The sequence below is a fragment of the Suncus etruscus genome, chromosome 19, assembly GCF_024139225.1.
Source record: "Suncus etruscus isolate mSunEtr1 chromosome 19, mSunEtr1.pri.cur, whole genome shotgun sequence".
Classification (NCBI taxonomy): domain Eukaryota; kingdom Metazoa; phylum Chordata; class Mammalia; order Eulipotyphla; family Soricidae; genus Suncus; species Suncus etruscus.
In genome coordinates this window covers 14,026,372-14,098,460 of record NC_064866.1, presented here as the reverse complement: position 1 = coordinate 14,098,460, position 72,089 = coordinate 14,026,372, and the positions used below count along the sequence as shown (strand labels likewise).

The window sequence follows — 72,089 nt, the reverse complement described above, 5'->3', positions numbered from 1 at the left end:
TAAACTCTAAATTCCTATAGAGAAAGCACTATATCTTTACTACATATCTGAAGATAATAAACAGCTTCTTTTTGAAGATAATTTCTAGACAGTGGTCACACCAAGATAATATAAAAAGATGCTAAAGGAAAAACCAAATATAACAATGGCCATTAATTTATATGTATATTATATTATCTTATACATATAAGATATTTTATGTAGGGGCTGGAGTGGTGGCACAAGCAGTAGGGTGTTTGCCTTGCAAGCGATGACCTAGGAAGGACTGAGGTTCAATTTCCTGATGTCCCATATGGTCCCCCAAACCAGTAGTGATTTCTGAGCGCATAACCAGGAGTAACCCCTGAGTGTCACTGGGAATGAGCCAAAAACCAAAAAAATAAAATAAAATAAAGATATATGTATATTGTAGAGAGAAAAGTCAAAAGTGTTTTTGACATATTCAAAACACTCCATATAAATAGTAAAATTCTAATACAACACAATTCAAATTGAGGTTTTATTTATATTGTAGTTCCATCAAAAGCAGCAAGTACATAGGCTAATTCATGCCTTTGTACTAATTAACTGCTGGCACTCTTTCTTGGTGAATCAAGACCAAATCCAACTTAACACAGATAGTCTCCATCAATTACTCAGTGATCACTTAAAATACTGAGCACAGTACTAAGCATATCATAAGTACTCCAACAGAGTCAGGGTGATGCCTTACATGTGGCCAACATGAGTTTGATTATCAATATCCCACATGGTCCCTCAAGCCCTCCAGGCGTAATTCTGAATATGAAGCCAGAAGTAAGAGCTGAGTACTGCTGGGTATGGTCCCCCAAAACCAAATATAAATAAATTCTCTCAGGGGTCTGAGAGATAGCATGGAGGTAAGGCATTTGCCTTGCGTGCAGAAGGACAGTGGTTCAAATTCTGCATCCCATATGGTCCCCCGAGCCTGCCGGGAGTGATTTCTAAGTGTAGAGCCAGGAGTAACCCTTAAGTGCTGCCAAGTATGACCCAAAAAAACAAAAATAAATAAATAAATAAATAATTCTCCAGAAACATACTAACGAGAAAAAATAAAAGTTCTGTCTTCTTTTTTCCAAATGAAAGCATTCCATGTTAGCAATTTTCTTTCAATATCAATTTAATCACCTCAAATTCCCACAGAGTGTTATCAGGGAAATTAAGTACAAATATGTTCTTTATGAAAACAGCCTGAAATTTTGCTCTAAGTTTCTGGTCTCATGCAGATGCTTATGAGCCTTTCCTGTGGGATAATGGACACAGCAGAAGAGACAATTATATTTACTTGGAAACACAATTAAAATTAGAGAATCTAGAGACATTGCAGGCCACCACTGAGATGAGCAAAAAAGAAACAGCCCTTAAATTTTTAATAGCCGTATTGTAGGCAAAAATGACACTTTGAAGATTTCTTATTCTTAAAGATGAAATTAATCGTAGCTACCATACAGGAAGCTCTTGCTCTCTACTGGGCATCTTGTCTATGGGTGAAGTAAAATAACAATCCCATCAAGAACCTACTAATGGTACCCGAGTGGTGGCACAAAGCTGTAGAGCATCTGCCTTGCACACACTGACCTAGGATAGATTGCAGTTCAACCCCCCAGAGTCCCATATGGTCCCCTAAGCCAGGAGCGATTTCTGAGAGCCTAGCCAGGATTAACTCCTGAGCGTTACCGGGTGTGGCCCAAAAACCAAAAAAAAAAGAAAAGAAAAAAGAAGCAAACTATAAGGGACAGAATAGTACAATTTTAAGTGATGGGACTAGGTTGCCTAGATTAGATTCAGCATTTCATAGACTTCCCAGTGGGAAAAATGTTCTCATCTTTTTCTGTGGCTCTACTTCTTTACCATAAAATTAAAGTGGTGTCATGAAACAATGTCAAGTATGGTGATGCTTGAATGAAATAATAATAAATGTGTAGAGCTTAGTGCCCAGCACATAGAAAGTGCTGAAGAAGAAATTGGATATTACTTATGCCCCCTAGCAAGACTGGCATAGAAATTTTGTCACCCAACATTCTGTATTTTAACTAATCAACTTTCAATCACCAGCTTTTATTGAACATCAAATATGATAACATAAATATAAACAACAAAATAGGCTGAAAGCTTTTCAACTCTGAGATATTAGATTATAATTGAATTATAATTCATCACATGATGAACGATTTGGATGGCCATGAAGCCATCTTATGAAGCCCCAGTGGGCAATTTGGTGTTCAACCTCATAGAGAATCACTCAATTCACCCCTGTGACTGACCCAGATGAGTTGATCTGTTACTGGTACTCATTTTTCTCTAAGGAATAATTTGTGTCTTACCCAAATATGTCATTTTATATTTTTGAGCTTTATTCTTTCAACACTTAAGGAATAGTGAAAAGTGGATCAACAGACTCAAGATATCTAATCTACAACAAACTATCCACAAAGGGGACCCCTGTTACACTAGCAGTCCAGGGGGAGGTATGGGATGTGTGATGGGAACAGGGGTGGTGGGACAACACATGTAGTGGGAATGGCCCTAATTCACTGTCACTTTGTACCTTAAATATAACTGTGAAAGATTTGTAATTCACATTGGACACAATAAAAATTATTTTTAAAAGGGGCCAGAGTGGTGGCGCAGGCAGTAGGGCATTCGCCTTGCATGCACTAACCTAGGATGGACCACAGTTCGATCCCTCAGCATCCCATATGGTCTCCCAAGCTAGGGGCGATTTCTGAGCACATAGCCAGGAGAGTCACCAGATGTGACCCCAAAACAAAAAATATATATATTATTTTTTTAAAAAAAGTGGAAAGTGGAGATGAGCAACTAGTAGTGAATAGAAAAAAAACTTACTGTAGTATTTTTTTTTACAGAATCACTAAAGTTTTCCAATAAATGGGATTATCTATGACTCTAAACTCAGGAATCACTCCTGGTAGTACTATGGAAACCATATGGGATGCCAGTAATTAAACCCAGGTCATCTGTGTGCAGGGTAAACACCCTACCTCTATACTATTACTTAGGCTGCCTAACCTTGCAACATTATTTTTAATGTATACATATAGAAATTAATCGAATCATCCAAGCAATATTTACAATTTTGAGATTTGAAACCACAAATCACTGGTCACTTAAAATATTGGCTCTTTCCACCTTAATGTAGTCTTAGAATGAAAGAACTAAAATATTTTCTCATAACCATTATTTGTTGAATGACTAGTTTTAATACATTTGTAGCTATTAAAAGTTTTAAGCCAATTATATCAGAATAATAGTATACTGATAGCATAAAAAACCTAAATTATGAGAACATCTTACAACAAACCTCCATACTAACTTTAATACACGAGAAAATTAATATCTACATATTTTGGAATTACTGGAGTGATGCAATGTCACATTAAAAATCATGTCATACAAAGTCCACACCTATATAACCCAAATTAGTTATTTGAAACAAGCTATTTATTAAAAGAATGTTGAATCTCCTGCCAATGGGAATCTCTTTTATATTGCTACAAACATGGAGCCAGAGAAATAAAGCAACAGGTAGGCATTTGCCTTAGTTCAATCCTTGGCATCCCATAATGTCCTGCGTACCACCAGAAGTGATTCCTGGGCGCAGGAATAAGCCCTGAGAATTGCCTTATATGGCCCAAAAGACAAAATATAAAATAAAATAAAGTTGCTACAAATGAGAAGAGCCACTGAATGAGTTTAAGTTTCTTGTCTAAAGAATCCATTACTTTAATATCCTGTCATCCTCAGAAAGGAAAATATTTACGTGTAGGACATGAACACAGGTTGAAGTTCATCCTAGCTATATTTCAAAAAATCATTTTATGCCAACAAAATGCAAATGCTTATAGAAACTTGAGAATAAAGTTGTTGTCCTTAATTAAAATAGGCTTTTAGGGGCCAGAGTGATAACACAGTGGTAGGGCACTTGCCTTGCACCCAGTCGACCTCGGAAGGACACTGATTCGACTTCCAGAATCCCATATGATCCCCCAAGCCTGCCAGCAACAATTTCTGAGTGCAGAACCAGGAGTAACCCCTGAGTGCCACCAAGTGTGGCCCAAAAACCAACAATAAAATAAAATAAAATAAATTGGGCTTTTAATTCCTTTACTCTGACTAAAGCAGGCACTTAAACTGTAAACACTTAACTGATTAAATAATCTACCCATACCCCAATTAGATAACACTTAATTTATAGATGGTACGGTGTATAACTATTCAGCAGTGTGGTTGGGTTAGGTCTCTTTGGCCTACTTCTTAAATGATTAAATACTCTCCATCCAACTGAATAGATGTCTTCAGAGTTGCATTTTGCATGCTAAAACATTCTTTAAACACAGAAACCCTAACTCAAGATTTAAGAGGGAAAAAAGTCTTGGCGACAGTCCATTTATTATGTCTTTATTAAAGCTAGATTTTTCCATAGGGTTATGCACAGCTGAAAACGAGGCTCATTTTAATAGCAAGCAAGTTTTCCTAGCATTGAAAAAAATTATAAAATTTTGTTTAATGCATTATTTAATTATAGAAAAACTATGAGAAGAATAACATCCTTGAAATGTGCTATGCAAATTATCTTAATTTATAACAAATTGCTCCTTTGAATACAAGTATTAAATCTCTATTAGATTTGTTGTGGTAATGTACTAATATGCATCACTAAGGTCTTAAATTTCTAAGTAGCGATTCTGTTTGTTAGATGCAAAAAAGGATTACCTTAATTAAAATACACTATCCCCAGCTTCTCAGCAGATTTTAGCTCAGTCTTTATATAGGACAAATTTATTATCTACCTCAAGTTAATAAAAGTATGAACTCACATGGTTCTTTCTTTTAAAATTTAATTTTAATCACTATTTTGTTAATGGAAATAAAGCACTAAAGAATTGTAAAGATGATCCAAAAGCAATTTTAAAAACTTAATTAAAATACCTCTTGAAAGCTCGGTTGGTGTGATAACTGATAGCGTTATGGACATGATACAGCAGTAGATAGCAACCATAGAAAATCACTGACTAAAACATTTTATTTAGGATTACAGCACTTTTTTCTTCTGCATCTTGAACTAATGGTCCAACTAAAAAGGTGTCAACATAAACCTTTCAATTTAATAACATTAGAGAAAATATTTAAGGAAGAAATGACATGAGTAACTATTACATAGTGCATTCAAAATACGTAAACATTAAATAGTTTTGTTTGTATGTTGTTGGATTTTGAATTTTTTAGCATATAATCAACATGGTTTAATCCAAATAAAGGCAGATGTGTTCAGCTTGTCTTCTGTCCTTCAGGACTTGAATATAAAATTAAATGGCTGGCAAGATGCTGTATAAAAAACCAAAGCCAGAGTTTTATTAGGCCGCTTCCTCTCCAATCCAAATTTCAAAGGTTTACATATATATTATTGATCGTATCTGTTAAAATGTTGGCTTAGGAAGTAGCCTTTAAGCATAACAAAATCCATAGATTTTATTGAGATTCACTACTCCTGAAAAAGATAAGAATATGAGAAGCAGGCTATAACAAAAAGCATGCTCCAGGCAAGAAACACAGTCTTTGTGATATTCAAAATATATTTAGCAGCTCCTTTATTACAAACCTTGCAGTGTTATGGTTCATAATGCATGTGCATTTCCATACTAGACTACTTGACTACTTCCAGTAAGCACAATCCCAGAATTCATTAACAATAATGAATTCTTTTTATATATCCATTTAATGGAAAGGGCACTGTGCCAGACACCACCTTCTGCCTATTCCAAAAAAAATGTACAAAACACTATTCCATTTAGCATAAATCCATAGGCTTCATCATTTAAACATTGACATTGCTGCTTCAGAAATCAAAGAATGTGGTTAAAGTGAAAAATAAAGACTAGAGAGCTAATTCAATGAACTGGAACATATGTATTTTATGTTGGGAGCCTGATCAATCCCTGACACCATATATTCCCTGACCACAGGGCTAGGAATAATAGTCTTTGAGCACTGTATTCCAATGCCCCCCAAATCCAAAATATAAAAAGCAAGCATATGAGATAACAATTGAGTAGTGGCGCCACTTAATTTCTATGCATCTATACTAACATCACTGTGTAATTTAAATTCACACCCATAAATTTGACCCAACTGAACTGAAAAAATTCTATAAAAATAGGATAGTATCATATTTTGCTATTGTTTAATTCTGCACACAGAAAATTGCTAATTTATAAGTGAGTTATCTCCCAAGAGTTTATTTACAAGTCAGCTTTTCGAAACTTAAGATGAATATTACCGTAAAAGCAATGAAAGAAATTAAGTTTATCTATAGAAATCTATAAAAGCTTAATTTAGTCTTATAGCTCAGCTGAAAGACTAATAATGAAATCTAGCAGATAATAAAATTGTTTCAATACTAATAATCAAAGCAAATGGAAAGTTAAATTGAATAAAAGTTAGTTTATTATTTCTTAAATGCTCTAGGAATAATAGACTTAATTTGAAGAGAAAGCAAATGTCAATGAGATATTTATGAGATTTCTGAAGGCAACTTCTAAGTTTTTCTCAAGGTCTATGAAGGTTTCTGTCATCAATTCTATACTAGGGTTTAATTTCATATAAAAAACATATTACTTGTGTGGTTAATATTGGTTTTAAAATTAGTACATTTCCAATTCCTTTTTGTAAGTATTCTCTATAAGAATAAAAAATAAAAAAGTAATATTAGCTGATAATTAGAATAAAAAGTAAACAAAAAATTTTGAGACATATGTCAAGGAAGAAAGGAAGGGAGGGAGGGAGGGAAGAAGAGAAAAAAAGGAAGGGAGAGAGGAAGAGAGGGAGGAGGAAGAGGATGGGTAGGGAGGAAGGGAGTAGAAGAGGGTGGGGGAAGATGAGGGGAGAGGAAGGAAGGAAGGAAGGAAGGAAGGAAGGAAGGAAGGAAGGAAGGAAGGAAGGAAGGAAGGAAGGAAGGAAGGAAGGAAGGAAGGAAGGAAGGAAGGAAGAAAGGAAGGAAGGAGGGAGGGAAGGAAGGAGGGAAGGAAGGAGGGAAGGAAGGAGGGAAGGAAGGAGGGAAGGAAGGAAGGAAGGAGGGAAGGAGGGAAGGAAGAAAAGAGGGAGGGAGGGCAGAAGAGAGAGGGAAGGAGGGAAGGAAGAAGGAAGGAAGGAAGGAAGGAAGGAAGGAAGGAAGGAAGGAAGGAAGGAAGGAAGGAAGGAAGGAAGGAAGGAAGGAAGGAAGGAAGGAAGGAAGGAAGGAAGAAGGAAAGGAGGAAGGGAATGAGGGAGGAGGGAGGAATTGAAGAAAAAGGAAGGGAGAGGGACCGGCGAGGTAGTGCTAGAGGTAAGATGTCTGCCTTGCCAGCGCTAGACAAGTAAGGACCGTGGTTCGATCCCCCAGCATCCCATATGATCCCCCCAAACCAGGGGCAATTTCTGAGTGCTTAGCCAGGAGTAACTCCTGAGCATCAAACAGGTATGGCCCGAAACACCCCCCCCAAAAAAAAAGGAAGGAAGGAAGGAGGGAAGGAAGGAAGAAGGGAGGGAGGAATTGAAGAAAAAGGAAGGGATAAAGGAAGAAAGGGAGGAGGAAGAGGGTGGGTGGGGAGGAAGGAAGTAGAGAAAAAGGGTGGGGGAGATGAGGGGAGAGATAGCGAGGAAGAAGGAAGGAAGGAAGGAAGGAAGGAAGGAAGGAAGGAAGGAAGGAAGGAAGGAAGGAAGGAAGGAAGGAAGGAAGGAAGGAAGGAAGGAAGGAAGGAGGAAGGAAGAAGGAAGGAAGGAAGGAGGAAGGAAGGAAGGAAGGAAGGAAGAAAGGAAGGAAGGAAGGAAGGAAGGAAGGAAGGAAGGAAGGAAGGAAGGAGGGAGGGAGGGAGGGAGGGAGGGAGGAAGGAAGGGAGGAAGGAAGGGAGGGAGGGAGGGAGGGAGGGAAGGAGAGAGGGAGGGAGGGAGGGAGGGAGAGAGGGAGGGAGGGAGAGAAGGAGGGAGGGAGAGAAGGAGAGAGGGAGGGAGAGAAGGAGAGAGGGAGGGAGGGAGGGAGGGAAGGAAGAGGGAGGGAGGAAGAGGGTGGGTGCTTAAAGTCATAAGTATTTTGCTTGAATTTTGGTCTACATGCAAATTATGAAAAGCCATGCCCTGCATAATGCTCACAGTAACTTTGCACCCCCAATCAAAGCCAACAAATAAACAACAATAAAAATCTCAGGGACTTTAGTATTAGGTTCCTCTCAAAAATTTATACAGTTTTACCCGCACATGTCTACACTTTTCTCAAGGAGTATCATTTGCATTAGGACTTATTCATGAAATACATTCTGGGGAAAACTGAATTAGTGTCAGGAGTAAGGTTTCCACTAACAAACTTATTGTTCAATCATGGCTTAGAGGATCGAATCAATACGATAAAATGGGATTTTAAAATGGGACATAAAGCAGAGAGCATACTGCCATTCTTTGAAAATTAAAACAGAAAATATGAATCAACTAATATATTAAAACAAGAGTTTAAAGGAATAGCAAAATATAAAAAGCAGTACTTGTCACTTATTCCATAATGATTGGTCGAAAATAAAATGAAAAAAAAATGTTCTGCTCTTAATAGAAATTTAGAAGAGAAAGATAATCCCAAAGAAAAATGGGCAAAGAATATTAACAAGCAATTAAGAAAAATATGCAAATATCCCATTAACATATGAACAGATGTTCAAACTCAATAATAATCAAAAATGTATAAATTAAAACAAGATACCATTTTCCCCTTATGAGAACTGACATGATGAAAAACATGGGTAATACCCTAGCTTGGCATGAAATAATTCTACATAGTACATAGTAGAATTATTCAGTGTCCAGGAAATAATAAAGAGCACATTCAAATTGGATCATTTGAAGAACATTTGAAGAAACTATTAAGGAATAGATCTGTCCCCTGGATTAAAGCAAATCAGTGGCTCAACTGCATAAATTGTAAGATTTCAACGAGTTTTTAGAGAATTTATACTCCAGCTCCTTCCCCCTGCTCCTCATTTGCCTATGCCTCTTACCATCCTAGTTCTTCCAGAATAGGAGAGGGCCTACTCCCCCCCCCCAGAGCAACCCCCCAGAGCCTAGAAGAGTGGGGAGAAGGGAAGAAAGTACCACTGGACAGTCATTCAAAACTATCCAGCATGAAATTGTTTGGGGAAGTTAGTGAAACCAAACCAGATGATTTTCAGTAATGCAGACATAAGTATAAATATTTCCATTGTAGGGCTTGGGGGGGGGGGCTGTGGACAGACACTACAGCAGGCAGGACACTTGCCTTCATGCATTCAACCTGAGTTCTATTCCCAGCACCCCATTTGGTCTTCCAAACCTGTCAGGAATAACCCCTGAGTATAGAGCCAATACAGGGCCCCAAAAATATTTCCATGTGCTGTTATGTCTGCTTGGTTATTAAAATGAAAGAGATAAGGGGCTGTAGAGGTGATTTAAAGAGCTGAGTCATTAACCTGGAGGAACCTTGAATTAGATCCTCAAGCTCTAAACTCTAGGAGCATTCTCCTCCCCTCGCAGCAAGGGGTAGCCCCAAAACAGAAAAATTAGAAAGAAGATGAGAAAAACATCAAATCATCAGCTCTGTTTTTTTGAGGAGTGTTAGGAATGATAGAGGTTCATATCTTGATTCTGGCTTCTTGGTCAGTATTTATTTTATTGTATTTTATATTTAGGAAGATTTGGGTTTTGGGGCCTCACCTGACAGTGCCCAGGGGTTGCCCCTGGTTCTGTGCTCAGAAATTGTTCCTGGCAGGCTCGGGGGACCATATAGGAAGCGGGGAATCGAACCCGCATTCATCCTGGGTCAGCTGTGCTACCTCTCTGGCCCCGATTTTTATAAAAAATTTTAGCAAAGGTGGGTGAGCATTTCCATATTGAGTTTAAAGGAAATAGATTGTAAAATGGGTGATGATGCTGAGGTGATAATCTTCTGATGTCTGCTCATCTAGATTACATAGTATGTCATCCAGGTTATCAGGGACCACCTAGACCACTAGAGTTAAATTCTTAAACTTACCCTGACAATTCTACTTTAGTCCCTATCAATGACAACAAAACAGCAGGATTTGGAGAAGCAGAGACAAGTACTTGAAAATGAATGCCTCCAGTAAAATGTAATTTATGAACGCTGGATTTGTGATTTACTAAAATTTTATGCATCACAAAAATTAGGTTCACTTTATTTTTAAACAATCAAAAGGAGGAAAAGTCATTCTTAGATTATGAGCCACAGAAATGTTGGTGCAGGTAGAATGTGCCTCTAGTTTGAGGTTTGTAAACCTCTTCTTTATCTAGACTCTGATTAAGAAAAAAAAGAGAAAGAAGAAAGAAAGAAAGAAAGAAAGAAAGAAAGAAAGAAAGAAAGAAAGAAAGAAAGAAAAGAAAGAAAGAAAGAAAGAAAGAAAGAAAGAAAGAAAGAAAGAAAGAAAGAAAGAAAGAAAGAAAGAAAGAAAGAAAGAAAGAAAAGAAAGAAAGAAAGAAAGAAGAGAAAGAAAGAAAGAAAGAAAGAAAGAAGAAAGAAAGAAAGAAAGAAGAAGAAAGAAAACAAAGAGCATGTGTACTATTTAAAAGCAACAAAAATAAGAGGGTGACCCCCTATGATCTGTTCAAATTCTTCAGAAGCTAGGGCTGGAGCAATAGCACAGTGGTAGGGCATTTGCCTTGCACGTGGCTAGACCAAGACTGACCTGGGTTCAATTCCCAGCATCCCATGTGGTCTCCCGGAGCTTGTCAGGAGATTGCTGATCTCAACCTGTCCCTGATCTCTGCCAGGTTGTGACCCAAAAACTTAAAAAAAAAAAAAAGATAAAAAAATTCTTCAGAAGCTAATCTATTTTTCAATATACATAGAAAAATAGAGGGCCCGGAGAGATAGCGCAGCGGCGTTTGCCTTGCAAGCAGCCGATCCAGGACCAAAGGTGGTTGGTTCGAATCCCAGTGTCCCGTATGGTCCCCCGTGCCTACCAGGAGCTATTTCTGAGCAGATAGCCAGGAGTAACCCCCTGAGCATCGCCGGGTGTGGCCCAAAAAACCAAAAAAAAAAAAAGAAAGAAAAGAAAGAAAGAAAGAAAAGAAAGAAAGAAAGAAAGAAGAAAGAAGAAAGAAAGAAAGAAAGAAAGAAAGAAAGAAAGAAAGAAAGAAAGAAAGAAAGAAAGAAAGAAAGAAGAAAGAAAGAAAGAAAGAAAGAAAGAAAGAAAGAAAGAAAGAAAGAAAGAAAGAAAGAAAGAAGAAGAAAGAAAGAAAGAAAGAAGAAAGAAAGAAAGAAAGAAAGAAAGAAAGAAGAAGAAAGAAAGAAAGAAAGAAAGAAAGAAAGAAAGAAAGAAGAAAGAAAGAAAGAAAGAAAGAAAGAAAGAAAGAAAGAAAGAAAGAAAGAAAAAATAGAGATTGCCTCCAGAGAAATAGTATATAGCAAGCAAGAAACTTGCCTTGCATATTGATGACCCCAATTCAACCCCTGTGCACCAGAACTGATCCATGAGTTCAGAGCCAAGAGCAAACACAGCCAAGTGTGGTCCAACCACAGCTTCCAAAGAAAAGTTTTCACTGATGGATATAAAGCAATCTAGGGGATGTGCTGTTGGGTCTCTAAGTCAGTATCTGCTTTATTATAAAAGTACTTATCCTACCTTTGGAAAATAATTATCTATATGCTAAAAAAAAATTAAAGCAGTTTATGGGAAGGGGGGCTTTCAACCAGAACTTAGGAATTCCAGGAGCCATTCTGAACAATACTTAATCAACTGGGGTGAACTAGTCAATGTTCAGGCTTCACGGTGCTATGAGCCCTGCAGGACTATAGTCAGAAATGCTGGTGTCAGAGAAAGGACAGTCATAATGCAAGGATCCAATTCAGGGACTTAACCCTTGCTAAAAATCATGAGTCTCTGAACCCTGCCTTTTCTCCCCATACCCTCAAAATCTCTGATTATACAAACACATAGATTTCATGCAATATTTTATAACAATCTTATTCTTCAACAATGTCTCTGATAGAATCAAACATCAAGAATCATTTTAATCAAAGACAGTAGGTGAGATCCTTTTATCACTGATAAAACTGTAGTATGCATATGCATGTTATCTAGAGTCTGTTTCTTATGAATCTGAGCTCATAAAGGTGTATTTTAAGATTTAATTTAGAAAGTGTATTAATTCCTTCATGGTCTCAGAAAAGAGATGTCAAGTAAGTATGAGATGCTTTCATCATCTCACTAGATCAATGAAAGTGTTTTTTGGGGGTTGGGGATTTGTTTGTTTTTGTTTTGTTTGGGGGCCACATCTAGTGGTGTTCAGGGGTTCCTGCTGGCTCTGCCCTCAGAAATTACTCCTAGAACACTCAGGGAACCATATGGGATGCCTGGAATTGAACCGAGATGGGCAATGTGCAAGGCAAACACCCTCCCTACCATGCTATTGCTCTGGCCCCAAGATCAATTACCATAAATTTTCAAAGAGAAAACCCAAGAGTGTCTGGGCTCCCTAAAAAGGAATTCCAGACTGATACCAGAATAAGCATGCTTACTGCCACTAGTGAGCTCTAAGCTTTTAAGAAAGTTATTTAATCTCTTAACTTCTGCTTTCTCTACTTTTTGAGCGACTCTATACCTTGTGTAAATTAAGTCTCTTTGCAAACTGCACAGAAGAGTATGTTTAAAGAAAAAAAAAAAAAAAACAGAAGTCTGCATTTGCCCTCAATGACTTTCTTTAAGCTTCCAGAGACAACTAGTTTAGAAACAATACATTTCACAGCTGGAACAGATTCATTTTCAAGTAAGTCGCTGATGACATCTTGGAGTCAAGAGAGTGTGACATAGATTTCCCATGCAACTTCAAACTAGGAATTAAACTGGAAAAGGTTGATGGGTTGAGAGAAAGAGAGAACATCTTGTTCTAACCAGTTCACCTTTTCTTTGTCTCACTGGGCATGAGAAAGCTCTGGGGAAGACTTGATTGGAGATTGCATGTTCCCTGGCAGGTTAACCTTTCTACACTACAGAATTCGGGCTCAAAAACTGATGACAAAACCACCATGTGTCTAAAACTTATCTTTTCAATTCTCATCTGTAAGCAAGTTGAAACTGCTATGCCTGTTAATTAGAGCCCAGAATCCCGTCAAGGTAATTGAAGCATAAACTTAAGATAAGACTTCTATGGCAGACAAAGTGAAGAATTCCTGAGCAGGCTTCTGCCCACCCATGACCTCTTCCTATCTATCTCAGCTTGACAAAATGCAAAACCCCCGCAGCCTAAACCCAGATTCACTGAAAGGAGTAAAGTGTGACTTTTGCAATAAAATTAAAATGTCATGCCTCGCGCGATATTGTCAAATCCACATTTTATGATGTCTGATTTGTAGAACTTGCATTTTCTTCTTGTGTATATTTCCGTGTAGAGAAAGGATAAGCAGATTTTCCAGTGTTAGCTTTGCTCATTTGGTTAAATGTTGTAGCATTAGGCCAATGATAAGATGTCAACTACTTTTATTTAGAAATTATTTTAGTAATAGATAATAATCTATTTGGCTTTGTGGAAATACAGCTCCAGGATCATTCTTATATTTCCATTAACTATGAAATTAAATAGAGGAGGCAATTTTTAAAAGAGAAATATTGCTTTTAGCCTGAAACTCTAAGTGTTGAGTTTCTGCCTGCAGTGACTTCTTTTCAATTAAATTATAAACCACGGGTAATAGAGATTTATAATGGGAGTGCTGATACAATCTTTACTATAGAGAAACCATCCCAAATGCTCTATGTAGTATACAAATGGATTTTTTGCATTAAATTTTCTTTAGGAAGTGCAAAAAATAAAGAAAAATATAAAGCTTGTTGCATTATTAGCATAAAATTAAAGTCCCTGTATGCATAATTGTTCTATATCCAAAGCATTAACAGATTTAATTCTTAGAGTTCAAAGAACTCCTAATTAATATGCAGAATGGCCTCATTTTATAAGCAAGATTTTTTTTCTTCTCAGATAAGAGACAGTTTCATACTTGTAGAAAATATATAAAGTTTATAAAACACTAGTATTGATATAAAAGCCTCAACATTCATCTAGGCAAAAAACAATAGATACTATAGGCTAATAGAATATTTATATTTCTGGGCTGGAGAGATAGCATGGAGGTAGGGCATTTGCCTTGCATACAGAAGGACAGTGGTTCGAATCCCGGCATTTCATATGGTCCCCTGAGCCTGCCAGGAGCGATTTCTGAGTGTAGAGCCAGGAGTAACCACTGAGCACTGCCGTTGTGACCAAATATAAAAGGAAAAGAATATTTATATTTCTTCAGTCTATATGGATCTATACTTATTCATATTTAACCAAATAACATGTATTTTAGGAAGACTGTTTAGAAAAGACAAAGCCAACTTCAATATCTACAGAAGACTGTGATAACAATGACTGGGCAGAACTTATCCTGGGACCAATAAAAGAAGACCCTAGTCTAGGCCTTAGCTTATGATCTGTACAACAACCAAGATCTCTAACTCCAGAGATCTAAATGAGACAACTGCAACCGAGCAGATCTTCTGAAAATATAAGGAAAGACTCTATTCTATGCTTCATCCTAGGATCAGGGCAAAAATCAACTACAGAAGACTGATTAAAACAACAATGATGGAACAGAACTCCTAGAACCATAAAGAAAGACTCCATTCTAGGCTCGGTCCTTGGACCTGTGCAAATACCAAGATCTCTACGCTTAAAGAGGCAGGATTTTATCATACCACGATGAAGAGGAACGTTTCCAGACACCACCAAAGGACCAAAGGGAGAGTAAAAAAACATGTATGGAGCCTGTAGTTATTTCCATGACAATATTCTTCTAGAGTGAAGAAACCTGTATCTCTTAGGCCAAGGGAATACCCTTTCTAATTTTCCCAATATTTTCTGTGCCTATGCAAGAAAAAGAAAAAAAAGAGAGAGAAGCACAAATTAACTTTTTTTTTAGTTGTGCTATTGTTATTTGCTGCTTGTTCCCCACCACCCCCCCCATGGGTTTTCTTTTGTGTGTGTGTGTGTGTGTGTGTGTGTGTGTGTGTGCTTTGTTTTGTTTTGTTTTATTTTATTTCAGGACTGTGGTTATTGTGTGATTGGTATCTTTATTGCTATGGTGCTTTTCGAGTTTTTTGTTAGATTTTTTTTTTTTAGTATTGTTGTTAGGTTTCTCCTTTTTTCCCTTTCTTCTCTTAAACTGATATTTATAGCCTCTAGAAGGACTCCTCCCATTTTTTGCTTGTTTTGATTTTTGTCCATTTTCTATTTAATTTTTCTTTTCTTTTCTTCAAACAAAACCACATAATTTGAACCATCTTATCTCGCCTCACAAATTGAGGGGGAAATAATGGAGGGGTACCAAGACCAGACAGTCGTATGAACATTGAGTGGAAACTAAAAAAAATGATCAGATATGCTAGACACAGAGGGGACCACTTATAGTAGCAACCCAGGTGGTAAAGGAGAGGGATGTGGGATGCATGTTGGGAAAAGCAGTGGAGGGAGGACAACATTGGTGGTGAGAGTGCCCCTGTTTCAATGTCACTATGTATCCAAATATTACTCTGAAAGATTTGTAATCCACCTTGGTAAAATAAAAATTAAAAAAAAAAAAAACCAACCATATTGTCATGAGACTCCCTGGTGGGACCTCCAAATACTTGTAGCCCTGAATTTCTGCTTCAAGTCTGTAAGAATTCCAGGGAAATGTTCCCTGACCTTGGCAAGAACATAAATATTCTAGTATCGTCCTCTAAATATCACCCCATAAATAGGTGAATATGTATGAGAGGACTGTCTTGTGTATTGTCATCAGTGTGACTACATAGAACAAGCTGTTAATATTCCCCCCATCAAGGCTGGCTGTGTCTGGCCACATCCCTACAGACTGTCTTCTTCATTGTCACCACCCACGACACTCCCCAAGAGCTAGCAGGAAAGTTGTGTGGGACACTATGATTGCCATCCTGAAAACTATGGAGAGATGTGTAGCAAGCTTCTGAGGACATACACTGAAGTTCCATGCAGGTCATCCTTTTCCCTTCAATGTTCCTCACATACCCACTTTGCACAGTCCCAGGAGGCATTGCTTATCCTCTCTCACCTCTGGGACCCCAAGGGTAGGTGGCCATCCAGTCAGTGTTTATTCCCAACACCTCTACTCAGTGTCTCATCATGGAGCTAGGGTTTGTTTTGGGAAGGGCATCGCTACTCGTGTCCTTTCTAGAGGAACCAATGAATAGAATCTCAGTGCTGGCTCCTGAATTCCTGTTAGTGGGGTCACCCCTTCTGCTTCTGGGGGCTCTGAGCCCTTGACTGGTTTTTTATGCAAAGGTTCCTACAACAGTGACAGGGGTAAAAGGGTTCTTTACAACTTCCTAAAACTGTAACCCTCCCCTGCAATCTTGTTTGAGGAGATGAGGGAGCACCAGGCGTTCGGCTCTCAAAGGACCTACAGGAGGCTAGTGGGGGGGGGGGGGTCTCTATGAGCTTTATCACCCCCCCATCACCTTTCACCCTGACTACCACCACACCCAGTAGTCATGAAAGACCAGCAGAGTCACCAAGAATATTGTTTATTTATTGTAGATAGGTGGTTAATTACATATTTGTTATCATAACAAATCTGGATTAGTCCCACTTTGGGGGAAATGCAGCACGTCAAAATGGCATTGAAACACGGGTTCTAATGTAGATTCTGGGAGCATGTGGTTCTCAGGTTGAACAGCGCTTGACACCTGGTTCCTTGATGCCTGGATGGCGAACTCATATAGGAAATCTGTCCAAGCCTTTTGGCTTGGATTAACCTGAGGGGGCCTCCTGCCCAGGCGGAGCTGGTATCAGGGTAATCTGGTCGGCATTCAAAACTCACGGGGGTCTAGTCGCAATGGGTTTGCAACCCGAAGCAATTGCTCAAGTCGGTTTCAGCCCTCTGGTGTTTTGGAAAGAGACGACCTGAGCTGAGCTTCGATGATGTCAGATGATGGGCCGCATATGGGCCCCAGGTGGGCCACAGGCTATGAGGTTTGGATTCTACTCCACAACAGTGGGCATATAGACTAGCCAGAGGAAGTCACCAAGAGGGCTGTCTGGGTCTGAAGCCTGGAGCAAGGCCAAGGTACTCTGTGGGATCTCAGCAGAAGTGACCCCTGTGGGTACAAGTTTAGGGTCTCAGTAGAGGTGTCCACGGGTGAAAGAGCGAGTCTGGAGACCAGAGGAAGGGAAGAGGAGGCCAGAGGCAGAGGCAGTGAGGGGTCCTGCTCCTGAGGGAAGAGCCAAGACTGTGGGAAGCCTTGATTGCAGGGCCCGAAGGCGTTGGATGGCGGCCGGTTGAAGATGGCACCTCTTGGGAAGTCCTTGAACAGTTGGTAACAAGAGCAAAGAGAGCATGTAGATCACTTCTCAATATTGGGCTTCTTTGAGGAGCTCTCTGCATAAGACACTTAGCACAGGGATGTAGCAGGAGGGAGAGGAAAGGACCCCAGGGGACCTGTCAGGGCAAGAGGGGCTCTGGAGACTCAACCACTCCCCTAGCCTCGGGCCCATGACGTCACTGTACCCGCCAACTCCACCAACTACCCCAGGCCCAACCGTAACGTCCCCATGGCTCCCAAGCCTTGTCCAGGGACAGCAACCCCCAATCCTGAATTGATGGAGGAAGAGGAGGAGGAGAAACAGGAAGAGGAGGAGGAAGAAGAGGAGGAGAAAGAGGAAGAGGAGGAAGAATCAATTGGTGATGATGTGTTTCCACATGGGCACCCTTTCACCTCCTCCGATCTGGATCCTGGATGCTGCAGAGAGGAGATGATAAGGGGAGAGTTCTTGAGTTTCAATTTTTAATTTTCACAAAAGACACAGCCACTAAATTTGAAAATGTCCCCCCAGTGACTATATCTGAAAGTAGCACTGCCCTCCCCAACCTACCAAGGACATTCTTTCCCTTATCTTTTTACAGTCCCTTGAAAACTAGTAAAGAATGATGGTTTGTTAAATGAATTTTAATGAGATGAAATATTGGTTTTATTTTAATCATCATTACAGAGAAGTTTCATTATCTTCAGGGACACATATATAGCAGATATAAAATTTCAGAGATGTGTAATAGTCAATTAAAAAATCACATGCTGCTATCTCTGATATCTCTTAAATTCATGGTATGTTTGTGTCATTCCTTCATCTTTTCTCTATCTGTTTCTTTGGTAGATTCCCACCCCCCCCCCAATATGAGTATTAACTGACTAAGTTCAAATCACTATTGAAAATACTCAGAGAAATGCATTGCTCATGCAACCAAGAGAGATTTATAAGATTTATGAAACTGTTTAAGTTTATTGTAAAATATATGATTTCACAGACTCTCTACAATTATTACTGGCCCATTTGTTTCATTTAACAAATTCTGTGCACCTGTTATATGCTAGCTAGGAGACATTAGTAAATGGTTTGGTGTATTTTTTTAAGCCATTTATCAGTTTATTTTCTCCTATAACCCATTTTATTTTTGGTGTTGAGAGAGATACTTAGAAACTACATCGCTGTGCTTAGAGTTCTTTTCCAGCAGTGCTTGAGATCAAAAAGAAGTTTAATCAATCAAAACCAAATGTCATAACTCCTGTATTATCTTTCCAGCTCAATATGCGTTTCATGTTATGTGTTATGTTTATTAAGAAGATATATCCTAAAAAAAAAGAAGATATATTCTGAGGCAGATAATGTGCAAAGATAATTTAAGTAAAAATAGTTTCATTGGTGTCTTTAGGATGATGTTGCAGTTTTTATTTAGTTGTCCTTGGCTGTGTGTGTGTGTATACATATATATATAAAATATTTATATTTATGGAATTATTTGCTTTTTCTCAAATTACTCTGCTCCAATATTTGTATGGCAACTATAAATGTTTCATAATTTTATATCAAAATAAATAAAGTCATTAATATATACCAAAAAGTGTGTTGGACTCCCCATCATTAATATATATGATAAATATACATATATATGCATAAATATTCAACAATCTGCTAGAACTAGTCCAGAAATTATGTCATTGAGCAATGTATAATACACTTAAGATATGGAGGGTATAATGTCTTGCTAAGCATATTAGTAAAAAAAAAATGTTTTTCAGAAACTCTTCTAGCAATAAGGAAGAAAGGATAACAATTTACCATTTTTAAGAGACTTCACATGGAATTTACAATAAGCAGTCAAAGATTAGTTATTAGCTGGAAATATTAAATAGTATTTCCATTTCTTCTCAAAATAAAATTTAAAATGTTCAGAGGTATACTTTAAAATGGAAGAAATAGGGGCCAAAGTGATAGCACAGCAGTAGGCTTTTTGCCTTCCATGCTGTTGACCTGAGACGAACCTGGGTTTGATTTCCAGCATCCCATATGGTCCCCCAAGCCTGCCAGAAGCAATTTCTGTGCACAGAGCCAGGAGTAACCCCTGAGCATTGCTGGATGTGGCCCAAAAGCCAAATAATAAAATTTAAAAATAAATAAAATGGAGGAAATAGATTTACATATTTAAAACTCCACTTTGTGAAAATGGTCCAACATATTAGATTGTCTTGTCAACAGCAGAGTCTGCTAAGGTATCATTGTATAATTGTGTGCAGGTAAACAATGAAAATAATCAGTCTTTTTTCAACAAACATACCCCCAAACTGACTTCATCATTTAAAATATGTTCAACCCATGGGGGCTGGAGAGATAGCATAGCGGTAGAGTGTTTGTTTGCCTTGCATGCCGCTGATCCAAGAGGGATGGTGGTTCGAATCCCAGCATCCCATATGGTCCCCCGTGCCTGCCAGGGGCAATTTCTGAGTACAGAGCCAAGGCTAATCCTTGAACACCTGTGTGACCCCCAAAAAATATGTTCAACCCAGAAAAGATTTAATTCTCCAATAAAATGTCTGATATTAAAACTGTTCACATACTTTTGCCAAGTAAAATAATGATAACTTTGGGGATGGAGAGATAGCTTAATGGGATAAATATGTATTTTGTACAGAGGAAACCTAGGTTGGACCCCCAGTACTATACGGTCCCCCAAAACTAATAAGAAGTGCTCCAAATATAGAGCCAGGAATAGCCCCTAAGATCCACCAGGTATGGCCCAAGAGAAAAAGAAATGTCAAACTCTTTTGCTTATGTAAGCCAATAAGTTGAAATCAGTATGGTTAATAGCAAATAAAAAAAATACCAAAACAGAAAAAGATACTTCCCCTATTTTTCTATTTTTTAAGTCTTGAAGTGAAATGTGATAATAAGAATTTCATTTATAAAATATTTTACAGTTTACCAAGTGTTTTCATACAAGTCACCTTTTTAAAAGGATTTATGAAACTTCCCTGAGAAATTACTATGTACATATCACTACCTGTGACAGTTTCATTGTATTTCTTGCCCGTTAAACCACATCTATAATATAGAATTCAATTTTGGGCACCATATTTTAAGAGGGACATTGACCAATTAGAATTTAATGAAAGGCAAATGTCCAGGTGAATAGGAGAAGCTATAATTTTTGATAAATTATTCAAGCATCTTAGAAAGTAAAGAATGAGGAAAGGTATAATATCTGCTTTCAGATATTTGAAGGGCTGTCATGGAGAGAGGGGTATACTAATTCTGGGTTTCTCCAAAGGCCAAATCATAGCTTAAAAAGCTGTAACTGAAAGAAGGCAGGCTTTGATTCAAGGCAAGAAAGAACTTTTATTTGCTTGTGCTACCCAGCTACAATAACAACCATCTCCTGAGGGTGGAAACCATCTCTGAAGGTTTTCAAGAGGAACTCTGTCACAGTTATAATTTTTAAAAATTACTATGTTCGGTCAAAAGTTGAACTTACAAATGCCTAACTTTCTAAGTTCCAAAATTTTTTCAAGCTAAAATAAAATACAAAGACAGAGAACTTTATTCTATGTATTTTTAAAAGAAAAGTAACTTTAAGTTTAAAAATAAATATAAGGGCCAGAGAGTGTACAGGGGCCAAAGTACTTACCTTGCATGTGGCCAGCCCCAATTTGCTTCTTAGCAGGTATAATCCCTGAGCCCCAATACCAGTGACCTTTGAGCACAGAGTCAGGAGTAATTCCTGGGCACCACCAAGTGTGAGCCAAGGACAAAAAATCATAATAATAAAATAGGGGGCCTGGAGAGATAGCATAGCGGCGTTTGCCTTGCAAGCAGCCGATCCAGGACCAAAGGTGGTTGGTTCGAATCCCGGTGTCCCATATGGTCCCCCATGCCTTCCAGGAGCTATTTCTGAGCAGACAGCCAGAAGTAACCCCTGAGCACCACCGGGTGTGGCCCAAACCCCCCCCCAAAATATATATATAAGGACAACTTTGGTGGTGGGCATTCCCCTGATCCAATGTCAATATGTACCTAAAATATTACTGTGAAAGATATGTAATCCACTTTGGTTAAAGTAAAAATCATTATTAAAAAAAAAAAGAATCCATGATATGGGGCAGGAGAGATAGCATGGAGAAAAGGTGTTTGCCTGGCATGCAGAAAGTCGGTGGTTCAAATCCCAGCATCCCATATGGTCCCCTGAGCCTGCAGGGAGTGATTTCTGAATGTAGAGCCAGGAATAACCCCTGAGTGCTGCCGGGTATGACGACCAGCACCCCCCAAAAAAAGAATCCATGATACACAGAATGCTTTCTCCCAACTTAAAAAAAAAGAAAAATAATTTGGCTAATTATACTACCCAGTGTGTATAAAATAGTTATAGTAGCTCATGACTTGATATGTTCTAGTTAAATATATATAATTGCAGTCATAAGACAACTTTATTCTTCAGGAAGCCCTGTATATAAATATATTGTGACTACAAGTTTGCACACAACTTTATAAATCAACAATAAAGGGAATTCTCCTTCCTCTCTCAAATGTCAGAGCAGAAAGAAGATCATAGGGTTACTATATCATTGAATTGCCTACAGAGCTAAAGATCTTGTATCATTATCTTCCTAGTCTTGGTTTTACTTCTAGAAGCCTGAATAGCCTAGAGAGGGTTTCTTAGCTTGAAGATGTGATTAAATTTCTAGTGTCATAATACAACTTTAATAGCTGAGTAATTGCTTCTTAAGGGATAACGGAAGAGGCTTTATATTTGTGTGTGTGTTATTTCTTTAATAAACTTAAAATCTTCCTTCTACCAAGAAGAACATAGTGTTATTTTTTTATTCTTTAAAAAAATGATTGATTTACAGTGTGATTTGCCAAGAAGTTCATATTGAGTTTCTATCACAGAGTATCCCCACACGAATCCAACCACCAGTGGTCAGTAGAGCAGTCTGAACACATTTATAAATTAATGTTACTGTATTCTATGGGTAAAGTTTGTGGAGACTCAAAATATGTCACAGTACTACATGTTACAAATAAAACACCACTGATCACAAATTACCATAACACCAAAATTATAATTTAAATGTCTGAAACATTGCAAGAACATCAAAAGGTGACAGAGACACAGAGTGAGCTTGTGCTATTGGGAAATTATCACCATTAGATTTGCTGGGGTCTGGGGAGCTGTTGTCACAAACCATCAATTTGTATAAAATTTAATACCACTGAAGCAAAATAAAGTGCAATAAAAAGGAAATATGCCTCTAGCATAACAGGGTGGATTCATTAGTGACAGGGTGGATTCATTAGTGACAATTGTGATACACTGATTTAGATTATTTTTTCCGGCGTATAAGACGACCCACTGATTTTTTTACATGTAAAACATAGGTTTAGGCCTATATTCTCTGTATCAGACAGAACGTTCCTGAGCTGCAACTGTCTGTACCACAGTGAGCCAATCACAACAAGCAAAGGTTCAAAGGTTCTACTGTCATAGACTTCCTCTCTGACTCTGGCCGATCTGAGCACTTTTTACAGTGTAGATTTGGTATAGAACACTGTATAATTTGCATGCATCAAAAGCCTGCTTGAATTGGCTGAGTTAGAGAGGTGATCCGAGCAGCCTGGCAGTGATTGGTGCAGGATCGAGTTGGAAAATTCGTTTTGTGGCAATATTCAGACAATTTTTGTTTAGCAGCATATTGAAACATTTTTCGGGATATACTCGGCATATAAGACGACCCCAATTTTCGGTTGACCTTTGTTTCAAAAGTTGTCTTATACGCTGGAAAATACGGTATGTTCAATCCACTCCACTTACCAGAGGAGTGTAAAACATCTTTAAATGTTATTGTTCTAATGTTTCGAAAATAGCCTTGTTAATTAAGGAGCTGACCTCTGGTTCATAAGAAATCTTTTTTGTTCAAATTTAACTGAGATGTTCCCTGGTACATGGACTAGCTTTATGCAGAGAAGAGTCAGAGGACAGAGGAAGAGAGAGAAGCAGGAGAAGAGAGAGAAAAAAGGGCCAATAGATGTTTTATATTACAATATCCAGCACATCTTTCCATTCTCTTTCTACTTACATTTCTCGGTAATTCACAGTTGGGCTAACAAAGTAAATCCAAAAGTAGGCTTAATGAAAATCAAAAAATAAGCATAACATGGGTTGGGAGAATGATCATCATTAAAATAGCAATACTTCCCAAAACATTGTACAGATTCAATTCAATTCCTATAAGAATACCCATGACATTTTTACAGAAATAAATAAGGCACTTCTGAAACCCATATGTAACAATAAAACTCCACAAGTAGCTAAAGGAATCATTGGGGAAAAAGACAAGAGGTATTACTTTCCCCAACATCAAACTCAATTATAAAACAATAACAATTAAAATGGCATGGAATTAGAATAAAGGTAGACTCAGATCAGTGAAATAAAATGGAATATTTTGAAACAGGTCCTCAGGTATATGATTAGTTATTTTAATAAAAGAACAAAAAATATGAAGTATGTCAAGGAAAGCATCTTCAACATGTGGTCCTGGGGGAAAAAAGGTCAGCTACATGCAATAAATTAATTTATACCTCTCTTTAACACGCTGCACAAAAATGAAATCAAAATTAATTAAGAATCCTTATATCAGACTTGAAACCATAAAATATATAGAGGAAAACAGGACAGATATTTAAAAAAACTAGCATGACAATGTTAAAGAATGAGAAAAGTAGAATGCCTGTCACGAATACAGGCAGGGGTGCGGGGACATTGGTAGTGGGAATGTTGCACTGGAGGGGGTATTCTGTTTTTTTGGGTTTTTTTAATCTTTATTTAAACACCGTGATTACAAACATGATTATAGTTGTATGATTACAGTCATGTAAAGGGGTATTCTGTTTATGACTGAAACCCAACTACAAACATGCTTGCAATCATGGTGTTTAAATAAAGATTTATTTATTTTAAAAAAAAACATAGTGTGAGATAGCATGGAGGTAGTGCATTTGTCTTGCATGCAGAAGGATGGTGGTTCAAATTCCGGCATCTCATATGGTCCCCCAAGCCTGCCAGGAGCACTTTCTGAGTGTAGAGCCAGGAGTAACCCCTGAGCACCGCCGGGTGTGACCCAAAAACCAAAACCAAAACCAAAACCAAACCAAACAAACAAAAAAAAAACCATAGTGTGAGAATAATAACAAAGACTAGAAATGATGGGTGAGAAGTGCAGTTCAGACAGAAGGGACCACTATGACAATAATATTTGGAAATGATCACTCTGGATAATTGGATATTGAAAGTATAGTTATATGCATGATACCCTTTTAGTAATAGTATTGCAAGACACAGTGCTGAAAAAGAAAAATGAAGAGAGGGGAAGTGAAGTGTCTTCCATAAAGACAGGCTGTTGAGAGATGGTGGAAAAGTAACTGAGGTGGCTGGAAATTCACTCTGGTGAAGGGATGAGTGTTGGAACATTGTAAGACCAAAAGTCGGCCGGGCGGTGGCGCTAAAGGTAAGGTGCCTGCCTTGCCTGCGCTAACCTTGGACGGACCGCGGTTCGATCCCCCGGTGTCCCATATGGTCCCCCAAGCCAGGAGCAACTTCTGAGCACATAGCCAGGAGTAACCCCTGAGCGTTACTGGGTGTGGCCCAAAAACCAAAAAAAAAAAAAAAAAAAAAAAAAAGACCAAAAGTCAACTATCAACTTTTAGCTCTATATCTCATAGTGATTTAATAAAAAATAATAAAATAATAAATATGTTATAAAAGAAGTGAATGTAAATTAAATTTATAGCAGTTCTTTTTCTATTTTTTCCTTGTGTTATTTTTATAAGAACACATGGAGAGATAGCACGGAAGTAGGGCATTTGCCTTTCATGCAGAAGGACAGTGGTTCAAATCCCGGCATCCATATGGTCCCCTGAGCCTGCCAGGTGCAATTTCTGAGCGCAGAGCCAGGAATGACCCCTGAGCACTGCCAGGTGTAATCCAAAAAAACAAACAAACAAAAAAAGAACACATATCTAAAGACAAGCAACAGGATTGGATGCCCACCATTCCATATAGTCCCTGGAACCTACCAATAATGATTCCTGAGTGAAAAGTCAGGAGAAAACCCTAGAAATTGTTGGGTGTGGTCAAAGAAACACAAACAAAGAACTAAATTATTTATCTTCTTTCCTTGTATCTCTTGTATCCATTTGCCAGCCCAATTAAGACACTTTAATCACACTGAGATTATTCACTGCAATAGCAAATGTCTATTGAAGCTAGCTAGACCCAGGTGAACTTATTAAATTCTTAGATAATATATTTTGAAAGATTACTTTGAACTAAGAAAACATTGATTTCTAAAACTCCAGGCAAAAAATATATTAAGTCATAAATGACTGATTTGGAAAAGTGCAGTCATGCTTTAGTTTCTATTATGAAACTAAATTCAGATATAAAACAAGCCTTCTCAAAGTCCTATAGAGCACCGCCATGTGCCCAGAATTATATGACCATAAATTACTGACAGAAATAGAATAGGAATTAAGCAAACACCTTCCATCTTCCTTAGCACTCCTACTTTTTTTGTTTGTTTGTTTTTGGGCCACACCTGGCATTGCTCAGGGGTTACTCCTGGCTATCTGCTCAGAAATAGCTCCTGGCAGGCACGGGGGACCATATGGGACACCGGGATTCGAACCAACCACCTTTGGTCCTGGATCGGCTGCTTGCAAGACAAACACCGCTGTGCTATCTCTCCAGCACTCCTATTTTTTTTATACTCCTAGGCTGGCAGAAGTATCATGTTATCATTCTATTATTGTGTCTAGTTCAGACTCAAGCCTAGTCACTCAGTCCAAAGTAGCTAGAGTCTGTTGTTGTTATTTTATTTTGTGAATGATACTCTTCTTACCGATGCTACCACAAATTCAAATCAGTATTTCAAGTTTCATAGCAGTGGTAGGTAACAATGTTAAAAAAAAAGAGGTTTCAAATTATTAGGCAGTTCTGAAGAGCTGTCATATCCATTTCTGTGGTGATTGATTTTTGCATAAAACTTGCATTTAGTTGATCGAGTTTTGAATAAAAATGGTTCCTCTCTGTACTAATAAAGAAGGTAGCCCATAATCAGTTGAAGATGTGAGTAGAGCAAAAGATTAACCTTTTCAAAGGAAATTCTACCAGAATAACCTTGAGACCTTCAGACTTCAATACAAACTTCTCATTCCATCTCTAGCCTAACAATACGGGACTTATGCTACAACCTCAATTCTTCTTGAGAATCTAGTTCATTGGCCCATTATGTAAAATTGAGGTTTGCCATCTTCCATAATCATTAAGCCAATTCCTCAAAATAAGCATGTATAATTTCAGGTGGTAGGAAGAAATTAAAATCTATAATTCAGGTTATCTAGGGAAAAAACAATCTAATGAAAAAATTATGGAATGCAAGGTTGAAGACATAGTACAGGGGTTAAGACACTTGTCTTGCATTCAAGTGATCCCTATTGTTTCCCAACATCAGATATGGTCTCCTGAACACAAAATCAGGAATAAGTGCTAAACACCATTAGATGTAAAATAAATTGTGGGAGGCAAAGTGATATAACTTAGCTGAAATGACAAATTGATCAAAAATTAAGATTCAACCCTCCAACTTTTTCTTGATAATTTTGATGCATCGTTTTATGGCAAACTTTATAGATTTTTTGTCATTTATCTACTATATGAAAAAAATGGCTTTTATTTATTTCCAATTTCTTTTCCTGATCTACAGGAAAAGTAACAACAAGTTTTAAAAATGGTTTATCACTGACCACATTCAGACTTCTATGCATCATTTGGCAAACAAATCAAGCTATCACATGACAATTCCAAATTTTTATCAGGATCACTCTTTTTGTCATGTGGTGGTCAAGTCTTATTTTTAGATCTAAGCTCCTGGCAAGGCTCAGAGGACCACATGTAGTTTTGAGGATCAAACTCAGTGGCTTCATGTAAGGCAAGTAGCCTACCCACTGTATAATCTCTCTGGTTCTGAGATCACTGTCTTACATAGGTGTGTTTGTTACATTTTCCCCGGTATAAAATAAAATATCAGAAAATTGAGGGGTCAAGACTAATGGTAACAAGGAAGAGTTTGCACAAAGTTTGCATAATTGTATAAGATAGAGATTATTTGGTATGCAAATGAAAATAATTATACAATTTCTTATATAATCATCAATTTTTATTTGGCTAAATGTTCAATTATGAAATAAAAACTTAAAAGAATATAAGAAACATGGGATACATGATCACTTTGACAAGTAAAGGATAATTAGGTATCCTAGAATATATTTCACTTTCTGGTTCTCACAATACATATGATCAACTTTTCACATTCAATTTCCTCACATATTTTTTTGGAATATTTATAGAGTAGTGTCTATGAAATTTGAATGTGCATATAGTCACCTGGAGATCTTGTTGAGTTATTGAGCTCAATAGGTCTGGGGCTGAGTATTAGATTATATGCATAAGCCACACTTTAACATCATGATTACTGCATGGACAAATATATATTTCATGCATAACAAAAACTATTCATTCTGTTTCACCAGAATTACAACTAAATGAAAACCCAGAAACTCATTCATATTACTCCAAACAAACAATTGATTTTAAAGCAAATTGCCTTCATTCAAATGCTTGGGGGAAATTACTTTAAACTATATCATTTACTGTCAACGGTTATACTTGTTAACTCATCAGGGTTGTTTTTTAAAGCCCTCTTCTTCAATAGACCTATAACAATAGCATAAGAAGTAGGAAATATAGTGATTTCCTCTAACATACTTCTTTTTTTTTCCTAACATACTTCTTAAATAGGCTCTTTTCTTAGGTATCACCCAGCATCCAGCATTCACTCACCTAGTTACTCAGGACAAAAACCTAAATAATCATCTTTCATTTCTTTTTCCTTCATCTCCTGCATTCAATCTGCCATAAGATCCTCTCAGCTCTGCCTCTGAAATGGATCTAATTATCTGACCACTTTTCTCCAATGCTATCATAACCAAACCATCTCATTTATCACCTGAACCACTGTTACAGGCTCGCTCTCCCTTCCCCAACTCGAGTTCTCCTACTTCCATTTGTGCTAAAAAAAAGAAAAAAGAAAAAAAATAGAGCCAAAAAGTCTTACTGCAGTATATCATATATCCCATCATCTTCCGACTAATTCTTTTTCCACTTAAAAACTTTTTACATTGAAGGAAGTGGAGATAAACTGATGGAATTATATTAAGCTGAAAAGTTTCTGCATCTCAAAGAAAATAGTGACTAGAATACAAAGGCCACCCATAGAATGGGAGAAACTATTCACCCAATATCCATCAGATAAGGGGCTAATATCTAAGATATACAAGGTACTGATAGAACTTAACAAGGAAAAAACATCTTAACCTCGTCAAAAAATGGGGAGATGAACAGACACTTCCTCAAAGAACAGCTACAAAGGGCCGAAAGACTTAAAAAAAAAAAAGGCTTAACATACTGATCATCAGGGAGATGCAAATCAAAACAGAATGAGGTACAAGCTACAGAGACTGGCACGCATGACAAAGAACAATCAGTACTAATAGGTATGTGGGGAGAGAGGAACTCTCATTCACTGCTGGTGGGAATGCTGTCTAGTCCAGCCTTTATGAAAAACAATCAGGAGATTCCACAAAAGAATTGGAAATTGAGCTCCCGTATGATCCAGTTATGCCACTCCTAGGTATATATCTTAGGAACTCAAAGACACAATACAAAAATCCCTCCCTCACATCTATATTCATTGCAGTGCCAGAATCTGGAAACAACCAAGATGCTCTTCAACAGATGAATGGCTAAAGAAGCTGTGGTACATATACACAATGAAATATTATACAGCTGTCAAGCAAGATGAGATTTTCCTATACATGCATGTACATGGAATCTATTATGCTGAGTGAAATAAGTCAGAGGGAGAGAGAGAGATACAGAATAGTCTCACTCACCTATGGGTTTTAGGAAAAATAAGACATTATTGTAATAATACCAAGAGGCAATAGAGATGAGGGCCAGAAGGACCGGCTCATGCTATGAATCTCACCACGAGTGGTGAGTGCAGTTAGAGAAATAACTACACTAACTACTATCATGACAGTGTTAATAGTGAGAGAAGTAGAATGCCTGTCTCGAATACAGGCATGGGGTGGGGGTAGGAGGCATTGGTGGTGGGAAACTTGTACTGGTGAAGGGGGTGTTCTTTTTATGACTGAAATCCAACTACAAACATGTTTGTAATCATGGTGCATAAATAATAATATCATTCAAAAATGTTTTACATTGTAAATAAGATTCAACAAGATTTGGATATCTAAAATGTTGATGTCACTTTCTTTACCATTCTTGCCCTCTGAGGCCATCCTAACCTATATCAAGTGGCTATGTTTTGTTCAGCCCTTGGTCTGTGAAATAATTTACTGTTTCAGCTCCTTAGAATTCTCTACTGCCTCATTTTCCTTTCTTCAGATGTTGGTTAGTTCAAATGTCATGTCTTCAGAGGTTTCCCTAGCCACTCAACATTTTTCTTATTTGCCAAAATACAGTAACCAGCATTTTTTAAGGCTGTCTTTAAAAGTCTGTCCCTACTTTAATTGGGACACTTTGAAGACATACTCTAATAAAGATTTTATATAAATTAATGAATTATTACAAAATGGTTATCATAAAAACCAGCACCCCAGTCAGGAAATGGTTATCTCACTCATCAAGAACAAAAATAACCAAAAAAAAGAAATCCCCCTCAAATGCTTCCTTCCACTAGAACCCCATAACACCATCCCTTCCTTCTAGAGAAAATTGTCTTCCTGACTTTTGTCATAATATTTATTTGTTTTCTTTTAGCTTTAGCACCCTAAAATGTGCTTCCACAATTTTTGTTTGTTTGTTTGTTTAGGATACACATCTGGCAGTCCTCAAGGCTTACTCCTGGCTTTGAGCACAGAAATCATTCTTAACAGTCTCAGGGACCATTCAAGTACTGGAGAATGAACCTGGGTTGGCTGCATACAAGGCAAACAAAGACTTACTGTATCACATCTGCTCCTCTGTGTCCATTATTGAATATTATTTTATTTGCATTTGAAATTATTTTATGTTTATGTTTTTTGATATTACTTTAAAAACTGAATTTATGCTGCTCTAAGTGCCTATAGATGAGATGATTCCATTTGGCGCATAGTGTTCTATTGCATAATTATAACACAATTTCTGTTCTGTATTAATGAATATTTGATTTGTTTCGTTTAGACTATTAGAAATAAGAGTTCTGGGGCCGAGAGATAGCATGGAGGTAAGGCGTTTGCCTTCCATGCAGAAGGACAGTGGTTTGAATCCTGACATCCTATATGATCCCCTGTGCCTGCCAGGGCCGATTTCTGAGCATGGAACCATGAGTAGCCCCTGAGCACTGCCAGGTGTGGCCCAAAAACCAACCCCCCTTAAAAAAAAAAGAAAGAAAGAAATGAGTTCTTCCTTCCTTTACATGTACCCTCTTATATAGGTAATATTCTTTCTCATGTACCCTATACAAATGTTTCTATAAAGTATAAGCCTAGAAGCAAAATTATTAGCCTATCAAATATGTAATCTTTTCTTTTTCAAGAACTAGACAACTGCTCAAAATAGTAGCAGAATCAATTACTTTCACTGATGGCCTATCTGCATTGACATTTCTCATTTCTTTGCCAATTTTTGTCATCTTCAATCTTTTAAATTTTAGCTATTTTTATGGGTAGGCCATTATATCATGTTGTTTTATTTAATTTCTTCTAGTTACTAATAAGATTAAAATGATTTTTGGCCATATTTGTGAAATGTCAGTCCAAGATTCTTATTTTTCCATTTTTTACTGTTATCTGCATCTATTCTAGAACTAATATCTATATATTAAATGTGCTTGAGTATACTTTTTTCACTCTGTGGCTTTCCTTTCAATTCTCATTAATAATACCTTCTGATGCACAGAAATTCTTAAACTTAATGGAGGCCAATCTTTCTGTAGAGTTATTGCTTTTGTGTCCTGTTTAAAATTAGGAACTATCTTTCACGTTTAAATTTGTAATCCGTATGGAATTAATTTTTGTTAAGATGTTAAGTATGAAAAAAAATTTTTTTTTATTTTTGGGCCACACCCGGTGATGCTCAGGGGTTACTCCTGGCTATGCGCTCAGAAGTCACTCCTGGCTTGGGGGACCATATGGGATGCCAGGGGATCCAACCACGGTCCGTCCAAGGCTAGGGCAGGCAAGGGAGGCACCTTACCTCTAGTGCCACCGCCCGGCCCCTAGTATGAAAATATTTAATTTCTTTTTTCACTTAGGTTTTCCACAAGTTTTCAAAATCTAAAAAATATTTTCTAAATCTTAATCCTATAACTTTCAATTTTTTTTTGTACAGAAGCCAATAATTCTTAGAGAACGACTGTAGATAATAGATCTTTCTTTGTTTATTTTTGTTTTGGGTCACACCCAGCAGTGCTTAGGGCTAACTCCTGGCTTTGTGCTCAGGAATCATTCCTGGCAGGTTTGGGGGATTATATGGGATGCTTCAAAGCACCTGGATCAGCTGCTTTGGAGGCAAATTTACTTTCTCTACAGCCTCAGATGATAGATTTAATGAAAAGGTAAATTATACACCAGTAAGAATTAATAGGTAGATGTGGTCTTATATTGTAGCAAACCAATATAGGTGAGTACTTGGTATCTAGCATTTGATGTGGCCAAAGCTTTTCTTTCTAAAGCAATTTACAGTGAAAGCTTGAAGCAGAATTCACCTAAAGAGCACATTCCATACACTTTCACATCAAGACAATGTCTTACTTTAGGACTATATCACATTTGGCTCTATGTTAAAATCCAGATTTCAAAACTCTATTTTAATATTCTACCAGATATTCTGATAATTGGACCTGGTGGATAAAAACTGTTAAATTTCCCTATAAATGCCTTATGACAAGACAAAGCTACAAATCCAGAAAAATTCTGAAACACACTTACATAGTTCAGCTTATAAAGGTGCTGTTTTCCCAAATAACCAAGGTGAAATGTAAGTTGTTTCAAATTTATACTCCTAGCATTAAATTATTAATACTTACTAGTAACCTTTCAATCATGGAGAAAATACATTTTATATTTAAATATGATATCCTGTTCCTTACTGATTCATTTTTACATTTGCCTGTGGTTTTTGTTGGTTTGGTTTGTTTTTTTGGGCCACATCCGGTGACACTCAGGGTTTACTCCTATCTATGCGCTCAGAAATCGCTCCTGTCTTAAGGGACCATATGGGATGCCTGGGATCAGACCAAGGTCCATCCTAGGTCAGCTGCTTGCAAGACAAGTGCCCTACTGCTCCAGCCCCTACATTTGCCTGCTTTAAATGAGAATAAGAAAAGTGAAATACTGCAGATCCAGACAGCTGTATAAATTAACCTTATGCTCCAGAAACCCCAAAAGTGGTTTGTGCAGCTATGATCTATGATAATTTGTTTGAATCCCTAACAAATACAGTATAGCCTTTATATTTTTGGCTTTCCTTGGTGATGCCTGGGTCTTACTATCAAATCAGGAATCAGGGGTTTCTGCACTTAGGGTTTCGCTCTGCTGTTGCTCAGGGGACCAAGCACCAACATTAAACCTGGAGTTCATGCATGCAAAGCAAGAGCTCCAGCCCACTGACCTATCTACCTGACTTTCAAAATTTTAAATCAAAGTCATACCCTATGTAAGCAATTCAACTTTTTCTTAAAAAAAAAAAAGTGTTCTGAGGAGGCTGAAGAGATAGCACAGAGGTAAGGCATTTGCCTTGCATGTGGCTGACCAGGGATAGACCCGGTTTAATTCCTGGCATTCCATATGGTCCCTGAGCATGCCAGGAGCGATTTCTAAGCACAGAGCAGGAGTAAGCCCTGAGCATGCTATAAATCTCAGAATGAGGAAGATGGCATGATCTCTGATCTGTTAAGCCATTTTTTCCATAAAAAGAAAACGTTATTCACATTTGTTTCAAACACATATCTCTTCACTGCGAGAGTTAGACTATTGATACCAATGTCTTAAAACTATTATCTTTGTTACTGCCAAACAAAACTGAATCCAGAAGTTACTATTTGAAATTATTCTGTTTTCTTTGCTAAAGTGCTCACTATACAGAATAGAAAATAAAAATGAACATTTTAATATAAAAATGTAGACATATTTGGAACTAGTAATCAATATATGTATTTCTTCTGACGCCAGAATATATATATATATATATATATATATATATATATATATATATATATATATATATATATATATATATATATAGGTGAGGGAATCAAGAAATAAAAAAAGATATATTTTCTCAGTAGTGTATCTAGTAGCCTGTTTCACAGAATTTTTTATTCCCACTCCTGTAACTGAGTTGTATGTATTGGTTTAGTGGTCTTAGTTCCCCAGGAAGAAATGTTTCTATCACAGTTCATAAAAATGGTTCAAATAAATTAGCAGCTGGAACTGACACCTGAAAACCAAAATAACAAGCAAAGAAAGGGTTCTTACAATGACTATTGTAATGGCTCCACACACCATGTCACCAAGGCAGAGGTCTGGAGTAAGGGCCACCACATGAAATAAACCAAATCAGGCTGGAGAGAGATGAAACACGTATCCAGGGACCTTTCCACCATTTGGAGCAAAAGGAAGAGGCTGACTGGGAACGCAATATTTACTGGGAAGTTAGGTCCCCCACGACCGGGAAGGATAAGGTAAAGGACATATCTAGAAGTTCTTTTTGCCTAGATAAGTCTTTGACATGTAAAAGAGGATAGGACATTTGTCTTGCATGCTTTTTTCTATCCCATATGGTCCCTCAAGCCTGCCAGGAGTGATTTCTGAGCGCAGAGCTAAAAGTAACCCCCTGAACACCACTGGGTGTGGTGAAAAAGGAAGGAAGGAAGGAAGGAAGGAAGGAAGGAAGGAAGGAAGGAAGGAAGGAAGGAAGGAAGGAAGGAAGGAAGGAAGGAAGGAAGGAAGGAAGGAAGGAAGGGAAGGAAGGAAGGAAGGAAGAAGGAAGGAAGGAAAAAAAAGGAAGGAAGAAAGGAAGGAAGGAAGGAAGGAAGGAAGGAAGGAAGGAAGGAAGGAAGGAAGGAAGGAAGGAAGGAAGGAAGAAGAGGAAGTAGAAAGGAAGAAAGAAAAGACAGTTCTGCTGTTTACTTACTGCAGTTATTTAGCACCCCTCTACTTAAGTCACACACTTTCATTTATCCTCTTTAATTCTCTATTCTATTCACCTGAGTTTGGAAATTGCGAACTACATTTCACCTACTGCTTTATTTAATTTGTTTTGCACGCACCAGTGATGCTGAAGTTTCTGTATTCTGGAATTACTCCTGGAGGTGCTGGCGGATGTGGGGGGTGGCACACATATGAAATGCTAGGGATTAAACCTGGACTGGAGGAATACAAGGCAAGCATTTCCCCCACTTACTATGGACTGATTAGTCCTGACACTAAAGAATCTTCTGAGTCCCATGAAAGGTGGGTGCACAGAGTTGGCTGTGGGAGACAGAGGCCAAAGACTCAAGTTGGGTTCAAGATCTGTTCCGTTTATTCAAAGCAAAAGGTGGAACATTTATACTCAATTTCTTGACAAGTCATAATTTTCAGACAAAGCTAATTTACAAAAAAAAAAAAAAAAGGCACAGGGGCAAATTGTTCAAGGCATATTTCTGATGCATGGAAGTTTCTCTTTTGAAACTGCTTTTTGCTAATCTGAGGTTTCCTAGACAGCAAGGTCAGTTTCATGTGACCAGAAATTTTTTGGCCTTATTCCAGTTTATGCACTCTGAACTGGAGCTTGATGGCTGCACGTAGACTACCAGCAAAGGTAGATTTGATAGAAATTATTCTATAAGACTAAATAAACAATGCATGAGTTTATGCAAATGCTCCTAATAAGGTGTGTTTCTAAATCTGAGTAATCTTCAAGGGAGGCTCTAAGGAAATTAATTATTAGATTAAGACTATTTGAATCCACGCAAATGTTAAATCTGAGTAATCTTTAAAATGTCAGCTGCAGTTATGTCTCACTTAATATTTATGCTCCATCCCTTTATTTCCTGAATGCCTCCTGGATAGACCAATTTTTTTCAGGACCTTATTGTCTGTGAGTACAGGTTATTCTCCAAGCCTCCTTTCTTTTTTTTTTTTTTTTTTTTTTTGGTTTTTGGGCCACACCCGGCGGTGCTCAGGGGTCACTCCTGGCTGTCTGCTCAGAAATAGCTCCTGGCAGGCACGGGGGACCATATGGGACACCGGGATTCGAACCAACCACCTTTGGTCCTGGATCGGCTGCTTGCGAGGCAAACGCCGCTGTGCTATCTCTCCGGGCCCCAAGCCTCCTTTCTTATGGGTGCTACTTTCCATATGTCCTCCCTGTGAGTACAAGCAGTTTTGAAATTTAGTGCAATCGAGACAGCTTTTGAAGAGCCCTCCCTCAGGTAGCTAGGGCCTTTTCAAACTTGGGCCTTCCTAGGTCTCAGGGTCTGTTTACACGGGGGATGATGTAGCACCCTGTCCTTCCCCCTGATCTCTTGCTCAGCTGGATTACTAGGTCTAATCAATAGAAAGTGAGAATGTCAGAGGCAGCCCAAGTTTCTGGCACTAGGTTGCAAGCAGGCAGTTGCTGCAGCGATAATAGAGGTGAAATTGGAAATCCCATAATGTGTCAGCAAGTTTATCTCTAGTCCTGGCAATACCAAAAATTATTTGCAACTATTTCAAATAGTGCAATTCTTTTTTTTTAAATATATTTTTTATTTAAGTAAAATGATTATAGTTGGATTACAGTCACAAACAGAACACCCCCCTTCACCAGTGTGAGATTCCCCCCTCCCAATACCTCCCTCCCCCTTTCCCATCCCCTGCCTGTATTCAAGACAGGTATTCTACTACAGTTATTTGTTTTTAAGTTCAGTAAATTGTTTTTTTTTTCTCCTTAAAGGATAAGGGTTAAAAAAAATTAGTAAAGGTGTGACAGTGGCAATCGCCGTTGTTTGCATAGGCCCAGAAAAATATGGGGAAAACGGAAAAAAATCCTTGGCCTGATTACAAGAAGGCTTCACCCTTGAAGTTTATTGGCACAAGACAGACTCTGGGCTCCAGGCATATCAAGACGTCCAACCTGAGTCATTGTCTGTGGTCGTGGTGAAACTTTTTCACACTTTAGCTGTTGCTGCTATCAGGTTCCTATATTTAAAGATTCTGGATTCTATGTATTTCTCTCATCGAAGTCAGGCTGTGTAGCATCCTCTAGTTTCAGCATTCATTGGATGCAGAGTGATCTGCCCTGCAAGCAGGCTGTTGCTGAGTCATCTGGGTGTTGAGAGCACTCTTTGGAGTAAGTCAATGCCAGACCAGTGGTAGGTCTTCCCTGGTAGAGGTTTGGATCCTGATAATGTTATAGACAATTGTGGTTGTTTCCATAGATGGTATCCAATGTTCAGGGGTGTATGGGCAATGCCCATTCTTCTGCAGCCTAAGCCAAATGATTATGCCAATGTTCAGGGTATAAGGCCTAACTGCATTACCAAATTTGTGTTCCCATATCTATTAGATAAGAACTTGTTTACATATGAATTACTTTCCCATTTTAATGGGCCTATGCAAAAGAGAAACAATGCCACAAGATATTGTTGGTGCATCTGGGGGCCCACAAATAAAGTCCAACATTCCCCATAACTTGGTTCAAACATGAATTCTATACAGAGATACTCTTCTACCAGTATTGCTTATAAAACATCTCAAAGGGAAAAGCAAACAAACAATCAAATAAAAAAACCAGTGGGCAAAATTGTCACTATATAAGAGGATATTCAAAAAGAGTTATAGATGTTAAGGGAATACATCTGAGATATACAAAGGAGATACACGTGTCCTTTTTATTTATGTTTTAGAAACAGTAAGGAGGGAGGGTGTTGTTTCTGAGACACCACTTTGGTCTGTGATTTGGCCAAGCGAAGAGCACATGGAGCCTTGTCATCCCCGTGTTGCCTGCTAAAGCTTCTGACTCCCCGAGAGGCTTTTGCTTCCTAATTGCTAGAAGTCGGAAGTTCACCAGTCCCCTCCCTGCCCCCTGAAGGAAAGGGTAACCCTGGGGTCTCCTTTAAACTGCTCCTCATCAGCTGGGATCCTGAGCAGGCAGCCAGGAATATCCCTGGGGTCCGGACGAAGAAGAGGGAAGGCTGTGGGAGGCAGCCAAGGCCGCACCTTCCACTAAGCTTGGCCAAAAAACCTACTGCGTGGAGCCATTTTGTCCCTGTATTGCCTGCTGAAGTTTCAGACTCTCCCCAACACATTACTGTGATAGATATGCAATCCACCTTGGCCAAAACAAAAATCATTAGTACAAAAAAAATGGTTAAATGTGGGGTAAGAGGAGGTGGGAATGAGGGAGTAAAAGAATAAAATGAGCTTCTGAGCAGCGTTCTGAATATGACAAACAGATTTAACACAATGATATCCAAATATTTGTCTATATGTTCCTAGCACCCCCCACGCGATTTCACAATAGACAGGGTTAGTACAGAAAATTGCCTGGGACTTCCTGAAGCCAGAACCTCTTGTGCTACCAAACCCCATGCTGGCAGAAACTCCTGGCTCCCAGGAAGGAAAGAGATGCTTCAAGAGCTGGAAGCCCGGAAGTTCAAAGCCCCCACCCGAACCCTCCCTCTGGAGCGGGGTGGGAAATGGGGAAAGCCTAGGGTAACCTGTAAGCTCCTCCAAGGGACCCACCTCGCTGGCTTTCCCAGGCATGTGGCCCAAGGGATGCCCTGGAGTTCTGAGGAAGAAGGTAGAAGGGTGCTGGAGTGACCCAAGTCCAGCACCTCTCCTAGGCCTGGTTAAAATGGCCTTTGACATGGCAGAGGCCTGCCAAACCCCATGCTGGCAGAAACTCCCAGCCTGTATTATAATGCACTACAATCTGGGGACTTGAGGGACAAAGTAATTGTACATGGATTCTGTTTTATTTATCTTAACATTCTTTGGCTGAAAGTTCAAAGTTAAGATATCAGCAAGGGGACTTCTTCTGAGAATTATGTTATGGCTGATTGTCCTTCCACTGTAACTTTACCTTGTCCTCTTTCTTTGCATCTTTGTTCTCATCATTCAAAATAAAAAAATTAAAAAAAAAGAAAAAAGAAACTCCCAGCCTGCAATTCTTTTTTTTAACTCTATTGACTGATTGACTGATTGATTGGTTTCTGGGCCACACCTATTCCTGGCTCTGCACTCAGAAATCGCCCCTGGCAGGCTGGGGGACCATATGGGATGAAAGGAATAGAACAGGGTCCCTTCCGGGTTGGTCACATGCAAGGCAAATGCCCTACTGCTGTGCTATCTCTCCAGCCCCTCAAATACTGCAATTCTTAATTGTACATTTCTAATAATGTAAGACCTCAGTAGTTTGAGAATTCAAAATCCTTACTGTTAGGGAGGGGGTCATCAAACCCATTAGTTGTTCTTTTTGCTCTTTTGTAACCAATTTCTATTTTAACCAATTTCTGTTTTTAATTTACTCTGGTTTAAACACCTAGTTGGTTTCTGATTCCTTAAATGGACTTGACCAGTCAAACAACCCTTCAATTCCAACAACTTTATTCAGTTCTAGAATGTTTCACTGATTTTCAAACAGGCCATGTCACTCTTACTCTCTCAGAAATTTCAGTTCAAACTCGGCTTTATCTCCCTGAACATCTGAAACATAGCTGCTCTATGTTCTGTGTCTGATCGTTCTAGTTTTTGCTCCTGAATATCCTTTTTCATTGTCAACTGTTTTTATCTATTATCTATTGTTTTGTTGTTCCTCATTCATGCATAGTGTATCTTACAGATCAAATTAATCTGATTGTTGAACATTAATTTTTTATTTAAATACTGCCATTTCTGAGCGTATAGCCAGGAGTCAACCCTGAGCGTCACTGAGTGTGGCCAAAAGAAACAAACAAAAAATAAATAAAAAACAATTACTTATGGAATGTCAGAGTGATGGTACAGCTGGTAGAGCATTTTCCTTGTATGTAATTGACCTGGGTTCAATCCCTGGCATCCCAACTGTCTCTCAGACTGCCAGGAGTAATTCATGAGTGCAGTACAATGAGTAACTCCAAAGTGCTGCTGGTATGGCCCCAAACCCAAATTTTTAAAAGAACTATCTTTGGATAAAATTTAATACCTAGCATGATATTACTTCAAACTAAGATTTAGAAGATACAGAAATTAGTAGAGTTATGGATGTCCTTAATCCAAAATTTTGCTGGTCAGAGGCTACCCTACTACATATTTAACCCTGGCAGGGAAAGAATCCAGACCTTCTGTATACATAATGCATGAGCAATAGCCCACTGATCTCTGTCTTCTTTTCTCTCTTCTCTCTGTCTCTCTCTAGCTGTGTCTCTTTCATTCAGCTCTCAAATTCAAAATTTGACTTTACTATCAGGTAGTCCAACTATCCTGCTCAAATCTATAAGTGTCCCCTGGGAAAAAAAATGGTCACAGGTATTAAGCTCTTCTGAATTCCTATCCTCTCACCCTGCTTAGTCTGTCAATTCTCATTATTATCTTAACTATGGAAAGATGTACATAAAGATGATGTTCTTATCTTTTGATTTTAGTCTTCATCAATGAGACACACTGTGTCCCATTATTGAAGCATAAATTTTCCAAAGATACCTCAAGGTGAAAGAAAAGTATCAGAGTTTGATCAAAACCATAAATGAGAACCAATTAGATGTTCTTCCTCTGTTATTAGGTTACTTTGTGATGGTGGCCTGAATGGTTGCCGTTGAACTGGGCAAGTCCATGAAACCAGGGAAGTGTGTTCTGGTCCTTAACAGATGCTGAACAGTTCAAGTGAGTCACTGATATGGTGAGTCCCCTTTCCTACCAGATCATGCTCCGGAGGGCAAGGATGGTCTGTAGCACACAAAGTGAGAGCTACCAAGGACACAAAGAAAACTGGCCATTAACTCCTATCACTTACTGCCCAAGATACATTGTAGTTATGTCCTGTGAGTGAAAAGTATGACATAAACAAAATGGCTTCAGAGACCCTACTCTTGAATGCAAGCCATAAGGGGGCAAGACTGCAGAAAGGTAATTATGACTGATAAGGAAAAAGTGGTTCTTCCAGAAGCTACAATTCTAGATGCTCTGTTTCAATATTACACACAAACATACACACACACCACACAAGATCACCCAAGAGACATACTTTTCTGACATGTAATATTTAAAGAGCTTTTATCCAGAGATCATATTACATATATATATCTATATTTATATATATCTGTATATATATATATAGAGATATATATGTATGTATGTATGTATGTAAACCTCTAAGACTATCAAAATTAAGTCTTGTGTTCTGAGGGATATATGTGAACATCCAAGAAAATAAAAACCAATGCTTTTTTTTCCCCACATAATTTTAACTGACAGAAACATAATTAGGTTGGAGAGAAATCACTCACATTGACTTCTAACCTGGTTCGTGCTCTACCCTAGAGCCAAATTTGATGCTGAAAACTGAGATGAACCATAAAGTACTGAGTGGAAGACATTTCAATGGAAATGAAAATGGAAAATGGAAATCTAGCTGTTCTGTTTTGGTCACACTGAGACTGACGATCCAATTGCTTCTACCGGTAGTCTTCATAGAAGTAATTTTTAATGTTCTAATTCATGATCATATCCAATTCATCCTATCCCTATGGCCAGTATTCCCAACTCTCTATTTTCTTTACTCTTTCATTTTTACTACAACTATAATAAGGCAAATTTGGGCAAATAAAACCACCTTGCAATTTCTTAGTTTTGTCTTCTCAGTTTTGCATACCAGTAACATAGCTTGTCTTGTCCTGGCCTCTATCCTACTACATCTAACAGTTCACCAGGGAAAAATGATAAAAACCTGAAAATAAGACAAAACAAACAAATTCCAAATCCCTCCTTAATTGCAGAACCCTTTAAAATGGCCAACAAATTGATAACATTTCATTCCTAGAGTACCTGAAATCTGAGAAATGGCCTGACTTTACATGCTCCTCCCTTTTCTTCCCCAATATAATTCCAACTGTATTTTTACAGTATGTACTGCACAAACTACAGTGAGAAGACAGTACTTGGCCTGCTTTCTTACCTGACACTAAGGTTAGAAGCCAGGATAGCTTCATACACACAAATATCCCTTTGCAAGCTTATATGTCTGTTTGCACATTTACTACACATTTTAATACAAGCTTTTTTTTTTTGCCTTAGAAAAATATATTCTAAGATTATTTACATTAAGAAAAAATAGTATCTCTAAAATTTTTTCCATCCAACACGCCAAGCTCTTTGATGGAAAATAGTTTCCCATGATACTATATTTGGAAAACCCTAAAGACTCTACCAAAAGACTGCTAGAAACAATAGATTTGTATAGCAAAGTGGCAGACTACAAAATTAACACAGAAAAATCTGCGATCTGCCCTTCTAATACTTAATGATACTTGATGATAGAGAAGAAAAAAAATTAAAAACAATCCCACGGGGCCGGGCGGTGGCGCTGGAGGTAAGGTGCCTGCCTTGCCTGCGCTAGCCTAGGACGGACCTCGGTTCGATCCCCCGGCGTCCCATATGGTCCCCCAAGAAGCCAGGAGCAACTTCTGAGCGCATAGCCAGGAGTAACCCCTGAACGTCACAGGGTGTGGCCCAAAAAACAAAAAAAAAAAACAATCTCATTCACAATAGTAACACAGAAACTCACAATACTTTTTGGTCACAACCTAACTAAAGAGGTGAAGGACCAGGCCGGAGAGATAGCATAAAGGTAGGGCATTTGCCTGCATGCAGAAGGATGGTGGTTCAAATCCTGGCATCCCATATGGTCCCCCGAGCTTGCCAAGAGCGATTTCTGAGCCTAGAGCCAGGAGTAACCCCTGAGCACTGCCGGGTGTGACACAAAAACCAAAATAAATGAGGTGAAGGACCTAAACAAAGAAAACTATAAAAAACAGGCCCGGAGAAATAGCACAGCAGTATTTGCCTTGCAAGCAGCCGATCCAGGACCAAAGGTGGTTGGTTCGAATCCCGGTGTCCCATATGGTCCCCCGTGCCTGCCAGGAGCTATTTCTGAGCAGTCAGCCAGGAGTAACCCCTGAGCAATGCCGGGTGTGGCCCAAAAACCAAAAAAAAAAGAAAAAAAAGAAAAAAAAAAGAAAACTATAAAACACTGCTTCAAGAAATAAAAGAGGACATAAGGAAATGGAGGCATATACCCTGTTCATGGATTGGGAGGATCAACAGCATTAAAATGCCAATGTTTAGGGGCCAGAGAGATAGCATCGAGGTAGAGCATTTACCTTGTATGCAGAAGAACGGTGGTTCAAATCCCGGCATCCCATATGGTCCCCCAAGCCTGCCGGGAACGATTTCTAAGCATAGAGCCAGGAGTAATCCCTGAGTGCTGCTGGGTGTGACCCCCCAAAAATAAATAAATAAATAAATAAATAAATAAATAAATAAATAAATAAATAAATAAAATGCCAGTGTTTGAAGCCAAAGCAGTGGCACAGGGTTTAAGGCATCTGCCTTGCACACATTAACCTAGGTTGGACCATGGTTCGATTCCCTGGCATCCCATATGGTTCCCTAACCCAGGAGCGATTTCTGAGTGCATAGCCAGGAGTAATCCTTGAGCATCATTGGGTGTGGCCCAAAAACAAAACAAACCAAAGCAACAAAATAAAATGGCAATGTTCCCCAAAGCATTGTCAAGTTTAATGGAATCCCTCTAAGGATACCCATGACATTCTTCAAAGAAGTGGATCAAAAATTCCTAAAATTCCTTTGGAAGAACAAATGCCCATAAACTGCCATAGCATCACTTAGAAAAAAGAAGATGGGGGGCCGGGCGGTGGCGCTCGAGGTAAGGTGCCTGCCTTACCTGCGCTAGCCTAGGAGACGGACCGCGGTTCGATCCCCCGGCGTCCCATATGGTCCCCCAAGCCAGGAGCGACTTCTGAGCGCATAGCCAGGAGTAACCCCTGAGCGTCACCGGGTGTGGCCCAAAAACCAAAAAAAAAAAAATATTTAAAAAAAAAAAAAAAAAAAAAAAAAAAAAAAGAAAAAAGAAGATGGGAGGCATCGCTTTCCCCAATTTTAAATTGTATTATAAAGCAACAGTCGTCAAAGCAGGATGGTATTGGAATAGACAGACCCTCAAATCAATGGCATAAGTATTCATAAAATGAAACCCAGCCATACAATCAATTAGTTTTTAATAAAGGGGAAAAAATGAAAAATGAAGCAAGGAAAGCCCCTTCAACAAGTGGTTCTGGGACAACTGGTCAGCCACATGCAAAAAAGTAAACTCGACCTCTATCTTACACCATGCACAATGGTCAAATCCAAATGGATTAAAGATTTTTGATATCAGTACTGAAATTATAAGATATATAAAAGAAGGGGCCGGAGAGATAGCATGGAGGTAAGGCGTTTGCCTTTCATGCAGAAGGTCATCGGTTCGAATCCTGGCGTCCCATATGGTCCCCCGTGCCTGCCAGGAGCAATTTCTGAGCATGGAGCCAGGAATAACCCCTGAGCACTGCCAGGTGTGACCCAAAAACCACAAAAAAAAAAAAAAAAAAGATATATAAAAGAAAACGTAGGCAAAACACTATGACAATGAGACTAAAGGCATCTTCAAGGAGAAAACATCACTCTTCAAACAAGTTGAAGCAGAGATAAACAAATGGGATTATATTAAACTGAGAAGTTTCTGCACCTCAAAGGAAACTGACTAGGATAGAAAAGTCACCATATACACCCAAAATCCATCTGGTAAGGGGCTAATATATAAGATATACAAGATACTGACAGAACTTATCAAGAATAAAATCTAACCCCATCAAAAATTGGGAGAAGAGGGACCGGTGAGGTGGCGCTAGAGGTTAGGTGTCTGCCTTGCAAGCGCTAGCCAAGGAAGGACCATGGTTCGATCCCCCAGCGTCCCATATGGTCCCCCCAAGCCAGGGGCAATTTCTGAGCGCTTAGCCAGAAGTGACCCCTGAGCATCAAATGGGTGTGGCAAGAAAAAAAAAATTGGGAGAAGAAATGAATAGACTTCTTCCTCACAGAAGAAATAAAGATGGCCAAAAGGCACAAGAAAAATGCTCCACATTACTAACCATCAGGGAGATGCAAATCAAATCAATAATGAGGTATCACTTCATGCCACAAACACTGGCAACACACTACAAAGAACAAAACAACCAGTGCTGGACATGCAGCATAAAGGAACTCTCATTCACTGCTAGTGGAAATACTGTCTAGTCCAATCTTTCTGGAAAACAATATAGATATTCTTCAAAAAGCTGGAAATTGAGCTCCCATATGATCTAGCAATACACTCCAAGGATTATACTTAGGAACACAAAAACACAGTACAAATATGTCCTTTGTGCGCCTATGTTCCTTGCAGCACTATTTACAATAGCCAGAATCTGGAGATAACCCAAGTGCCCAACAACAGATGAGTGGCTAAAGAAACTGTGGTATATTTACACAATAGAATACCATGCAGCTGTTAGGAAAAGTAAAGTCATAATATTTGGCCTACCCTAACCTAAACAAAACAAAATAAATTTTCCCCTTATAAAACTAGAACATAAATTCCTCCCTACCTCAAAACAAACAAAAAAGTTTTGTTTTTTAAATGGATTTTGTTGTCATAGATCCAGTAAGTTCATCATAAAGTAATCATAAATTGAATTACACAGAATTTCTTTGGTTTGTATTTAAACAAATTATTTATTCAATTTTACAAATATGTGTTTTGTTTTTATTAGCATTCAACTAACAAACATTATACATAATAGGCTGAAAAGGGTAAATTTGTGATCAAATGCTAAAAAAGTAAACATGAAAGTAAATGATAGCTTTTAAAAAAAACACCTTAATTACAAGAAAATTAGCCAGAAAATTACACAAACTCTCAATGTAAATACAAGGGTTTATTCATCATTATGTCATATTTGTCTTTCAAGTAATGTTCCATGTATTGAACCTAGCCTTTACTAACAAATATTAGAATACACAGAGCTTGTTCTGTTTAATATTCTATAAACATAACTGGCTTTTGTTCCTAAAGTTAGGATGATGTCTATAAATTCATATCAAAGAAACTTTGATATTGTTCCCTAATGAATATTTCTATTAGCCACTCCCAAAGTCCAAGACAAACAGGGAAAAAAGCCAATTTTACTAAAAGATTCCTGCTTTCCGTTTCATTTTACTAACCCCAGTACAAATTCAGAGAAAAGCTTCTTAAGTCCTGCAGTTTCAAATTCCTTTTGTAACTCATCCAACGATGAATACTCTTTGACTTCAAATGCCAAAAACCTGCATAATACAAGAGAAACTCATGAATATGCCTAGATTTGTCAGAGTATAATTACTGATTTAGTTGCTTTTCCATCTGCAATAGTACTAAATTATACCTTTTGTGTTCTGTCTGTACTTTTGTTTCGAACAGTACACTCATCATTTTCTCTTTGCATTTCTTTCCACTTGAGTCCACATCTACTTTGGAGGTTTTCTGAAGAATCAGGTACTCCTAAATGATAAATGAGTCCTTCTGTTAAATACTTGCTATCTTATTCTGAATCTCAAAAGTCCTACTTTTAAAGGAGGCATAACCCTATAGCTATTTTCATGCAGAAAGCGTGATCTCTTCCTGAAGCCAAGAGTAAGAAAGTTAGACAGTTTTTACATACTTACAATACTGTGTTTTTATATAATTAAAGAGGGGGGGAACCGGGAGAAAATGCAGGAGCAAAAAGCAATATAACCAACCCTGTCCAGCCTTTCACATTTTTCTGGACTGGATATTTAAACTCTCTGTGACCCAATCACCATTTCTTAAAACCGTGGTCATACGGCACTTTCTTTACAGGAAAAAGAGGATGATTAAATGAGCCGATATATGTAAAGCACTTAGAGGAATGCCTGGCACATACTACTGGAACACAACATACAACCAAGCAACTGTCATCGCTGCTATTACTACTTCCATGCCGAATGTAGTTAGTGGGCACGCAGTACCAACCATTCTAAATAGAGAGCAACTGAAAATATGTTATTCTCAATTCGGATAGACAATTCTACCAAAATTTAAAAGACATTTATATAAAATGGCATTTAAGGGACAGCTGGAGGGGAAAAAAAAATCTCTTTAAATAGGATGATTCCTCTACATTAGCAGAGTTCTAGTCAGTTGAATAAATGTGTTAATTAATTGATGGATCCAATCTGAGGAACAACATCTGCAAAACAGCTGCACTGAGTCTAATGGACCCAAGATGGTTTAAAGAAAAATCTGAGCCTTTGGAGGAAATATGAGCAAGAAAATTAATTTGAAATCGTTTCATCAGTCAGCATTTCCCCCTCAAAGGAACGAATTTCAGAGCAATACTATCAATCACTTTAAAATATGTGGTTTCTTGGTCAATCCCGAATATGGGGTAATTTTTGAAATTTGTATTATTGGCGGTATCTGTCTGTAGGAATCTAGCAGTGAATCCAGATAACCAAATGCCAAACTAATTTTATGATAAGAAATTATCACTGAGAAAATCAAGTGAGTATTCTACAAATCCTTATGATGACATACTGTACAAGGTAAATCTATTTTAAATAAATTCAGACCCAACATCTCTAGAAGCAGAAAACCTCCTAAGTGATTTGTAGCTCTATTAAGATTTAAAATATAATAAGTGGTTTTCCATGTCTGATTCCATACAAAACAGGTTAGATGAGCTTAGGGTGCAAACTTAAAAAATCTGAAGATGATGACGATTTTGAAAGCAGCTGCTGAGACAAGCCAGGTGGAAAGTAAAAATTCAGTAGGAGGTGACAGGCTGACATCTCTAATGATTCGCTTCTACTCACACTACATCCTGGTTAGAAGGGACCAGCGCCACTTTCCAGGATTATAGACACCAAATTAAATTGTTAGAATATATTTTTCGCTAGAAAAAAGTTTAAAATTTTTGGCATATTACCCACAAATATACATCTTTCTCTAACTAAGAAATAGAAATAGAACAAATGTTAAGGGCACATATAGGAAGCCGAAGCTCAAAACTAATAACTGAAACAGAGAGATGTTTTTTTAATAACCGATCACTTTCATTCAATGGTCTAATTTTAAAAAAAAAATACACTCTTATTCTTCAAGCTTTGCAAGTATGTAATTGTAATTAGAAGTTTAAAACACTCTTTTAAAAAAAAATGAAGATCCATTAACATGGTAATAGTGGAAGCAGAAAACGTCTTAATGACTAATCTGCCCCATTGTTATAAAACACCCTTCGAGACACATCATTTCAGCGGAAAATGGTCAAATTCATATTCGGCGTCAAACTTTCTGGCACCTTGATACTGTGTCTATCGCCTTGCAGTAAAATCAGGATGAGTTTGCCCATGAACATCAGTCTTCCAGTCAGTCTTAAGTCAGAAGCCCATCTCTCCACTGTTTTGACATAGTTAGTCTTTGCTCTCATGTGATCGACATGCAAAAGAGTCATCCACAATGCATCATCCGCAGGTATGCCTGTAAAAGTGTTCCTTTCCCTGCCAATGCCAGCTGCTGGTTGGTTTAGAAGGTGCCTAAGATTCTGCTGAGTCCAGAGAATGAGCTCATGCATCATTGGTTCTGACAAAAATTTCTCTGCTTGCTCGAGTATCTTCTCTTTCACAAACCCACACTGGGCTCGGGTCAGATGTTCAGAATGAACTGAGATACCAGGTAGACAGGCTGGATAATTAACGGGCAAATGGAACACCAATTCCAGAGGTGTCTCTGTTTCCGCAAGTCCTTCGGCTTTTGTGAAAATTCTGAACACGGTCCCATCTGTCTCTGGAAGACATCCAAAATAATGATTAGTTGTGCATAATTTAATTTGAACGGAACACTAACAAGCAAAAAAAATCTTGTTTCAAATGTCAATTTATTTTTATGTGAAAAGCTGAATTATTTACCAAAGACACAATACAGAGGTAGGATGATGTTCACCTCATTTCCTTCAAAACTCTGCACACATTTCTGGATAACTGGGACATTCTGCCATTTACATCTTAGTGTAAAATGACACCCAGCTATCAATCGCAAGCAAAGGTGTTCTCCATCTTCCTCTTTCCCATAAATCTCTCTTTCGGTTTGTAAAAGCCCACCTGGATTATTGGATCTTCCCCCTTCTGGGACTCAAAGCAAAAGGCCATTTCATCCTTTCATCCTTTCATGATGCCATGACCATCCTTTCCTGACTGGCTTGGTTTATTTCTTCATCACTACCCTGCTTCTTCAGACCCAGCTATGTGAAGTTTATAAATATGGTGCCTAGGATGATCTCGGGATTCGTGGGTTTTTATTTTACACACTAGCATTTATTCCTGTTTTTTTTTTTATAAAGATTACCTAAAAGGTTTAAAAAGAAAAGATTTCCTGAAAGTTTTATAGTTTATATAGTCATACTTTTAATTTTTTGAGGGTGTGGGTGTTTCAGCCACACTCAGCTGTGCTCAGTCTTTATACCTGGTTCTGTGCTCAGAAATCGCTCCTGGCAGGCTGGGGGACCACATGGGATGCCAGGATTGAACCTGGTCAACCGCATGTAAGGCAAATGTTCTCCCCATTGTGCTATCACTCCAGACCCTCATCATACTGTTTTCTTCTCTCTCCAGACCTAGTAAATTCTGGAAACACCTCAAAGAAACAGTCACTTAAACATTAGATATTAAATTCAATAAAGATCATTTTGTATCAAGTCAAATTTGACTCTGGGATACTGTGTAATGCTAGCACCAGAGAAGAGGCCATGATTGATATAGTAAATGCCTGGCCCCACTTTTGCCTTACTTCAATTGTATTAGTTTTGTAGAGACTCCACTTGCACTGGGTGAATGGGTCTGAAGCAGGGGTACTGCAAGGATTAAGAAAAAAGGGGCGGGCCCGGACAGATAGCACAGAGGCATTTGCCTTGCAAGCAGCCGATCCAGGACCAAAGGTGGTTGGTTCGAATCCCGGTGTCCCATATGGTCCCCCGTGCCTGCCAGGAGCTATTCTGAGCAGACAGCAAGGAGTAACCCCTGAGCATCGCCTGGGTTTTGTTGGAAACCCAACAAAAATATACTAGACCTGCAAAATATACTAGACCTGCAAAAAGAAATGGATGAAAGAGGCCTAGTAGATATATATAGGGCACTCTATCCTCAGAAACCTGGATACACATTCTTTTCCAATGTACATGGATCATTCTCCAGGATAGATCATGTGCTGGCACATAAAACATACCTCCATAAAATAAAAAAGATAGACATTTTGCAGGCTGCCTTTGCTGACCACAAGGCTCTGAAGTTAGATGTGAACTGCAAAGGGACACAGAAGAAAAAATTTAACACCTGGAAGTTAAACAGCCTCATACTCAATAACCAGTGGGTCCGAGATGAAATCAAGGAGGAAATCAAAAGGTTCCTGGAAACAAATGACAATAAAGACACAAACTATCAGAACTTATGGGACACAGCAAAAGCAGTACTGAGAGGAAAATTTATAGCTTTGCAAGCACACATCAGGAAGGAAGAAGGAGCTTACCTGAGTAACTTAATGACACAGCTAATAGAACTAGAAAGTGCTCAACAAAAGGACCCAAAAATAGGGAGACAGAAGGAAATAACAAAGCTGAGAGCAGAAATCAACGAAGTGGAAACCCAAAAAAACAATCCGAAAGATCAACGAAAGCAGAAGTTGGTTCTTTGAAAAAATAAACAAGATTGATAGACCATTGGCACAACTCACAAAGCAAAAGAAAGAGAGAAACTTGATAACGCGTATTAGAAATGAGAAGGGGGAGATCACTACAGATACTGCAGAGATTCAAAGGGTATTCAGAGAATACTTTGAGAAACTCTATGCCACTAAATATGAGAACCTGGAAGAAATGGATAAATTTCTGAACTCATATAACCTTCCACGGTTGAATAAAGAAGAGGTAGCATATCTAAACACCCCCATCACTATTGAGGAAATTAAAACTGTAATCAAAAATTTACCCAAAAACAAAAGCCCAGGCCCTGATGGATTCACGAATGAATTCTTTCAAACCTTTCAAGAGGAACTACTACCAATTCTGGCCAGGCTCTTTTATGAAATCGAAAAAACAGGAATACTTCCAAATAGCTTTTATGAAGCCAACATCACCTTAATACCAAAACCTGATAGAGATGCTGCCAAAAAAGAAAATTACAGACCAATATCCCTGATGAACACAGATGCAAAGATCCTCAACAAAATCCTGGCGAACAGGATCCAGTGCCTCATCAAGAAGATCATTCACTTTGATCAAGTAGGTTTCATCCCAGGAATGCAAGGATGGTTTAACATCCGTAAATCTATTAATATAATACACAACATAAACAACAACAAAAATAAAAATCACATGGTCATATCAATAGATGCAGAAAAAGCATTTGATAAGGTTCAACACCCATTCTTGATTAAAACTCTCAGCAAGATAGGAATAAAAGGAACCTTTCTCAATATAGTCAAAGCCATCTACCAGAAGCCAGTGGCAAATATTATCCTCAATGGAGAAAAACTAAAATCCTTTCCTCTAAATTCTGGTACAAGACAAGGCTGTCCTCTCTCACCACTCCTATTCAACATAGCACTGGAAGTACTTGCTATAGCGATTAGGCAAGAAAAAGATATCAAGGGAATTCAGATAGGAAAGGAAGAAGTCAAGCTCTCACTGTTTGCAGATGACATGATACTCTACTTAGAAAACCCTAAAGACTCTACCAAAAAGCTTCTAGAAATAATAGATTTGTATAGCAAAGTGGCAGGATACAAAATTAACACACAAAAATCAATGGCCTTTTTATACACGAATAATGATAGGGAAGAAATGGACATTAAGAGAACAATCCCATTCACATTAGTTCCACACAAACTCAAATATCTTGGAGTCAACCTGACTAAAGATGTGAAGGATCTATACAAAGAAAACTACAAAACACTGCTCCAAGAAATAAGAGAGGACACGCGGAAATGGAAACACATACCATGCTCATGGATTGGCAGGATCAACATCATTAAAATGGCAATACTTCCAAAAGCATTGTACAGATTTAACGCGATTCCTCTAAAGATACCCATGACATTTTTCAAAGAAGTGGATCAAATACTTCTGAAATTCATCTGGAACAACAAACAACCTCGAATAGCTAAAGCACTCCTTGGGAAAAGGAATATGGGAGGCATTACTTTCCCCAATTTTAAGTTGTATTACAAAGCAACAGTTATAAAAACAGCATGGTATTGGAATAAAAACAGACCCTCAGATCAGTGGAATAGGCTTGAGTACTCAGAGAAGGTTCCTCAGACATATAACCACCTTGTTTTTGATAAAGGAGCAAAAAATCCTAAATGGAGCAGGGAAAGCCTATTCAACAAGTGGTGTTGGCACAACTGGTTAACCACTTGCAAAAAAGCGAACTCAGACCCCCAGCTAACACCATATACAAAGGTAAAATCCAAATGGATTAAAGACCTTGATATCAGAACTGAAACTATAAGGTATATAGAACTACATGTAGGTGAAACACTCCAGGACATTGAGACTAAAGGCATCTTAAGGAGGAGACAGCACTTTCCAAGCAAGTGGAAGCAGAGATAAACAGATGGGACTATATTAAGCTGAAAAGCTTCTGCATCTCAAAGGAAATAGCGCCCAGAATACAAAGGCCACCCACTGAGTGGGAGAAATTATTCACCCAATACACATCAGATAAAGGGCTAATATCCATAATTTACAAGGTACTGACAGAACTATACAAGAAAAAAACAACTAACCCCATCAAAAAATGGGGAGAAGAAATGAACAGACACTTTGAAAAAGAAGAAAAGGCAAATGGCCAAAAGGCACATGAAAAGATGTTCAACATCACTAATCGTCAGGGAGATGCAAATCAAAACTACTATGAGGTACCACCTCACGCCACTGAGATTGGCACACATCACAAGAAAGGAAAACAAGCAGTGCTGGCGGGGATGTGGAGAGAAAGGAACTCTTTTTCACTGCTGGTGGGAATGCCGTCTAGTACAACCTTTATGGAAAGCGATATGGAGATTCCTTCACAAACTGGAAATTGAGCTTCCATACGATCCAGCTATACCACTCCTAGGAATATACCCAAGAAACACAAAAATACAATACAAAAAACCCTTCCTTACTCCTATATTCATTGCAGCGCTATTTACAATAGCCAGACTCTGGAAACAACCAAGATGCCCTTCAACAGATGAGTGGCTGAAGAAACTGTGGTACATATACACAATGGAATACTATGCAGCCATCAGGAGAGATGAAGTCATGAAATTTTCCAATACATGGATGTACATGGAATCTATTATGCTGAGTGAAGTAAGTCAGAGGGAGAGAGAAAGACGCAGAATGGTTTCACTCATCTATGGGCTTTAAGAAAAATGAAGGACATTTTTAACAATATCTCAGAGACAAGAGAGATGAGGGCTGGTAGGTGCAGCTCAGGACATGCAGCTCATCACATAGAGTGATGAGTGCAGTTGCAGAGATGACTACACTGAAAACTATCATAAAATGTGAATGAATGAGGGAAGTAGAAAGCCTGTCTCGAGTACAGGTGTAGGGGGGTGGGGAGGAGGGAGATCTGGGAAATTGGTGGTGGGAATGTTACACCGGTGAAGGGGGGGTGCTCTTTACATGACTGTAATCATACAACTATAATCATGTTTGTAATCACGGTGTTTAAATAAAGATAAAAAATAAAAAAAAAAAAAAAAAAAAAAAAAAGAAAAAAGGGGCGGGCCCGGACAGATAGCACAGAGGCATTTGCCTTGCAAGCAGCCGATCCAGGACCAAAGGTGGTTGGTTCGAATCCCGGTGTCCCATATGGTCCCCCGTGCCTGCCAGGAGCTATTCTGAGCAGACAGCAAGGAGTAACCCCTGAGCATCGCCTGGTGTGGCCCAAAAACTAAAAAACAAAAAAAAAAAAAAAAAACAAAAAAAAGAAAAAGGGGCCAGAGAGATAGTACAGCTCTGGGGCATTTGCCCCATCAGCATGCGGCTGACCCAGTTTGATTCCTGGCATCCTATATGGTCCCCCATGCCTGCCAGGAGCAATTTCTGAGTGCAGAGCCAGGAGAAACCCCTGAGTGCCACCAGGTGTAACACAAAAACAAACAAACAAACAAAAAAACAAGACAAAAATAAAGGAGAAAAGCATGGATATGGGGCCCTCCAGCCTCATCGACTGAGCCCCAATCCCATTCCCCATGCCAGACTCAATCCACATGAGGGGAACTTCTGCAGATGTAGTTAACAGACAGAAATATCTATATCCAATGCTATCCAAGCCTAAGTGGGTCTTTACATCTCAAAGAGAATGGGTGAAGGGAAGAGGAAGTTAGGACAAAGTCTTAGTTTTGGTAAAAAGGGTGTGATTTCTGTGTGTTTAGCTCTAAGTGTCAGAGTCACATGAAGGTAGCGAGATGAGGAAACACTGAGAAGACATTCAACCATTTCTGGCTCCAGAAGGAAGGAGAAGAGCACACAGGATGGCAAGATGAAACACTGTTCTTTCAGATTTGCTCGACTTCCCCCCTCTACTGGGTTCCACACCACTTCACCCTACTTTTCAAAAGGTTGATAAAATCATCAGACTGATTCATTCTACAGGGGGGTGGGGGCAGAAGCACACAGATCAGAAGAGCAGAAGTTGGCAGGGATGAAGGAAGAAAATCCTTTGAAGCTGACTGGCCTCTCTCTCTTCACCCTTAACTTCTTTTGCCATGTACCCTTGCTTCATTTGTCTGCAAAGGTGAGGCAGTCAAGTCGGTTTCATTTTCATACCTGGATTGCAGCCCAACTACCTCAACCCTGGAAACCTGATTTGCAAGAAGCAATTTGCAAGAACCTAACAGAACATAAAAATGGCTTTCTGGCCATCTGATTCTATTTACATAAAAGCTGTTGTTACAGACATTGGCTCAGAGATCAGACACATCTGCTACACGGAGCTTCTTTAATAAGCGCTTTAGAAGTACCTGAAAAGCACTCCTATGTTTTATGTTTTGTTTTGGTTTGTTGTTGTCTGTTTTTTGTTTGTGATGCCAGGGATTGAGCTAAGACTTCCATGTGCAAAAATAGTACTATTTTAGACACAGGAAGGAGCCACAGTAAAGACCACATTAAAACAGCTTAAGTTGCTTCATGTAAATTCAAAATTTGGGGGTTCACAAGGATTACTCCTGGCTCTGAACTCAGAAATCACTGCTGGCAGGCTCCAGCGACCATATGGGATTCTGGGATCAAGCCCGGGTTCGCCGTGTGCAAGGCAAATGCCCTACCCACTGAGCTATTGCTCTGGCCCCTAGAATTCTTTTTTTGTATTGTTTTGCTTTGTTGTTTTTGGTTTTTGGGCCACACCCAGTGATGCTCAGGAGTTACTCCTGGCTATGTGCTCAGAAATTGCCCCTAGCTTGGAGGACCATATGGGCGACTGTGGTCCATCCTAGGTTAGCATGTGCAAGGCAGACACCCTATCACTTGTGCCACCGCTCCAGCACCTCTAGAATTCATTATTTTAAAAAAGTGTTTCCAGGACTGGAGAGATACTGCAGCAGATAAGTGACTGCCTTGCAAACTGGGTTCCATCCCAGCACCACCAGGAATGATCCCTGAGAAGGAAGCCAGGAGTCAGACCTTAGCTCTGTGGGTGTGGTCCCAAAATAAATATTTCCAGAGCCCAGAGAGATAGCACAGCGGCGTTTGCCTTGCAAGCAGCCGATCCAGGACCAAAGGTGGTTGGTTCGAATCCTGGTGTCCCATATGGTCCCCCGTGCCAGCCAGGAGCTATTTCTGAGCAGACAGCCAGAAGTAACCCCTGAGCACTGCCGGGTGTGGCCCCCCGCAAAAAAAAAAAAGAGATATTTCCAAAGCTAAGTTATTGCATTACTCTATAATCTAACACCTTCTCTTTCTACCCAATAACCTTACACACACACACATATATATATATATACATACATACACACACATATATATACACCTACCACTTACAGATATATATATCATATATATACACACAGGTATATAAATATCATATATATACCACTTACAGATACATATATATCACATATACACTTATAGCTATATAGATCACAATATAACACTTATAGGTATATATGTCAGATATATCATATATCTATATGAGATATAACCTGTGATGCTGGGCTTTGGGTGGTTGAGTGGGCTGGCTACTCCTAGTAATATCTGCCTGGTTTGGAAGCCATACTCAAAGGTACTCAGGACTTACCCTTGCCCCTGTGTTCAGGGAACATTCCTGCCACACTCTGAACACTGAGACAAGCAAGACCAAGTTTTTTCCCTGGTTATACTTTATGGAGATTGTGCACCTGTGTTCTGTTTTTACTGGATATTAGGATGCTTTGGGGGCTTTATATGAAAAATGATACGTTATCTGGGGAGTCTGGCAATGCACCAAAAGTATTCATATAAATTAATGGTAATGGCTTCTTTTTTCCATTTTGGCTTACAAACAGTTCCTTAGAAGAATGTCCTATTCTCAGTGCAGAAATCTATATTATAGATAATATATAATTATATATGTAGATTTATATAGATATTATTATAGATTATAGATTTATTATAGATTATAATCTATAATATAGATTTCTGCAGGACAAACCTTGAGCAGGATTCCTACCCTTATAAAATGGCAGGAGATGGGAGAGCCCCAAACTCTATTAGTTCCTCATACTTGATGCAGATCCAATATGTATTACATCTCCTGGGCTACCTTTACATAGCCCAACTATCCCAGGTTTCAGTCCTGGACTTCAGGGACAGGGAACATCAACATGAACATGAAATCTCTATTGCCTGTAATAGACTGTCTAAATTCATGTAGAGTCACTGTCTCCTCATTGGCTGAACCTATGAAGTGTCACAGCCAGTGCTGCAATAATTGATGCTCAGAGAATGTTTGATAATATGAAGTTAAAGATTCCTCCTAAGCAGTACTCAGGAGGCACCTCCCAATGAATTTTGGCCAACAGGGCGAGTGGTTCAATGCGAGTGGTCAAGCATACAGTTCTGTTCAGACCCAGTAAAGATGAAATTTCTTGGGCTTCCTGAGTAGAACTCTGGATATTGAGGGTTACACATGGCAATGCTGGGGAGACCATTGATGCCAAAGATCTAACTGGGGTTTAGATCAAAGATCCAACTGAGCCTGAACTTCTGTGTTGTCCTCAGGCCTACTCCCTGAGGGGTAGACTGAACTATCATGCTAAGGGTTGTAGAGAGCATGATATCCTCTTCAAAGAGTGCCTGAATTATCCAAAGTTTCAAACTTTGTCAGAAAAACGCAATTTCCACTAACAAATTCTCCTATCTCTTAGCTGTTGTTTCGACCATTATCATTTCTCATATGCTTGCATTTTCTCTCTCCTTCTTACATATTTTTCTTCTACTTACCAAACTATTTATCTCCAGTTTACATTTAAGAAATAAAAAACAAGGGGCCGGGCGGTGGCGCTAGAGGTAAGGTGCCTGCCTTGCCTGTGCTAGCCTTGGATGGACCGTGGTTCGATCCCCTGGTGTCCCATATGGTCCCCCCAAGCCAGGAGCGACTTCTGAGCGCATAGCCAGGAGTAACCCCTGAGCATCACTGGGTGTGGCCCAAAAACCAAAAAAAAAAAAAAAAAAAGAAAGAAATAAAAAACAACTAATTCTCTGAAATTATCTATCTTCATCCAGTCATCCCTCCCTCCCAACTTCCACCAAAGAGCCTGCTTCCTGCTGTATCCAGAACCCAGGGGCCTACTCCTGCAATCCCAGTTGCCAAGAAGGCCCTTATCATATTCTCTGACTACAGGGATCTTGCTTTAAGTTCTAAATATCTCTCTAGAGCTTGTGATAGCTGCCAAGTGACAGTACAGAGGATAAGAAACTTGCCTAAGAGGCTGCCAGCCCAGTATTGATCCCCACATATAGTCCCCAGAGCTTACCAGGAGTGAACTCTAAGTGCAGAACCATGAGTAAATCCTGAGCACCACTGGGTGTGACAAAAACAAAATCAAAGCCTGTTTTGCTCTGCCAGTTTTGGAAAATGATATCAATAGTACTTTGAATTAAAGTTGTGGTATTGCCATACCTAGAATTGTTGTGATTGGCTCAAATCTGCCCATTTTCTTTACGTATATATTCTTTTCAGACAGAATTTAAAAGAAAAAATCAAGTCAGAGAGTTCAATCCTGACACTATGAAAACAAAAAAACAAAAGTTACAAGGACCTTATCACATTTTATGTTATTCTGTTCTAAACATTAAGTTACCTGCTTGTAATCATAAGTCCCACAATGCAAAAATCTCAGGGGGCTAAATTATGGCCCCCAAACGTCCATGACCCAGTCTCCAGAACCTGTGAATGTCACTTTGTCTTTGCAACTGCTTACGTTAAAGATCCTAAAAGAGGAGGTCATCTGTATTATCCAAATCTTACTAGGAATAACCGCAAGTGTCCTTCTGAGAGGGAGGCAAAGGGAGCTTTTCCACAAAAACAATCACTCAAGCAAGACACTAACTTAACAACATTGAGGATGGAGCTAGACCAGAGGGCCCAAGGCTGCCAGGAATCCTACTAGAGGCTGTAAAAAGCAAAAGGAAGAATTATTTCTTGAATATCATATCTAAAAGGCAAGAGAATTTAGCTAATACAATCACAATGTTCCTAGACTTGAAAGTGATTTCAGACTTTTAACCACCAGCACTATAGTGGGAGAAAAAATAAAATGTCTGATAGAAAGCCATCACTTCTAGAGAAGCCACCAAAAAGAGAATTCAGGTGGCTAGAGAGATAGCACAGTGGTAGGGCATTTGCTTTGCATGCGGCCAACCCTGGAGGAACCCTGTGTGATCCTCAGCATCCCATTTGGTCCCCCAGCCTACCGGGGCAATTTCTGAGTGCAGAGTCAGGAGTAACCCCTGAGCGTTATAGGTGTGGCCCAACAACCAATCAATGATTCAATCAATAAATAAAAATAAAGTTAAAAAAAAGTGAACTCAGTATCTGTACCACAAAACAAGCAGTTGCTTCTAAGTAAAAATCACTCTTTCTGGGGTGGAGCGGTGGCGCAAGCAGTAGGGCATGCACTAACCTAGGACAGACCATGGTTAGATCCCCCAGTATCCCATATGGTCCCCCAAGCCAGGAGCGATTTCTGAGCACAGAGCCAGGAGTAACCCCTGAGCATCACGGGGTATGACCCAAAAGCCAAAAAAAAAAAAAAAAAAAAAAAGCCCCCTTTCTGATCCAAGCCCTGCAACACACAGTATTCTCTCTCTCCTGTGTCTGCCAAACAGACACACACAGAAAACTTCCTTCCTCATCAGGGAACTGACTGGAACAGACACAGAAGAGCCAGCCAGTCACACCTGATCAATGCTCATGTGTTTCTTTCAGTTATATTTTGGGTTTAGTCGGCAATTGAAAATCAATAAGAAAAAATCCCGACTCTTACCTTAGAAAATTGTGATGTTCATAGTTACATGTTTAGAAGAAAAACCACTTTAATTCCTCTGAGAATTGGAAAGAATTAACCTTCCATCTCCATGGTCTTGAGGACTCCCTGTCATTCCCCACACATATCTACACACCAAAGCTGCCAACTAAAATGACATGAAATGATTCCATCTCTGAGAAAACAAAAATCCAATAACACACCCCATTCTGCTAATATCTAATGTGGTAATAAAAATCACATGTTCTTTCAAAATCCCATTTTGTCTCTGAGCTTGAGAAATACATATATATATATATATATATATATATATATATATATATATATATAATTATAAAGCATTTCATACTAACATTTCTTGTCTGCCTTTACTTTATACATGCTATTCAAGTGGTCCCTTTTGTTTCAGAATTTTTCATGTCATTCACGCATCATCAGTCTTATTTTGGATTTGCTCTTTTGTTGTGAAAAGAAAACAGGTTGCTCTTACAACTTTAAGATTATAATAAAGAATGAGCAGCAGAGAAATAATGTGCTCTAAATCTAATGCTAGTCTCTTTCCTCTCTGGCCTGTCAAAATTCCAGATATTAAGTTAAACCTCAAACTTGTCATTCTCAATAAATATCTATGCCCTAAAAAAAGTTAGGCCTGCCTTAGAAAACACATTTTTCAAATTTCAAGACTATTCTCATTGCCTGAAGAAGATCCTACCACTGTTTGAAGTTCATAGATAAATTCCCTGTTTTATTATTTTTGTTTGGAGGGTGCCACCCATACAAGTATTGGAGGCTACTCAGCTTTGTGCTTGGGGAAATTATTCCCTGCAGTAATCAGACCTTTCATGTGGGCAGTCCCATTACACCTAAGCACTGACCAATTCTCAGTGCCAGGATTAAGTATGTGTTCAGCCCACTGAGCTATCTCTCCAGCCTGTTATTTTTGTTTTCTTTCTTTTTTTTGGGGGGGGGGGGGCACACCCAGCTGTGCTCAGGAGTTACTCCTGGCTGTCTGCTCAGAAATAGCTCCTGGCAGGCACGGGGGACCATATGGGACACCGGGATTCGAACCAACCACCTTTGGTCCTGGATCAGCTGCTTGCAAGGCAAACACTGCTGTGCTATCTCTCTAGTCCCTGTTTTCTTTTTTTTTTTAAACTTGATTGATTGATTGATTGATTGGTTGGTTTCGGGGCCATACCCAGCAGTGCTCAGGGATTACTCCTGGCTCTGCATTCAGAAATTGCCCCTAACAAGCTGAGGGACCATATGGGATACCAGAAATCAAAACGAGTCCCTTCTGGGTCAGCGATATGCAAGGCAAACGCCCTACCACTGTGCTATCTCTCTGACCCCTGTTTTTGTTTTCAAAATGATGTGTGTAGGGAAACTACCATTAACAGTTCTATAAATCATAATATCTCCATAAACCTAAATACAAAATTATAATAAGTCATGCTGGGACTAGGGAACTAACTCAAAGAATAAGAGCGCATGTTTCCATACAAGAGACCAGGACATAGCCAATCTCTCTAATATGGAGGGTCTAAAGAACTAGAGTAGGGAAGTAAATAGCACACAAAGACAACAGAAACTAAACTAAGCACTGGTCGATGGGATGGGAGGGGGATGTCAGAGGGAGTAGTGAAGCACACGCTGATATGTGTGTGATGCTGGAATGATTCATTCAGGAAACCCTAAATTGGCAGTTTTGCGAACCAAGATGCCTAACATAAAAATTTTAAAAATAAAATAAAAACAAAAACCAGAGTCTCCATGTTTGTAGCAGGCTAGCTCCATAGATCCACTCTTTTCTCAAAAGAGATGTAAATAAAGCCATGAAAAATATTGGGTAGGTCTTGGATGCATTGGCAAGGAAGTAAATAAGGACAAACTAAATATCCAAACCAAAGTAAACAATAGAATCAAATAGAACCAAAACTTTAACAACCTAAACTTAAAGAGGCCTGTTATCCTGGCAGGCCAGGGGGCAAAGGGTGGTGGTAAAGGATGCATTCTGGATTTATTGGTGGAGGGAGGTCAACACTGGTGTGGGAAGGCCCTGATTTGTTGTATATCAGAAATTCAACTATGAAGGACTCTGTAGATCACAATTGTTTCAGTAAAATAAAATAAAATAATAAAGAAAAATAATCACTTTACACTGGCCATGCAGCAAAAAACTGGCAATTTTTTTAATGATATGAGTTAAAGAAATATAGTAAAAAAAAGACGTGAGGGTGGCAATTGTTGTTTTCATGGGCCCAGCAAAATATGGGAGAAATAGAAAGGAAAAGCCTGGCCTAAATTACAAGGAGACCTTACCCATGAAGTATTCTGGTATAAGACCAACTCTGGGCTCCAGGCATACTAGGAAAGCTGGCAATTTTGGAAAGAGAGGACAAGACAAACCCCTGCCCTGCCAAAGCCACTACCCATTATCTGTCTCCATTACCCAGATTCACTGTTTTGCAAATGGCACTGCCTCAACACTGACCCTCTTACAAGTCCCTTCAGACACACAGATCTGACCAAGCTTCAGGTACAATGGTTTTTAGGCTGAAATAACCAGGACTTTCTGGAGTAAGTGAGGGCTCCATTCCCCCCCTCCCAAAAAAAAATAATAATCCTTCTTCCAGGAAGCCTGGCAGTCATAACCATACCTACTAATTCACTCGCCATAGGCTCACTCTTTTTCTCGAATGAAATGTAAACTAAGCCAGGTCAGAGAGATAGCACAGCGGTAGGGTATTTGTTTTGCATGCAGTTGAGCAGGGACAGACCTGGTTTTGATACCCGGCATCCCATATGGTTCCCCGAGAATGCCAGGAGTGATTTCTGAGCACAGAGCCAGTAATAACCCCTGAACGCTGCCAGGTGTGTGTGGCCCAAGAACAAAAATAAAAAATCTGATCAGAATGGACAGCTAACAATAAAAGCTTACTAAACTTTCTGCCATTGTATTAACAAATTCATTGGAGATATAATAATTTTCACAAATGTGCTTGCTATTATATTTTTTTGTTTGTTTGTTTTTGTTTTTGGGGGGTCACACCTGGCAGCACTCAGGGGTTACTCCTGGATCTACGCTCAGAAATCGCTCCTGGCAGGCTCGGGGAACCATATGGGATGCCGGGATTCGAACCACCATTCTTCTGCACACAAGGCAAAAGCCCTACCTCCATGCTCTCTCTCTGGCCCCTTTCTTTTTCTTTTTTAACATTTTTACTTCTCTCCCATTTCATTTTTTATTTTTCTCTCTATTATTTTCAATAACTTTGCTTTCACTTATTAGAAACAAGTGTATTATGATCAACTATGTCAACTATGTGATGCATTTTCTTTAAAGAAAAAAATCTAAAAGAAAGCAAGCTGGTAATTTTGGGAGGAGAGGATGAGCCAATCACCAACCCTGTCAAAACCCCACCTTCCTGCACCTACCACCCAGAATCATCGTTTTACCTATGACCCTGCCCCATGACTCCTCTATGATTCTCTTTGGAGAAACCAATCTGACTAAATCTCAGGTACTCCAGTATTTGGACAATTATAACCAGAGCTTTTTTTGGACCAAGTACAGGCACAACCACCACCCCGTACTCCCGCATCCTCCTTCTTCTGGAAGATCAGACAGATGAGAAAAAGCCTCACAAAAGCATCAGTATCAATAATAGTGCTTTGAATTCCTAGACAACTTCATTTGTTTGATGCTGTCATTCCTAGAGGAATGCATCAATTTAAAAGGATGGAAGGCAAACAAGAGCAGCTTACTAAACCTTCTGCCACTGTAGTAATCACTTCATTGGCAACACAATAATTTGCACAACTTAGCTTGCCAATGTACTTCCTTTTACTTTCTTTCTTTTTTTTCTTTCTTCTCCATTTTTAATTTTTTCTACCCTTTTTCTAGTAACTTTGATCTCACTTATCCAGAAACCAATGTATTATGGACAACTATGTCAAGTCTGTGATGCACTTTCTTTAAATAAAGTAAAATAATAAAATAAAATGGAATAAAAAATAAAATGATGTTGGGTTAGAGAGATAGTACAACAGGTAGGGCATTTGCCTCGTAAGCAGCCAACGTGAGCCTGATCCCCAATACTCCATATGGCCCCCTAAGACTACCAGCAGTGACCCCTGAGGGTAGAACCAGAAGTAAGCCCTAAGCATTGCCAGGTATGCCCAAAAATAAATACAAATATATGGGTGAAACTGCCATCAACAGTACTGTAAAACACAATATACCTCAGTAAAGGTTAAAAATATAGGGAATGGGGGCCGAAGAGATAGCATGGAGGTAGGGAGTTTGCCTTTCATGCAGAAGGCAGTGGTTCGAGTATCAGCACCCCATATGGTCCCCCGAGCCTGCCAGGAGCTATTTCTGAGCATAGATCCAGAAGTAACCCCTGAGCGCTGCTAGATGTGACCCAAAAACAAAACAAAACAAAATATATATATAGGGGACGGAGAGATAGCGTGGAGGTAGGGTGTTTGCCTTGCATGCAGAAGGTCGGTGGTTTAAATTCCGGCATCCCGTATGGTCCCCCAAGCCAGGAGTGATTTCTAAACGCATAGCCAGGAGTAACTCCTGAGCATCACCAGGTGTGGCCGAAAAACAAACAAACAAAAAAAAAAAAAAAAGTGAGTCATGGTGATGCTAGGGAGATGGTTCAAAATTGGAGTGCATGCTTTTCAGAGAGAAAGCCCAGATGTGATCTCAGGGACCACAGGTTCCCTGAACACAGCCAACAATAGTAGGCTAAAGAGTCAGGTGTGGCCCCAAAGCACTGTCATGCATGGACCCCAAGCTTTAAAAAAAAAAAAAAAAAGTTAACATAATAAAAATAAAACACTCTGCCTTAGATAGAATGTCTCGTTAATTCTATAAATTATAATGTGATTAGACTCCAAACAACAGATAATCAGACTAGAAGAACTAAATAAAAATTTTCTCATGTTCGTTTTGAAGGTTTCCCCCTATTTAATAGCCACAATTATTGGAAATTCTCTAAATGCTGTAGTAAAACAGAAGATCTTGGAAAATAAAGACAACATTTAAGAAAACCAGGTTCTCAGGGCCGGGCGGTGGCGCTAGAGGTAAGGTGCCTGCCTTGCCTGCGCTAGCCTAGGACGGACCGCGGTTCGATCCCCCGGCGTCCCATATGGTCCCCCAAGAAGCCAGGAGCAACTTCTGAGCTCATAGCCAGGAGTAACCCCTGAGCGTCACAGGGTGTGGCCCAAAAACCAAAAAAAAAAAAAAAAAAAAAAAAGAAAACCAGGTTCTCAAGACACATTAGAACAAATTGAAAAGCACTGACATAGCATTAACAACTGCTTTTCTCTTTATCCACTAGTTTTACAATTTTCAAATGCCCTCAGAGCTACACTTGAGAAAACCAACAAGCTCCAAATTTGCCAACAGATTCCGTGCACAAGATATTCTACCTTTCTCAGTAGCCTCACCCAAGTCCACACACCTAGTGTGATGTTCCAATGTTACAACTGTATTTTTAGATATGTTTAAACTGTAATTATTTACCCACTGTACTATCAATTCCAAACTTGAAAAGTAAAGCTCAAAAATGGACTGGTTTTTAGTTCAGTATTGACAAGTGCCAGGAAACAGATTTAGCAGGGTTAGCAGGCAACAGACATGATTCTTTCTGCAAAAGGGTCCAATCCAATCCGCAGATTCATGCCAGACAAGTACAAACCTCAGAAGTCACTGCGCAAACTTAGTGTATACCTGACATTTTATGATCTGTGAAATAATTTACATAGATACAAAAGCAAGACTATAGCACAACATCTGCATGACCTCCCACCTACCCACCCTTGTCCTTATCAAGAAAATGCAGCAATGGAGCAATACAAGTCTCCATCATTGCTCTATCTTGAGGTGCCTTATTCTGGACCATTTCCTGGAGTAAGAAGCCCCTCTATTAATGGAGCCTACTGGTTACTTAACTGGTTTGGAATCCATTTGCTCTGTACAATTAAGCAAAGTGTTTCCTCATCAAATAAGATGGATTGGAAGTTGGAAGTACAAGATGGCTGAGACACTGAACTGGTGAGAAGAGGAGAATACATTCCTAATCTGCCTTCCCTCAGTTCTCCCCAAAAGAGAGTGTGGGGGCTCACATAAATTGTACCCCTAAGAGAGCATTACACCAAACACCTCTCACAAGGAACATGTAATATCACTGGAAAGAGAACAGCACATGAAAATTCCTGGACATACATGAACCAAGGAAAGTTTAATCATCAACATATTCACCTTCTTCAATCTTAGGATCCTCAACACTGACCCCTTGGGTGGCCCTGAGCCTTCCTAGCAATCTTTCACCTAAAGTGTATGTTGTGTTTTTCTTCTCCTTTTCTTCTTTTAAATTGATATTGGAGGTGAGATTAAAAATAAATAAATAGGGCCAGAGAGATAGCACAGTGGTAGGATGTTTGCCTTAGACTCAGAAGGACGATGAATCCTGGCATCCCATATGGTCTCCTAAGCCTGCCAGAAGCAATTTCTGAGTGTAGAGCCAGGAGGAGCCCCTGAGCACTGCTGATTGTGACCCAAAAACCAAAATAAATAAATACTCTACAAAACTAAATAAATTGCTATTGATAGCTCCTAGGCAGACTCCTGCCAACGTTGTTTTGGTTTTTCCCCCAAAAGAACCACAGAACTAGAATCAAGTTGTTCTAGTCATAAATTGAGGGGGAAAAAAGTGTATTGTACCAGGAGCAAACAGTAACATGAACATTGAGTGGAAATAAAAAATGATCAGACCTAAATACCAAACCCAAAATCAACAACAATAGAATCAAAATAACCAATCTACAAGTGATATACAAAGGGGACCACACTAGCAGTCCAGGGGACAAAGGAGAGAGGTGTGGGATGTATGATAAGAACAGGGGTGGAGGGACTTAAAACTCTAGTGGTGGGAATGGCCCTAATTCACTGTCACTATGTACCTTAAATATAACTGTGAAAGACTTGTCACTCACATTGGTCACAATAAAAATTTAAAAAGAATTTAAAAAAATAATAATCCCATCAGGGAGCCCTCCTGACACCTGGGGCAACAAGGTAAAATTAATTTGAGGACAGGGTCAAGAGGGACAACAGGCCTTCAGAATGTTCAGTGTCAGCTTTCATCTTCTGACCTACCTACACTAATACCTGGGAGTAAGTGGTTAGTAGTCCATTCTCTGTTCACTGTGATCTATAGAGGAAGAGCTGTCAGTGCCCTGACTTCTAACTGTGAACATCAAACACCCCAATTTCAATCACTCAGTTGTTATAGTCTCCAGTGAACCTTTCAACAACAAAATGTCCTAAGTTGTTACAATGAATTCTTTCATAATTCAATTACTTATTGATGCCAGAACACGGAATTCAATTAATTAGGAGGCATGGCTTGAAAGCCACGCTCAATTTAACAGTAGATCAAGGGTTCAGAGTGTTTGAGTATTAAAAAAAATAAACTGTTTTTCTTTCTTTCTTTCTTTCTTTCTTTCTTTCTTTCTTTCTTTCTTTCTTTTCTTTCTTTCTTTCTTTAAAAAAATAAACTGTTCTTCTTTTTCTTTCTTTCTTCCTTCCTTCCTTCCTTCCTTCCTTTCTTTCTTCTTCTTTCTTTCATTCCTTCCTTCCTTCCTTCTTTCCTTCCTTCCTTCCTTCCTTCTTCCCTCTCTCCCTCCCTCCCTCCTCCTCCATCCATCCTTCCTTCCTTCCTTCCTTCCTTCCTTCCTTCCTTCCTTCCTTCCTTCATTTTTGGAGGTGTTTCCTGATTCGACAACATGGTCTTATACTCAGCAATGTATGTACCCATGACCCAGACAACTGTCACTCTATTCTGTTCAAGGTATAATGGGAAATCATAGGTTTATTTCTCCAGAAAATTCCCAGGTGAACCTTAATAATGGAATTGGAGGAAATTGATGGTCTTTTCAAATAGTCTGCCTCAGGCAGAAGTAATTTATCAACAAAAGAACTTGTTGGGAAGACAAAGACAATAAAGAATAGGACTGCTCCCCAATCAGAAGCAAGATGACAAGAAAACACTAAAATTCATCCATTCTTTTGTATGCATTAGGGAGGCCCAAACAATACTCAGGGAACCTAGAAGGCTAGAACCCAAGTTGGGGCCTCCTGCTCTTTCGCTCTTTAAGTTATGTCCTCAGTCATGTATGGAGAGGAACTGATTGAAAAAGATAGGGGACCAAAGAAACATTGGCATAAAGTCACTGGCATTGTAAACAGCGCTACATATGGTTTCCCAAGCATCACCAGGAGAAACCCTTGTGCATCACCAATGTAAAATTACTGCTCCCCACCCCACAAATAAAGTGGCTCCCGTATAATACTCTGCTGACAGCACCAGAAAAATCAAAGAGCCCAATAAACAGTGTTTAGATTAGGGTGGAGAGGTGGTAAGTGTGCAAATATTAATAAATGAAAAGAAGCCAGTCCCCTTTCTGCATGTGACTAACACAAAGGTGGATATCATGGGACTCTTCATTTTGTATAGCTTTCTTCCAACACCCAGCACATCTGCGACTACCTTCTTAAAGGCCAACCAATTTACAGTCAGAAAAACTATTTTAATAGTAACTGAAACATAATGAAAGATAAATCTCATAAACAAAACTTACATAAGGTATTTGAGAGCTAAGTAAAAACTTGAAATTACCTGCCTCGCTGGATTTGATTATTTTTTAATAAACAGAAGCCACAGAAAGCAATGATCAAAATACACTTAGTTTTCATGAAAATGAGCCCATGGAATGTGTCTAGAATAAGTTTCTAGAGGGCACAGGGCATTCCTTTGAATGTGCCAGTGTTTTCAGAAATTCAGAAATCATGTGGTGAATGGAGAGTTTGTCACTGGAAACTATTTTCCAATGAAGAAGAAAAGCCTAAGAAAGAAAAGTAATGATCATTATAGCAAAGGTTCAGGTTCAAAACTACAGCCACAAGTGTTTTCAACAATTTAGATCTAGTTGGAGTTCTAAGATTACAAAACAGGATTCTGTCCTCATTCAACTAGACAACCTGACAATCAGTATAGACTGGAAGCGGTGGAGTGATTGCCACACAGAGTGCTCAGAATGGGTTCATAAACTAGGGGTGTGCAGCTGGGGCTCTTTATTGTAAACTGAAGGATTTGGGGAAAGCTTGGTTAAAGTAGCATTCCAAGTCTTCCTAAATGCACTAACTAGGGCACACCTTCTGGGAAGAGAGACTCAAAGAGCCAGAGGAGTGGGGAAAGGAAAGGCTGAGTGTAGAGAGTGATGGAGAGGAGCAGCTGAGAAAGAAAAGGAAGTGGGCAGGGGAGCAGGGAGAGAGAGGGGCTGGAGGGGAAGGGGAGAGGTTAATAAGAGAGGAAATGAGAGGAGGGAAAGGAAGGAGAGATGGAGGAGAGGAAAGGAGAGAGAGGAGAGGAGAGAGAGGAAAGAAGAGAGGAGAGGAGAGGGGAAGGGAGAGAGAGAGGTGAGAGAGAGGAAAGAGAGAGGAGAGGAGAAGAGAGAGAGAGAGAGAGAGAGAGAGGGAGAGAGACAGAGACAGAGAGACAGAGAGACAGAGAGACAGAGAGAGACAGAGACACAGAGAGACAGAGAGACAGAGAAGAGAAGGGAGAGAGCAGATACAAGGCCAGTGGAACAGGACAGAGAGTGACAAGTGAGCTGGGGCAGAGAGGTGGGGTCAAGGGTCGGGGTCAAGGTTCAAGGGTCAGAGTTCAAAGGTCGGGTCAGCCGCTCGCAGGAGGTTTCCATTCTACCGATCCACGGAAGCCACCCCGGGGGGCTAAGACTAGCCCAATCCCCTAAATGTCTGTGCACCTCGGAGCGTCCAGCCCGGGAGAGTCACCTGAGCTGTTGAGCACCTCGCACTGTTCTCCGGGCCCGCAGAAAATGGAGGCCAGAGCCCACAGCTCGTCCTGAAAGGGCGCCGCCATGGCTGCGCGTCACTTCCGCCGCCGAGGTCGCCGCCGCCTCTGCTGCAGTGCGCCCGGATGGCCACTAGGGGGCGCGCGGTGTCACTGCAGATGTCCATGAGGCCCCACTGGCTAGTTCCTCCAGCCTGCTCTCTCCCTCCAGGGGCTACTCTGGGCCCTTTGGGTGGGTGGGGGGGACAGTGGACCTGGCAGGGTTCTAGGCCGATGGGAAGTGCATGCTGATAAGAGCATATCTTAAGATATGCCCCATTTCCTTTTCTTTGTCACCTTCTCCACTAACCTTGTGATAGAAAAATAGATGAAGGAGGGAGGGAGGGAGAAAGGGAGGGAGGGAGGTAGGGGGGAGGTAGATGATAGATAAATGATAGATACATAGATGATAGATAGATAGAAAGATAGATAGATAGATAGATAGATAGATAGATAGATAGATAGATAGATAGATAGATAGATAGATAGATAGATGATAGATAGATATAGATAGATGATATCCCATGCCTCCTGCCCCTCTTTCTTCTCCCTGCATTCCTGCCCCACTTCCTTTTCATTGTAACCTGCTCCACTAACCTTGTCCTTGCTTTCTCCCTTCTCTCCATATATATGTGTGTGTGTGTATCCCATCCCTCCCGCCCCTCTTCTTTCTCCTCTCTCTCTCTTTCTCTCTCTCTCTCCTCTTCTCTCCTCTCCTCTCCCTGCTTCCCTACCCCATTTCCTTTTCCTTGTCACCTGCTTATCTTTCTCTTGAAACTAGAGAGATAGCACAGTGGTTGGGGCATTTGCCTTGCATACGGCCTACCTGGGACAGACTCTGGTTAGATCCCTGGTACCCCATATGGTCCCTCCACTGAGCTTGCCAGAGCAATTTCTGAGCAAGAGCCAGAAGTATCACTGGGTATGGTCCAAAAAACAGTTAATAAATAAGTATATAAATGAAGAAGAAGAAGAAGAAGAAGAAGAAGGAGGAGGAGGAGGAGGAGGAGGAGGAGGAGGAGGAGAAGGAGGAGGAAAAGAAGGAGGAGGAGAAGAAGAAGAGAAGAAGAGGAAGAGGAAGAAGAAGAGGAAGAAGGAGGAAGAGGAGGAGGAGAAGGAGGAGGAGGAGAAGAAGAGGAAGAAGAGGAAGAAGAAGAAAAAGAAGAAGAAGGAAAAGAAGAAGAAGAAGAAAGAAGAAGGAGGAGGAGGAGAAGAAGAAGAAGAAGAAGAAGAAGAAGAAGAAGAAGAAGAAGAAGAAGAAGAAGAAGAAGAAGAAGAAGAAGAAGAAGAAGAAGAAGAAGAAGAAGTCAGAGAGATAGCATGGAGGTAAGGTGTTTGCCTTGCATGAGGAGGACAGTGGTTAGAATCCCGGCCCCCCATATGGTCCCCCAGGGGCAATTTCTGAGTGCAGAGCCAGGAGTGACCCCTAGCACCATTGGGTGTAGCCAAAAAAATAAATTAATCAATAAATATAAATAAATAAAGTTTAAAAATAAACCAAACTTAAACTGCTAGTGAAGTTGTTGTTTCATCATAAATTTCTAGGTGTGAATTAATAGGGGGTGAATCTGGGACTGGCGAGGTTGGTGCTAGAGGTAAGGTGTCTGCCTTGCAAGCGCTAGCCAAGGAAGGACCACGGTTCGATCCCCCGGTGTCCCATATGGTCCCCCCAAGCCAGGGGCAATTTCTGAGCGCTTAGCCAGGAGTAACCCCTGAGCATCAAATGGGTGTGGCCCAAAAACAAAAAACAAAAAAAAATAGGGGGTGAATCTGCATGGTATTTTAGAGACAAAGGGGTTAGGGCGATGATTCTAGGAATTGAGGCTCCATATTGGATTCTTGGAAATTGCCATGGCAATCCTGGGATGAATTTTATGTTTTTTATGTAAATATTTCCACCTTCTTCTTTTGGTGTCCAACTTTTGTAACCTATTAACCCAGTTGGCAGAAACAGATCAGGTTTCCGGGCTTTGTGTTCAAGTTTGAGGGAGAAAATATCTAAGCAAAGATAGGAAGTAATCAAAGATGGGAAAAGGCAGGGGAATATTTCACCAGGTGAAAGGACAGGCTATAGGCATTGTCCTTGTAAACACATAGATGTTTGTTTACAGGAAAAGCAAAATGTTTTCATTGTTCAGTTTTTCAATATTTGCACAAGGGAATATTTTTTCCAAGAAGCAGTTTTATGATTCTTGTCCCATATAGAAGATTGGTCTAGCAGATTCATTTAACTGTTCTTATGTCTTTACTGCTTTAAACAAATCTTTGGTCACTGAGATACCCCCACAGGGCTCCTTGATTTCCTTCCTCACCACCTATGATATAGTTTTCCCAACTATTTTTCCCTTTAAAATATAGGCATGTCATAATTTTTCTCTCTTTACAGCTCTTAAGGAAACACTTGTGGGGCCAGCGAGGTGGCGCTAGAGGTAAGGTGTCTGCCTTGCTAGCGCTAGCCAAGGAAGGAAGGACCGAGGTTTGATCCCCCGGCATCTCATATGGTCTCCCCAAGCCAGGGGCAATTTCTGAGCTCATAGCCAGGAGTAACCCCTGAGCATCAAACGGGTGTGGCCCGAAAAACAAACAAAAAAAAAAAACACATGTAAAAATAACAATTTTATCATTGCTAACGACATAAAACATACCCATTACATGTATATGACATATATAAACTTATGCTTTTACATAGTGTATATCTGTGCATGTGGGCGTGAAGAGGCAGAAAGAAGTAGGAAGTTGCAAAGGACTAATGACTGGAGAAGGCAGCGGTGATGAAAGTAGTGGTGGCAGCGATCCAAGTGTGGCTCAAAGTTGAACTCAGGAATGGAGAAAAGGGTGTTGACCCAACAGACAAGTTCTCTACCCTGGTGGAATTCTAGTGGAACACAAGTGGTCCACTTGAAAAGGAAAAAGTCCACTAAGAAAGAATTCTGGAGGGGCTGGAGCAATAGCACAGCAGTAGGGCATTTGCCTTGGATGTGGCTGACCTGGGA

At 39.3% G+C, this 72,089-nt stretch overlaps 1 protein-coding gene across 1 annotated transcript; it reads right to left on the bottom strand.

Annotated features, from left to right (window-relative positions):
* Nucleotides 1–45,587: 45,587 nt before the first annotated feature.
* On the bottom strand, nt 45,588–69,126 carry RWDD3 (RWD domain containing 3). Its single transcript, XM_049766032.1, has 4 exons — nt 69,039–69,126; nt 47,955–48,439; nt 46,020–46,135; nt 45,588–45,921 (listed from the first exon to the last, which is right to left on the bottom strand). Exons 1-4 carry the CDS (start codon nt 69,124–69,126, stop codon nt 45,807–45,809), a joined length of 804 nt encoding a protein of 267 aa, XP_049621989.1. The 3' UTR covers nt 45,588–45,806.
* Between the last annotated feature and the right edge of the window lie 2,963 nt (nt 69,127–72,089).

Bases quoted from the DNA above. Each gene is read 5' to 3' on its own strand.
- RWDD3 (XM_049766032.1), bottom strand. From the start codon at position 69,126: ATGGCGGCGCCCTTTCAGGACGAGCTGTGGGCTCTGGCCTCCATTTTC. The intron at 48,440-69,038 runs GTGACTCTCCCG...GATGTCTTCCAG, and splicing joins CGAGGTGCTCAACAGCTCAG to AGACAGATGGGACCGTGTTC. The intron at 46,136-47,954 runs GTGCCAGAAAGT...TTTATCATTTAG, and splicing joins GCGATAGACACAGTATCAAG to GAGTACCTGATTCTTCAGAA.